At 39.4% G+C, this 72,089-nt stretch overlaps 1 protein-coding gene and 2 long non-coding RNA genes across 11 annotated transcripts; 2 read left to right on the top strand and 1 right to left on the bottom strand.

Annotated features, from left to right (window-relative positions):
- Window positions 1-25,155: 25,155 nt before the first annotated feature.
- On the top strand, window positions 25,156-68,409 carry LOC138173611 (E3 ubiquitin-protein ligase DTX3L-like). 9 transcript variants are annotated; one of them, XR_011171452.1, is made up of 14 exons: window positions 25,446-25,616; window positions 47,853-47,953; window positions 48,110-48,145; window positions 50,984-51,049; window positions 51,130-51,209; window positions 51,479-51,533; window positions 52,605-52,670; window positions 52,942-52,996; window positions 61,591-61,673; window positions 62,455-62,520; window positions 62,753-62,807; window positions 63,373-63,450; window positions 66,246-66,291; window positions 68,215-68,409. XR_011171452.1 is itself a non-coding variant. In XM_069103652.1 (2 exons), the coding sequence occupies exon 2, from the start codon at window positions 43,547-43,549 to the stop codon at window positions 45,818-45,820; it is 2,274 nt and encodes a 757-aa protein (XP_068959753.1). In that variant the 5' UTR covers window positions 25,156-25,616; window positions 43,473-43,546; the 3' UTR covers window positions 45,821-47,784. The 9 variants fall into 9 exon arrangements, 1 of the variants encoding a protein (XP_068959753.1); XR_011171451.1 differs by having other exon boundaries at window positions 47,842-47,953; XR_011171453.1 differs by lacking the exon at window positions 47,853-47,953 and adding an exon at window positions 39,909-40,047.
- Window positions 53,392-61,175, bottom strand: LOC138173609 (uncharacterized). Its single transcript, XR_011171448.1, has 2 exons — window positions 60,104-61,175; window positions 53,392-59,959 (listed from the first exon to the last, which is right to left on the bottom strand). It is a non-coding gene; the product is annotated as an uncharacterized lncRNA (long non-coding RNA).
- Window positions 59,708-60,182, top strand: LOC138173610 (uncharacterized). The gene is made up of 2 exons (XR_011171449.1): window positions 59,708-59,830; window positions 59,874-60,182. It is a non-coding gene; the product is annotated as an uncharacterized lncRNA (long non-coding RNA).
- Window positions 68,410-72,089: the final 3,680 nt, after the last annotated feature.

Genomic DNA, 72,089 nt, shown 5'->3' with positions numbered 1-72,089 from the left:
GTTAACTATTCCCTTCCAATTTTACCTATATTAGGTAAAATGTGCCAAATCTTTTAATTTTTATATAATCATGATTGTCCATTTTGTGCTATGTGATACTATTTATTGTTTGATTAGTCATGAACTCCTCCCCTCTCCATACATCTGAAAAGTATTTTATTCCTAGCTCTGTTTTTTTTTTTTGGTTGTGATGAGACCTTTTATTTTGGAGTCATTTATCTATTTGCAGCTTATGTTGGTATACTGTGTGAGGTGTGCATCTAAGTTTAATTTGTAACAAATTTTTGTCTAGTTTTCTCAGCACTTTTTGAAAAATATTCTTTCCCCTATAACTGTCATCCATATTATGCCATTTTGATTGTTTTCTGCTGCATATTGTATCTCTAATCTGTTTGACTGACTGACTTCTCAATTTCTTCACCAGGACCAAGTCATCCTAAAGATCACTGCTTTATTTGTAGTACAGTTTGAGAGCTGGTACTGAAAGACCCTCCTCTTGGCTACTGTTTTTCATTATTACCCTGCCACTACATAACCTTCCTTTCTCTTTCACTTCCTGGCAGGGCTGAACCAACTTAGATTTCTACATGCTGGCTCTCCTGTTCTTCTCATGTGATACAGTGGTGGTCCCATGGAACGTAGAAATGATGGGACACTTGCTATATTGACCCTACCAGGTTTCTTACACTCTTTTAGAGGAAGAAGAGACAGAAGAAACAGAGCTCAAAAGCTCCCAGATACAGTCAAAGAACTATGTACTCAGATGGGCCATTTTCCTTCCAGTTAAGATGCTTCCCTTCTCCCCTGAATTTTCACATATGTTCTATTTCCAAGTATAAACAAATAAAATCTATGTGCCTCCAAATTTTACTTTTCTGGTATGGGTAAAGTTTGTACAAATCAAGATTTGTGGAGCAAACATTACTAATAAGAGTCTACAGAGAAATAAACACCATTTCTATGTAATAATTGTAAATCTCGATAAATAATTAAAATCAGAGAAATGTCTAGATATCAAGGGAATATCAAGAAAAACAATTTTAAAAATCAGGGATGAAGGAGGAATGAGAGAAACAAGGGAATTCAATAGCCTAGTGTTTATTAATACTGACACATAAATTCTTTAAAAAAGAACTCCCAGTGAGATAAAAACTGCTAGGAAAACTAGAAACAGTCAGAGAGAAAATAGGTTTAGACCAGGCCTGCACAATCTGGAGCATATCAAAGGATTTTGGGTGACCGGTGAAAAACGCAGAGGAAAATATTTTTTTGTATGTAGAGGAAATCCTTTGGCATGCCACAAGTGTCCACAGGCTGTAAGCAGCCTGTGGGCTGCAGGTTACTCAGGCCTGGTTTAGACCAACAATTTCTACCATCTTCAGTAAGAAGTTTCAAATAGATTTGTGACCTTAATAATGAAAATCATACAATAAAAAATTACAAGAAGGAAAGATCATATACCTTTCACAGCTATATGTCAGAGAAAGGATGAAAGGAAATTATAAATGATAAAATAGATAACTTTGATTACATAAAACTGAAATCCTTCTGTACAAACAAAATCAAATCCTTCTGTACAAACAACTACAAATGCATCTCAGATAAAAATAAGTGATTAAATGAGGGAAAATCCCTTTTATCAAATTTCTCAGATAAGTGTTTGGTTTTGAAGATATGCAACTAAAAGATAGTTATAGATATAAATACAAATAATATATATGTGTGTGTGTGTGTGGTTATGTAAAAACCCAAGGAGGTTACTGATGAGAATTCCCAATATACACCAATGTATTTATAGTAGCAAAACCAAGTTGTTCCCCACCAATTTCAAAATAACTAAAGAAACTATTGGACATGCATGTCATAGAATGAATATTACTATATGGACACAAATAATAAAGTTAATAAATACATAGAAACATAGAAAGATTTACCACAACAGATGAAGCCTTAAATAAATACAACAACAAAAAAAAGAACATAAAGAAAGTTACTCTAATAATGTAAAAGGAAAGAACAACTACAAAACAATCAAAAGTGAATGTTGTGAAATTCTACAGTGGTATAAAAGAGATACCAGAAGGCACTCATCCCCTTCCTGTTTTGCAGATGTGGCAAGTCTACTACTGTGGATATATTATCAGGTATTTTCAAAATGTTAATTAATATCATGGAATTTGATTCTTCTTTATTTTAAAAAATATTATGTGGAGGGGTGGAGTCAAGATGGCAGAGTAGAAACAGGACCTCTGCGCAGCTCTGGCTCCCATCACATCCAATTCATGTAAAAAGGGACTCTGAACAAACTTTGGAGCAGCAGAACCCAGAAAATGACACAGAGAAGCTAACCCACTGAGGAAAGCCTGGCAGGCTGGCAGGGAGCAGCCAGCGCAGCACTCTGGGAGCCAAACCCAGCTCGACCCCAAGGTTTTAGACCCAGGGAGGGCCTGACCAACCACCAGCTGGCGGGACTCCAGATCACCAGCAGCTGTGGCCATTTACAGAATTATCAACACATACATGTAAAGGACAAAGGGAGACAAGAGTGCAGCGTGGACTTTGGTATCCAGTAGTTGGGAGTGTGTCGGCCTTTATCCACTGGAGGGAAAAGCCACTGATGGCTGCGACAAAGCTGCCACCTCATTGCAGCTTCAGCTCCTGGTCTGCAGAATGTAGGGGGACCAAGAGATGAGTCTGAGGGGTAATCACTCTTGCTTTAACCTGCTTGGATTTGGATTGCAGTCTAGGGTAGAGGTCCTGGGGTGTGCAACCAGCTTGCCAGAGCATGTGGAGGCCTTAAAGAGGGCACCCAACTAATACCTTCAGCAGCTGAGAAAACCCCACCATTTGGTATGAATCTCCCCTGTCTGGTAGCAAAGTCCTACTGTGGCAAAAAAAAAAAAAACCCTCAAAAGTCAAGTAATTTAGAGGCAAAATGAGCAGGCAAAGGAAGCAAACCAAGCAAAGCAATTCAACATTAGACTCCTATTTTGGGGATAAAAAGGATCAAAGCATGGAAGAGGAGGAAGACAATGAAGTCAGAACTCCTGCACCAAAAGCTTCTAAGAAAAATATGAGCTGGTTACAGGCCATAGAGGACCTTAAGAATCAAATAAGAGAAGTAGAGGAAAAATTGGGAAGAGAAATGAGAACAATGCAAGAAAATTATGAAATGAGAGTCAACAGCCTGACTGAAGAAAATAACACCTTAAAAAATAGACTAACTCAAATGGCAAAAGAAGCTCAAAAAGGCAATGAGGAAAGGAATGCCTTAAAAAGCCGAATTTGCCAGATGGAAAAAGAATTTCAAAAGATCACTGAAGAGAATCATTCCTTCAGAATTGGATTGGAGCAAATGGAAGCCATTGACTTTATGAGAAATCAAGATGCTGTTAAATAAATCCAAACAAATGAAAGAATAGAAGGCAATGTGAAATATCTCATTGAAAAAACCACTGACCTGGAAAATAGATCCAGGAGAGATAATTTGAAAATTATTGGACTCCCTGAAAGCCATGATCAAAGAAAGAACCTAGAAATCATCCTCCAAGAAATTCTCAAGGAAAACTGCCCTGATGTTTTAGAACCAGTGGGCAAAATAGAGGTTGAAAGAATCCACCAATTACCTCCTGAAAAGGATCCCAAAGAGAAGATGCCTAGCAGTATTATAGCCAGGTTCCGGAATTCCCAGATCAAGAAGAGAATATTACAAGCAGCCAGGAAGAAACAATTTGAATATTGTGGAAACAAAATCAGGATACTCAGGATCTGACAGCTTCTACACTGAGGGACTGAAGGGTTTGGAATATGATATTCCGGAGGTCAAAGGAGCTGGGATTAAAACCAAGAATCACCTACCCAGCAAAACTGAGAATCATGTTTCAGGGGAAAATATGGTCATTCAGTGGAATAGAGGATTTTCAAGCATTCTTGCTGAAAAAACCAGAGTTGAATAGAAAATTTGACATTCAGATACAAGAAGCAAGAGAAGCAAGAGAAGGTAAACAGGGAAAAGAAATCATAAAGAACTTATCAAAGTTGAACTATTTACATTCCTACATGGAGAAACAATAATTGTAACTGATGAAACTTTTCTCAGTATGAGAACAGTTGAAGGGAATTTATATATATATAGGAAAGTATATGGGCATATGAATATGTATATGAATGTGTGTATATATGTTTACAGGTATACATAGATAGAGGGCACAGGACCAATTTAATAGTAAGGGATGATACTTAAAAGGTGAAATTAAAAGGTGAGAGAAGAATATAATGAGAGGATATGGGAAGAGACAGAATGGGGTAAACTATTTCATATAGAAGAGGCAAGGAAAAAATGGTTACAATGGAGGGGAAGTATAGGAAGGCAAAAAGGCAAAACCTTATTCTCATTGAAGTTGTTTCAGGTAGGGAATGACATACACACTAAATAGGGTATCTCACCGTACAAGAGAGTAGCGGGGAAGGGGATGAGAGGGGGGATGATGGAAGGGAGGGCAGGCTGGTAGAGGAGGGAAATTGGAAGCACCCACTTTTGAAAAGGGACAGGATCAAATTAGAGAATAGAACAAGTGGGAGGTGGGATAGGAGGGAGGGAAATATAGTCAGTCTTTTACAATATATTATGATGGGAATGCAAATTTGGAAGATCTTCCCTGCCCCTAGGCTAAAGTGCACCTGAAGCCTGGGGTGGGAGGCTTGTTTTTCAGTAGATACTTCTTGATTGGCCAGTGAGTCAATAAGGTTGTTACATTCTCTGAGCCAGGAGAAGGCTATATAAGCCCTGATGTGTAGCTTTGTTTTGGGGGCTCACTTTGAGAAGTGTTCTGTGATTTGATCTGGATTATGGGAAGCCGCTGTCTAGAGCCCCCCCGGCTTTGAAAAACCCAGATGTTGACTGGGTATGGATGTAATGGTTGGACAGTTTGGAAATCTGTCTACTTGATCTGTTTCTGTCTTGATAATTCTGCCTGTATACTTTGAAGTTCGAGGTGCTGACCTTTTTCCCCTGAACAAGGTAAACGATATATGTCTGACTGATTAAAGTAAGCTTGTTAACCCATTTTGAGTTGCTTTCCTTTAACAAAGAAGATCCAAGAACCTGTGGTGGCAGCAAACCCTGAGGATGCTTGGGGTGCTTGCTGCTACATATATCTACTATGGTAATGTTTTGCATAGCTATACATGTACAACATATACTGAATTGCTTATCTTCCTAGTAAGGGTGGGTGACAAGGGAGGAAGGGAATCAATCTGGAATGCAAAGTTCCAAAATCAAATGTTTTAAAAATATATAAATACAATTATTAAAACTATTTTCCTTGTAATTGGGAAATAAATATACAGGCTTTGGGGCATAGAGATCCACCATGCCCTACTGGAAAAGTCGAAGGGGGTATGAGAGAAGATATGAGAGAGAGCAGATTAGAGGAGGGGATATCCTGTGAGACCACTATTTTGGGGTGGTGGGTAGGGGAAAAATGAGGAAAAAAATTTTAACTCAAAATCTGGCAGAAATGAATGATGTAAACCAGTAGTTCATAAAGCATTTGAAAAAAAATTATGTGGAATATCTTCCATGGAGGGGGAAGAAAAAGAGATATTGAGAGAAATGTTGGTCATAAAAAAGATATCCATACAATTATATTTTTAAAAATGTTAGCCCCTGCGGTGGCTAGGTGGCACAGTAAATAGAGCAGCAGCCCTGGAGTCAGGAGGACCTGAGTTCAAATGTGACCTCAGACAGACACTTAACACTTACTAGCCATGTGACCTTGGGCAAGTCACTTAACCTCAATTGCCTTACCTTCCCCCCTCCAAAAAAGCAAAAAAAAAATTTAGCCCCTGTTCAGAAACTGGATCTGTGCATGTCACTGTACTTCAGAAGCCTTAAACCCAACTTACCCACTAGCCTCTACCTACCCTGCAGTAAGGATTATAGGGGTAGTGAACCCCAATGTCTGAAAAAATTTATAAAGTTATGCTAGGCTCTCTTTCCCAGCTCCAGCCTTGTCTTACCTTATACCCGGTCTTCGGACGTCTCCGGCTTCTTGTCTCCAAGAAGAACTCAGCCCCACAGAACACCCAAGGACACGGAGGTTGCCAAGAAAGCCTGCTCTTTATTCAGTTACATCTTAACAGTGTGGCCATCAGAACACAGCAGAATGGAACCGTGGGACAGAGAGAGTGGGACAGAGAGAGAGAGAGAGAGGGCGGAAGAGAGAGAGAAACAGAGAAAGAGAGGTAGAGGGGGAGAGAGGGAGGAAGAGAGAGAGAGAAAGAGAGAGGGGGGGAGCCTCCCCTTGCTTTTTCCCTAATATCCTTATCATACTTCTTTCTGTCACATGCCATGTGGGAGCCAATCGTGCACTCTCCCAAGTGCAGGGCAAAGGAGTATGTGTTAAGAGGAGTCCATGTTGATAAGGCACGTTCAATAACACGTCGGCCTTTCCCAACCTGGCAAAGTCGGCTCCCACGGCCCTGCGCTCAATGCCATGTCAGCCCTTTCAGCTCGGCAGAGTCGGCCTCCACATCTCCATGCTTATGCTCCTCAGAGGTCACGTGCACCCCCTCTGACATCTTGTGACTGCCGCAGTGTCTCTCACACTCGCGGCTCTATCATCTCCCTTTTCTTGTTTTGCGGGTGACCGCCAAGGGGAATAGCCATAGCGACAGCATGTCGCAGACTTGCATATAAAATAGAAAAAGCACAGCGAAGTGCAATACAACCAAAGACAACTATAAGTAGCATTTGCAACAAGGGGGGTCCCAGCCCTGTAAGCCATGAAGTCGTGAAATGACCACGTATCCAATCTACTACATCTTGAGGCCCACCTGATGGTACGGTAAAATTATTAGCCACTTGTTGAATTTCTCTGGCTAAGAATGTCAATTGTTCTATTTCTTCAGATACATTGGCTGCCAGAAAGGCTCCCTATAAATGTTTCTCTATGCTTTCCCATAATGCAGGAAATTTAGACCCAGTAAGGTTTAAAGGCAGAGGAGTAACACATATTGTGGGTTTATACTTCCAATGGCAGGGTATTGCTTGCAAAACCTCCTCTAGAGCCATTTCATTACCCACTGCAAGAATAGCTTCCTTCAAGGCTGATATTTCCTCTTGAATACCCTTATCTATTCTAGCCTGCAAATCCCATGCTTTTGTTTCTTTGTCCATAAAGGTTTTCAATTGTGAACCTATATATCCCACTTGGTCATATAGCTGCTGTATTTGAAATTCTTGAAAGGCGGAAATAGCTAAATTTACAACATCAAACACAAGGTCCAATGCCTCTCGCTTTTCCCTCCTCATCATATCTGTCAAAGTCTTCCAGGCCGCTTCTCCTGGGGATGCTGCCCAGGGCATCGCGGCCTTTGCTGGTATAATGACATACCTGGGTTGCTTAACTAACATTAGTGCACCTCTCTTTGGGCTGTACTGGTTTATCAATTGTTTCAAGTCACACTCACGCACTTCCACCTTATACTAAGGTGGAATGCTTTGAAGTTTAGTAGTCTTAATGCTGGAACAATCTAAAAAGGCATAACCTTGTGGGACCCGAACTTCCCCCAAGAAATTATATAAAAACATGTCACAAGTCGCATTGTGAGAATGGGTATAGTTCATCCCATCTGCAAAGATGCGATACCACACTTCATATGTATCGTCAGTACAATTTGTGTCTAAGGTGGTGCATTGGCAGACTGTCACCCATGCCTGAGTTTTGTTCATGGCGGCCCAGACTTTCCAGAGGTCGTGATGACATCTCCCTGCTTTAGTGTAAGGGACAGGTGCTGCCAATTGCTGCCACGCCTTGTTTCCTGGACTGTCCCAAAAGATTAACTCTATGTCTGCGATGTTTCCCACCTGCCCCCGAATCGAATGTCCTGTACTACAGGCCACTATGTGTGACCATGTGTCCATTTCTCCAGCTTTGCAACCAGAGAGATTGATAGACAAGTTACCATTAGGAAACCCTTGCTGTTCATGTGGAATTGCCAACATAGTAATGTTCAGGCTGGACGGGTGAGTAGAATCTCGAGCCCGTTGTTGTCCCGTGGACATGTTATGTGGTTTGAGTTCAATACATCCTGGAACACTTGTTTCTTGTGGATTTCTCCATTTCCACCATCTCGGCTTTCTGGCTCTCGGTCCCCTCTTCCTTCTCTGGTGTTTCTTGTGTTTCTCTTTCTGGCACACCTTGTCCTGGGGATTGGTACCTGTGGATTGTTCTTACTGGCACCCAAGATCCTCCTGTCTCAGGTTCTCCATCTGGAATGGCATAAGCATATCCTGGTCCCCACGTTAAAACCCTCCCCGGGCCATGCCATTGGCCTTTCATATCTTTCCACACCACTCGGTTCCCCTTTTCTTTGTCTTCCTTTATGTGCATCCCTGCTCTCAGTGTACCTTGTTTGGGCATAAGATGCCAAAATTTTAAGTCTGGTGTTAGGTCATCATTCCCCAATTTTAAATAATTATAGGTATACACTGCCATATGTAATGTTGTTTGTGTCACTTTTCTCTGGGGTTTCACCCCAACATCATCCTTCTCTCCCTTTTCTTGTTTAAGAAGGATTGTTTTCAGTGTTCTATTTGCCCTCTCAACTATAGCCTGCTCTGTGGGATTATATGGAATACCACAAATGTGGCGAATTTGAAATTCATCACAAAATTTTTGGCTGTATAGGAGGGACCATTGTCTGTTTTCAAAGTATGTGGAACTCCAGCCACACTAAAGCAATAAAACATATGTGCAATTACATGCCTAACTGCTTCTCCAGGCTGTATGGAAGCCATAAGGAATCCAGAATGTGTATCAACAGTTACATGTATTAATTGCTGCTTCCAATGAGTAATATCCATTTGCCAGATTTCATTAGGTCTTTCTCCTTTAGGATTAAAAGAGGAGTGAGAGGGGGGTGGTCTGAATGGTATGCAAGCTAAACAGCATTTCACAATATCAGCAGCTTGGTGGCGGGATATACCATAAAGGTGTCTTAATGACCTTGCAGACAGGTGGAATCTATTATGTGCTGCGATAGCTCTTTCCTCGGGAGAAAGAGTCCCTATCCATATTGATCCTAGTAAAGCATCTGCCACTTTGTTCCCTTCAAATATTGGTCCTTCTCCAGCCATATGTGAATGGATATGCATGATGTATATAGGCGCCTTCAGCTGAAATAGGTGTTCTTGCGCCAACAGGAGCAGTTTCCCGATCTTAGATGCTGTCTGATTAATAAAGGTATCGGGTAGCATTTTGATAGCATTACAGGCATACAGACTATCTGTTACTACATTAAAAGGAGGATGAAATTTCTCTAGAACTTTTATGATAGCCCATAGTTCATTTTTTTGAGTGGAATTAAAGTGTGTATCCAACACTAACTGTATTCTCAATTGTGGGCAATAAATGCTGGCCTTCCCTTGCTTAGTGGCATCTGTAAAGACATTAGGGCCATCCACTGGAATCTTGCTAATAATACAATGTGGCATAGTTACTTCAAACTGCTGAAACACCTGGGCTAAAATAGGTAACTTTGGAGAACTTTGAAGACAGTATGGCAATAAATCTAAAACTTCATCAGCTTTTCCTTCCTGGATAGACTCTACTAAGCCTTTGATCCATATTTTTGGTGTGCGTCCAGTGACCATGATAACTCTTTGTATCACCCCCATGACAAATTCCTTTATAAGTTCTAATTTAGGCACTAAAGTTTTTCCACTATGTTTAGGATATATCCATTCAATAATTCCATGACTCTGAAAGATTGCTCCAAACAGAGGCTCATCTTGTAGGCAAGTAATATACACTTCTTCCCCTGCCCTCAATCTAACTGTGGAAGCCCCAAAAGCTTTCTGGATCTGAGACAAAGCTGTTAAAGCCTCAGGAGTCCAATTCCTAGGGGACTTTAGGTTGGAATCTCCTTTTAACAAGTCATATAAAGGTGCCATCACGGATGGAGAAATTGGTACAGTGGTCCTGACCCACTGTATGCTCCCCACGAAGCGTTGGAAATCATTGAGGTTCTTATATTTTTGGGGCTGTATCTCTGGGGCCTCTTTCCTCACCACAACATCAGTTAAAACATATCCCAAATATTTAAAAGGAGGTTCTGACTGTATTTTTTCTGGGGCTACTATTAGCCCTTGTTCAGATAAAGCTTGTAACACTTCCTTTAAAACTGTAGCTTTTCCTGTTTTTCTATAGCCAATAATATGTCATCCATGTAATGTATAATGACAACTTCTGGATGTCCTAACCTTATAGGTTGCAGAATCTGATCTACAAACCATTGGCATAAGGTGGGGCTGTTTGCCATGCCTTGTGGTAATACCTTCCACTGATACCTCCTGGCAGGTAACTGCAAATTAATCGAAGAAATAGTAAAGGTAAATTTTTCTCTATCCTCTTGATGTAGAGGAATAGAATAAAAACAATCTTTTATGTCTATAATCATTACTCTATATCCTTCTGGAACCATATTAGGTAAAGGTAATCCAGGTTGAAGTGCTCCCATAGGTTGTAAAAGGTCATTGATCTTTCTCAAATCAGTGAGCATTCTCCACTGGCCATTCCTTTTCTTTATAACAAACACAGGGGAATTATACAGGCTGAATGAAGGTTCTATATGTTCTATATGTTCAGCCTGCAATTGCTCCTCCACTATATGGTATAAGGCTGTTAGCTTTTCTATTAATAGGGCCCAGCAATATTTATGCGGGAGCCATTTCAATTTGGGCAGTGCTAACATAGCAGTGGCCCCAACTAGTTTGATTGCAGGTAAATTCCCATTCCTTCCATAATGTCCCATCCCCAGAGGGAAGAGGACAGCCCTGTTATAACTAATAGTCGAAAGATTCCTTCTTTATCCTCTACTGCCCACCTTAAGAATTGTTTTGACTTTTCAGCAATCTGAGGTCCTCCTACTCCAGTAACTCCAACATTCTCTCTTTGTAATTCCCATTTGAGTGGCGCTTCCTCTGGATCAGGCACAGCATGGCGCTGAATAAAGGACTTACATTCCTTGTGCCACTCGGCTTTCCATATCAAAGCCTGTCCAGGGGTAAGGCATGCAGTAGCTAAAGCCTCCAAATCTCCAGGGGTACACGTGATTCAAGTGACCCAATTAGTCAAAGTCTGAATCACAAAGGGTGAATTTGGTCCATAATCAGTACAAGCCTGCTTCAGGTCTTTTAACAACTTGAAAGGTACGGGAGTGTATTCCCCACCAGGATCATTCAAATTAACAGGCATTAGGACCAGGTCCCATTCAGTCAAGTCCTCCCCAGCTAAAACAACCTCTTCCAAAGAAGTGGTCACTAGGTTAGGCCTAGTACACCTGCTAGGAGTCAGTATTGCGCCATCCCAGGAAAGGATGGGAACTGGGCGGAGGCAGAGGACTGGGCACTGGGGGAAGAAGCAGCTCGCACCGTAAGTTCTTTAAGGCTGTTGTGAACGCCTTAGTGGTGGGTAAATTTCTGGCACTCCCTTCAATCCCTCTTTTTTAGCTTTTTTACCCCTCTTCTCAGTGATACTATCACGTACCAAATCTTCTGCCTCCTCTTCACTAGAACTAGTACTTTCTCCTAGGAGAGACTCCCCCGTCTGAGATGCTTTGGGTACGTAGATCGGGGGGATGGGTCCGTAAATGGACGCTTTTACCAGACTGTAAATCATGAAATCTAAGTCCCTAATCTGTCCTGGATTGTCCTTATCATAGGCTGCTAACTGGTTCCCAATCACAACCCATCTCTGTAGATCTAGGCCAGTATATTCCACCCAAGGGGATGTTCTCCAGATAATTTCTACAAATCTTTGGCAATCCTTTTGTTTCACTTTTATCCCCTTGTTCTTTACTAGGTTATAAATCTGCCTCGCATAAACTTCTGTGTCAGTGGATTTAACAACTGGGAGGTGCAAAGCCTGACCCATGTTGTCTTTATTCCCTCCGGCTTCCTACTTAAGGCTTCTAAGCTTAAGTAAGGCTGTGGGGGTCTTCTGAACAAGGCCCTTATATCAGTCCCTATATAGGTCCCTTTATACAGTTCCTTATATAGGTCCTTATATAAGCCCAACGTTTGGGCGCCAGCTGCTGGGCTCTCCTTCCCAGCTCGGGCCTTGTCTTACCTTATACCTGGTCTTCGGATGTCTCCGGCTTCTTGTCTCCAAGAAGAACTCAGCCCCACAGAACACCCAAGGACACGGAGGTTGCCACGCGAAGCTGCTCTTTATTCAGTTACATCTTAACAGTGTGGCCATCGGAGCACAGCAGAATAGAACCGTGGGACAGAGAGAGTGGGACAGAGAGAGAGAGAGAGAGAGGGCGGAAGAGAGAGAGAAACAGAGAAAGAGAGGGAGAGGGGGAGAGAGGGAGGAAGAGAGAGAGAAAAAGAGAGGGGGGGGAGCCTCCCCTTGCTTTTTCCCTAATATCCTTATCATACTTCTTTCTGTCACATGCCATGTGGGAACCAATCGTGCACTCTCCCGAGTGCAGGGCAAAGGAGTATGTGTTAAGAGGAGTCCGTGTTGATAAGGCACGTTCAATGCCACGTCGGCCTTTCCCAACCTGGCAAAGTCGGCTCCCACGGTCCTGCGCTCAATGCCATGTCAGCCCTTTCGGCCGGCAGAGTCGGCCTCCACATCTCCAAGCTCCTGCTTCTCAGAGGTCACATGCACCCCCTCTGACATCTTGTGACTGCCACAGTGTCTCTCACACTTGTGGCTCTATCAAAGTTATTGTAAGTGATGGTTGAATTTAGTAGGAGAATACTACAAAATGACTGATGGAAAAATACTTTTTTTTCAAGGAAAGAAATAATATACTATAGTTGAAAGAGTGATGGATATGGATGTGAGGTTTGAGGAAACATGGGATCAAATGCCATCTCTGGCACTAACCATCTGGGGAATCAGGCATATGTCACTGGACTTTTCTGAGCCTCAGTTTACCCATATTTAAAACAGAGATAATAATACATCCCAGGGAGGTTGTGAGAGTCAGGGGAGTTATGCATGAGTAGCCCAGACCTGAAGCTGTTAGCCCAACCCTCACTCACACTGGGGCAGGGCAGGTCCCGGGGGGCATCTCCTCATATCTCCCCTTCAGTGTACTAGACACAACCCTAAGGGCTTGGGGGCAATGTCATGACTCATGAGTTTCCACTAGTCTGTTTCCTCATGAACATCAGTTGATATCACTCAGCCAAGCTGACCTTCTTGTTCAGAAAGTGCAGTTAATGCAGTGGTGGGATTGGCACAAAGCTGACTCCAACCCCAGAGCCACCCTCTAATACACTCAGAGTCCAGGAGAAGTGGGCTCTAGAGCAGAGAACCCAGGTGGCAAAGGGTTAACAGCCAGTTCCCTGAAGTCCTTTTGTTGGATCCTCAAGACATTCTCCTTACTTAAGGTGTAGCTTTTCTGCTGGGCTCCTTGTAAAGCCTTTCTCTGCTTGTCCTCATGCTGTGGAATCTGCCCTCTCCTCCTGATGCAGACTTCCCCTGCTGCCTGATGGGAAACTGCTGGGACACTGATGAAAATTCCAAATCCTCTGCTCCTGTAGAGTTCACAAGGTCCTACTTTGCTTGAGAGGAGGAGGAAGAGGAGACTGAGAGGATGGGCCTCCTTACCCCCTCCCCAAGTGATCTCTGCTGAAGGACTTGGCTGGAGGCTTCTACCAGTGAACTGCTAGAAACTGAAATGCCCTGAGCCCAAACTGGCTCTTAGTTTCTCAGACCTGCCAGGGACCTGACCACATTCCTCACCCATCTGCATGGACTTCCTGTCACACTTAGTAAGCATGCCAGAGATGCTGCCGGGTCTGGTTCACATCTAGCTCACACTTCTCTATTTCTCATTCAATTTCCATGGATTCTTAGCTGATGGAGGTAAGACTGTGGTGAGAAGGGGCTGGACAAGGTGTGGGGCTTGATTGGCTTCATCCACATCCTGTGTTATACAGGGGAGGCTTTACTAGCCTTCAATTGCTAGCTGATATCAGCTGGGATCCCAGGGCTGTAAGGATTGGGAACCATTTGGCTCAGACAGCCTTGGAAGGGAGGGAGGGCACTCAGCCTGAACCCATTTTACAGGTCAGAAGGGGGAGAGACTTAGTGACTTCTGAAGTGTGCTGGTAAATATCTATCAAATGACTCTCTGTGGGGGTGGGGAATTGAACTACGAAACATGCTTAAGTTGAATGTTCTTTGTTAACCCCACTCTCTTAGGTCTAGGCAATCAAAAAAACAATGAAAGGAGCCCAGAGTTTTAGGATTTCCTCTGAGTACTTAGGTGGCAGAGAAGTATGTAAGGATCTCAGGGAAAGGTCCTAACTTTGCCTGATATCTTCCCAGGGAAGATGGCAAGGTCAGGGCCTCATTGTATGCCTGGAGAAGAAGAAAAGCGTGACTTGGCATGGGGCTGGCTAAATGTAGTGGGCTGGGGGACTTTGTGCTCACTCACCAAGGAGGCTGGGCAGGAAGGAGGGTTCCAACAGGCTAAGGATGAAGTCCACAAAGGGATTTTCTCTGGAGGTTGGGGAGTGAGTGCTGAAATGGGTGAAGGGAAGCACTTATAGGTTATGTGATTTAACCCTACCCCCATGGCCATCCCCACACCCACTCCCTTTCCAAGAAGGTCATTTCCCTTCTCTGGGCCTCTTTTCCTCCATCTGGGCAATGGGCATAATATGATTTGCACTTTCCCTTGGGAATTAAGGTGAGAGCTCTTAGAGTGGTCTGGTGAAGATCAAAAGAGGCATATGAAAGGTTCTTTGTAGTCCTTAAAGCATATGTGATCTGCTGGGAATTCCTTAACATTCACAGATTCTCTTGGGAAACTCAAGATTTCAGTCCCAAGGACAGATCTATGGGCACTTGGCTGGGAGGTGATCATTGAGTTCATGCATGAAATTATGGATTCCATGTTTGTTCCTTCTCCTGACTCAGTTCTTGTAGCCACAGCTGGTTTGCATCTCTCTCTCTCTCTCTCTCTCTCTCTCTCTCTCTCTCTCTCTCTCTCTGTCTGTCTCTCTCTCTCTCTCTCTAATACATATATATTTATATAGATATGAGAGATATATTTATGTATGTATGTATGAGATTTGGGATACATTTGTTATCTCTCATTAGATTGTGGTACCTTAGGGATTTAGGTCTGTGCCCAGTTGGCTACTCAGAGCAAAGGGGGAAAGAAGCCCCCTTCCTTCTTAGCTGATAGATTGTCATGGTACTAGCCTAATAAGGAGCTAGAATCAGGGCCAGCAACTCAGAATAAGATTTCCTTGGTAACAGACCAGTCACCATGACAACCAGAGATAGGGCCCCACTGATACAGCTTTCAACAACACAATTCTTCCTCAGCAGGGCCATACTCCTGAAGGGTGGGGCTGCAGCCTAGAGCCCATATTAGGATCCTTCTCTCTACTTCCCTGCCCCCCATACCCAGAGGACAAAGAAAAAATAATTAGGATATGGTAAAAATTAGCATGAATTGACATAAGAAGAGCATATTAATCCTTAAAGCACTCCCTTAGCACTCCTCCCCCACCAGCCTCCACTTTCCCAGGGGGGAAGGATGTATCATCTGACCTGTGGCTTCCTAACTAGGCATATGTTGTCTTTCCCCCTGCTATAGAGACGTTGTCACATCTCTTTTGAATTAGCAGTAGACACAGCTTCTGTATAGTCACTTCAGAAGAAAAAGGGTGGGAGGTGGGCATTGAAAACATGCTATTTTCTTTCTGCATCCAGTTGTAGGTTATAGAGGCACTGGATTGCAGAGACTTTGCTCAAGTTATAATTTAGACCTTTCCTACTTTGAGCCTTCAGGACAATAAAATATGGTAGATGTTAATTTAATCAAGACATAGAAGGAAAAGGATGCTAAGGAAGAACTTGGGAGGAAGCCATGCTTATTGCCTCCCCATCCTCATGCTTAGGACAATGTTAGGTACATAGTAGGTGTCTAATAAATGTTTATTAATTGTTCAAAGTCCAAAGCCAGAGGCCTTTCTTCTGTGTCGTAGTGAATGAATATAATTTTAAATAGAAAGGAGGAGCAGTATGCAGGAATTAAGTCCTCAACAGCATGGTTTCTGGCGGTCAGGACAAAGAGGACTTAGGCATAGAATGAAGCATCTACTAGCTGTGTGACCTAACCTTAGCCCCATAACCAACCTGAACTCAACATTCTCTCTAGGCAGGACATTTCCCTTTTTGGGGCCTCTGTTTCTTCATTTGGGCAATGAACATCATAATTCTTATACTCTCTTCCTCAGAATTAGGGTAAGAATGCTCCCAAAGGCTTGTGAAGATTGAATGTGGCAATATGAAAAAAATTATGATCCCTAAAGCTTGTGTGATCTGCAGAACATTCCGATATTCTCCTGGAAGTTTCAAGATTTCAGGACCATGGACAGACACAGACTTAGGGGCACCTGGTTAGGAGGTGATCACTGACTGAGTCCTTGAATGGAATAACGGATGAGATGATTCTTCTTTCTTCTGAATCAATTCTTCTAGCCACAGCTGGTTTATAGGTCTCTACCTTCCCAAGAGTGGAAGTTCTCCACTCACCAAGGGAAAAGTACTTGGGGTAAAGAGATTCCATCCCATTCCTTCTGGTGGGGCCCACCTTCCCAATGACTTCTATCTCTAGACTGGTGGTACTCATCCCTCCCTCTCAACCCACTATAAACCTTTGCACAATCTGCTCCACAGGGTTTTAGGGAGAGAAGAGCTTTATAAACCTGAAAGCTAGAGAGATGAAAGTCATTACTAGTTTTATCATTCTCCTTAGGCCTCTTTTTTAGCATGATAATTTTTTGTAGTAACTGGCTCACTGATGGAAAGCCAGCCTCCAATTTATATTTTGCCACCAGAGGGCTTGGGCTGCCTTCTGCTGAGTGAGGCTACACTTTTATCTGGTGGCCAGAAGGCTGATCATTCTTAGGATAAAGGGTGTTCACCAGCAGAGAATGTTTCCCAATCCATTCAAATGAATAAGAATTTACTAAGCACCTACTATGTTCTAGGCACTGGGGATAGAAGTACGAAGAATATGACAACCCCTACTTACAAGAGCTAAGAAATAAAGGAATAAATGGAGGTTTCCTTAAAATAATAAGCAGTATCTACCTAAAACCATCAGCAAGCATTATATATACATATATATACATATATATATACATATATATATATACATATATATATATAATGGGGATAAGCTAGAAGCATTCCCAGTAAGATCGTGGTGATGTAAGGATGCCCATTGTTATAACTTTTATTCAATATTGTACTAGAAATGTTAGCTTTAGCAAGAAGAGAAGAAAAATAAATGGAAGAAATTAGAACAGGCAATGAGGAAACAAAATTATCACTCTTTGCAGATGATATGATGGTATGTTTAGAGAATCCCAGAGAATCAACTAAAAAAAACTTCTTGAAACAATTGACAACTTTAGCAAAGTTGCAGAATATAAAATAAACCTGCAGAAATCAACATTCAGTTTTTATAAGATTTTGAGTTCCAAGTTTTCTCCCTTCCCTCCCCCCACCCCAAGATGGCAAACAATCTGATATAGGTTACATATATGCAATCATGTTAAACATATTTCCACATTAGTCATTTTGTAAAGGAAGAAATAGAACAAAAGGAAAAAAAACAATGAAAAAAGTGAAAATAGTATCCTTTGATATGCATCCAGACTCCATAGTTCTTTCTCTGGTTGTGGATAGTATTTTACATCATGAGTCTTTTGGAATTGTCTTGGACAATTCTACTGCTGAGAAGAGCTAAGTGTCATATTTAATTATTGTACAATGTTGCTGTTACAGTATGCAGTGTTCTCCTAGTTCAAACTCAGTTTCAGTTCATGTAAGTCCTTCCAAGTTTTTGTGAAATCTTCCTAGTCATCATTTCTTATAGCACAACAGTATTCCATTATATTCATATGTAATAGTAATGGAATTTAAAGATCCCCTGTATTGGCTTGGTTTTCAAATTGATTGTGTTAAAACCCAGAGCTTGTGAATCCCACCTGTGGGATGGACTTGTTGACGTGAAAAGAGAGGAGCTGGTGACATGAATTTAGAGAGGAACAAGCAGAGAGAGAGGCAGAAGAATTTTTTTTGGAAGCAGCATTGTGGAGGAAGAGAGAAACGAAGAGGATTGCTGAGGGCCGGTTTGAACTGCCTAGGACTTTTGAGAGCTGCCCCCGGAGCTGCAAAGGACTGAGGAGACATGACTATTATGCTGGTACTTTGTCTGTCTATTCTGATGTTGTTTTGACAGATTCATCCACTGGTGAAGGAGAGTGCTGTTGTTGTAGAGGTCCTGGAACCTTGCTATTGGTTCAGAATTCCTGAAGAAGGATTTTCTTGTTGTATGTTTACAGAAATCCTGGAAGAGATTTTGCTAATGTTTTCAAGGGTCCTAGGACTGTTCTTCAGACAGAGAATGAATTAATGAGGACACTGGCAATGTATCTTGTGGCCTTGCTAAGCTTTGTCTCCCTAGGAACAAAGATTGCTGAGAACTTGCCTCAGGTCAAGATGAAGAAAAGACCTCTCTTTGGGTATTAAATGCTGTTCTTAAGCTTGTTGTAACTCTTGGCTAGATGGCCTATTCAGTTGTGATTCAAGGGTGGGAAACTTTTGACTTTTTTGTGCTCTGTGACTGACCAAATGAATGTACTTTGCTTATGATTGGAAACTAATCTCCATTTGAGAAGAGGGGCTTTGTGACTGACTAAATGAATGTACTGCCTAGGGGTGGAGTTGTACTTAGAAGAGGGACTTTGTGATTGACTAAATGAATGTAATGTCCAGGGGTGGGGTAGTACTTGGAAATTATTGAATTACACTTGATGAATGCTGTATTTTGAATTATGCTATATTTTGATTTTCTCTGTTCTTAATTTGTCACTGAATAAAATGGAGAGCAGCTATGCTGGTATTTTGAATCTTGGGAAGTTGCCTTTGCTTGGCATTACATCATATACTACAGTTTTTTTCAGCCATTCCCCTATTGATGGGCATCCCCTCAGTTTCCAATTCTTTGACACCACAAAAAGAGCTGCTATAAATACATTTGTAAATGTAGGTACTTTTTCTTTTTTTATTATCTCTTTGGGATACAGGCCTAGTAATGGTAGTGCTGGATCAAAGGGCATTCATAGTTTGATAGCGCTTTGGGCATAGTTCCAAATTGTTCTCCAAAATGGTTGGATCATGAACTCCACATTTCTTGAAAAATGAAGTGCTTTGCCATTAGAAGGATCCTGACATGGGAAACAGTGGGGCTTGTATATAGTACTGACCTTTCACATAGGCAGAAAAGGCATCTCTAACTATGAAACATGATTTCAGAGACACAGAAAGTACCCTCTCCCCTGTCCCCATTGACCTATAAATTTGACTCATTGCAATACAAAGTAATTTCATTTTGGATTTGGAATAATTAAGCATTCCCCATAACTTTCCTTCCTTGGTTCTCCTTTCCTTCTGTGTCTGAGCTGAATCAGTATCTACTACAGGATAGGAGAAGGATTTCCCAAACAGTATCTACAAACTTGAGGGTCCCTAATCTAGGCTCAACCCTAGGGAGACAATAGCATATTTCCACTTTTCCCCTGCCCCTTATGATACAATAGAGCAGAAATTGGTGTCTGTTGCTTGTTCCAGAGCAGTAGGAACCTGGAGTGGGGACAATGCATTGGCAAAGAATGTGTTGGAAAAGTCTCTGAAACAGGAAGGGAATTCCAAGGAAATACTGGGCACAGATGGAACCATCAGTAGGTGACTCCCTGCTGGAAAAGGAGAGATTGGTAAAGGAGTGTTGCTCAGTGAGTTTTTTAAGGATACCTGGGCTCTTCCAGTGTTAATTCAGCCAAATTTTGCCATGTTGGGATTCTATCTTTGTTCTGTAGATTTGAATATAACTTCTCTACATCTGGTTCACAATTCCTCTTTGCTAGAGGTTTGGGGAGTTAATAGGGTCTGGGGAAAATATCTAATGTGACATTTTGTTGGTTGAATGCCCCAGAAGGCTTTCTGTTCCTTCTGGCACAATAGTCCCATCCCACTAAGTCTCAATGACATCTATATTATGAAGCCAAATGGAGACAGTTTAGGAGAAGAGAAATGAAGATGGCCAAGAGTTAGAACATATACTTAGGGAAATATGATGGAAAAGGAAGGAAGGAAGTGAAAAGTTTTTCCCATGAAAAAGTGAGGACTCAGGCATGATTAGACAGCAAGAATTTGTCATGGTCCCAGGAGGTGCGATTTCATTAACAATCATCAGCAAATATGAACACCATCATGACAATACCACCATTGGCCTTCCTCAGCTCCTTTACATCAATGGCCATCAGGACTGTGCTAAGGAATCTCTACATCTGAGAAACTCCTTATACCAATGCAGATCCATTTTGCTTAGGGTGAGAGCTTAAGTGACTTGCCCAAGGTCACACAACCAGTAAGTGTCAGAAGTGGGACTTGAAACCAGGGCTTCCCAGCTCTAAGGCCAGCTTTCTATCCACTGTGCCATAGTGTCTCTCTAGTATTTATATGGTCACAGTTCCCCAGGAAGACCATCTCCTACTTCACAGAGGTGCTGGAGTCTACTTACAGGGTCTATTTACATAGCCTCAGAAAAGCTTTATTCTTTCTGATCCTTTCATTGCTTAGCCCATGTTCCTGTCATGCTCCAGATGGTGAAACTAAGAAGGATTTGCTGTTCTCATGTCTTCATAGGAGGTAAAAGGGGGGTATGGAGTGTCTGAGGCTTTGTGCCTCAGGTTGCAGCCAGGATAGAGAAGACAGGGAAGTAAGGGAGGAGGCAACTGTCAACTGTGAGCCTGCAATCACCTCTAGGTCATGGTTCACTTGTCTCCCAATTACAGTGCAGGACTTGTAACACCAGGGCACTTGTTGGATTTCATTCGCCTAATTCACAGTGGTATTGGCAGCTTGGGTCCCCAGGTTGGCTGTTACGATGTTGATGTTGAGGAGTAGCTGTCCTCCTAACAGTATCTCACAGGCCCCAATCACTGTGCTTCCCTTTAACGATCAGTCAGTAGACACGATTCTACTACAAAGTTATTTCTTTGAATGACACAGCGAGAAGATCAGTGTCAAAGCATTTCCCCTAACACTATGGGGAAAATCTTCCACAAGTACACATTTGGGAAGTGGAAATGTGAGCACAAATTGAAAGTACATTGGTAGTCAGTCAGGTATATGTGTAGGGAACACATTGAAGAAGGCAACTCACAACTCCAGAATTGAAGAGCCTCAGGGGCCTCATTCTTTTTCCATAGGGTCATGATGATCAGCCACCTAGGGGAGTAGTGTCTATAAGGGATAGATAGTGTTGGTCTGATTATTAGATGATTGGCCTACTCTCAGGGCACAGTGGTCTCTGGAGTTCTTGTTAGTCATATTGATTGTTTTTTTTTAAGCCCAAATAATTTTTCTTTTCAAGTATTGTACTATGTATTTTATTCTCCTGGCCCTGCTCACTTTTCTCTGAATCAGTTCATTTAAGTCTGAATCAGTCATTCATTTCTCACAGCACCATGACATTGCATTATATTTCTATCCCAAAATTTATTTAAGCATTCTCTAAATGATAGGTTCCCACTTTGTTTCCAGGACCTCACTATTACAAAATGTACAGCTGGTTCTTTTTCTTTTGTCTTTGCTATCTTTGAAGCATACTTAGTAGTTGTATTTCTTGGTCAAAGGATGTGCACAGTTTAGTGATTTTTTGGGTATAGTTTCAAATTGCTTACCAGTAAGGTTGGATCAGTTCTCATTAACAGCAAGGGCTCCTATCCTTCCCATAACCACTTAAACAATTATTATTTTTCTTTTCTTGTCCTCTTTGACAATCTTCTGGTTATAAGGCCAAAACACCAAGAAGTTTTGATTTGCATTTCTTTCATTTTTAGTGATTTTGAGCATGTTTTCATGTGGTTATTGATAGCATGCCTCTTTTTTTGAGAACTGACTGTTCATTTCCTTTGGCCATCTATCTATTGGGGACGGGCTTTTATTCTTATACATTTGTGTCATATTTGCCTATATATGTTGGGTACTACACCTTTATCAGAAAAATTTACTACAGAGAATCCCTTCCAGCCCACAGTTAACTATTTTTATTTTTAATGCTCACCTCTTTGATCTCGTTTTTTGAAAAAAGTTTTCAGTTTTATATCATCAAAGATGTCTGTTTCCTGTAAGCTTATCACCTGTTTGGCAATAAATGAATGAATGGATGAATGAATGAATTCTTCCCTCAGTCATAGGAGGAAATATATATCCTTTCTCTTTTAAGTTTCTTAATGATATGACCTTTCAATCTGGGATGCAACCATTTGAAGCTTATTGTTTTATATGATGTAATGCCCAAGGGTGGTGAACCTACAGCCAGGAGGCCACATGTGGCCTTGTAAGGTCTTTGGGTGCAGCCTTTGGACTGAATCCAAATTTTACAGAGCAAATCCTTTTATTAAGGGGATTGGTTCTGTGAAGTTCAGATTCAGTCAAAGGGCAGCCCTTGAGGATCTAGAGGGCCACATGTAACCTCATGACCGCAGTTTCCCCACTCCTGAACTGTGAGCTTTTAGTTCAAGCTTAATTTCTTCCATGTTGTTTTCTAATTTTTCAAGCACCATGATATGTTGTTGCCTATCCAACCCTTATCCCAGTACTTGGCATTCTTGGGTTTCTCAAATCCAGTGCTTTACATTCAGTGATTTGGGGATCTTGTATGCTTAATTTGTTGTACTGATCAACTTTTCTATTAAAAAAAGTACCAAATTCTTTGGATAATTATTGCTTTATAGTATAATTTAAGATCTGATATGGCTACCCTACTTTCTTCCCATTTTTTCATGTTTTCTTTAGAGATTTTTAATCATGTGTATCTCCAGATGAATTTCAGTAGACCTTTGATAGTTTGGTATGGTGCTAAATCTGCAACTTATTTAATGTAGTGATGTAATTTTTATTAGAGAGCTTGGTTCATGAGAAGCTATATGGCTTAGTGAATAAAGAATTAGCTTTACCAGGTTCAAGTCCTTTCTCTGACACACACTAGCTGTGTAACCCTGAGCAAGTCATTGAAATTCTCAGGGCCCTAGGCAACTCACTAAGAGTCTAAGTTACAGAGAAGGTGTCAGACCTAGAAGGAGTTTGCTCCTTGAGGATTTCCCTATAACACTGAAGTCACAGGTCCAGTCTCTAGCCTATCCAAAGCATGGCACAACCTTAAACAATTGATTTGTCTAAAATTATTTGAGTCATTCTTTATTTTTTTAGAGCATGTTTTGTGGTTGTATTCATATAATTCCTGAGTATGGCTCCGTAGGCAGACTCCCATATCTTTTATAAATTCTGTGGTTGTTTTGAATGGAATTGCTTGTTCCATCTACGCTGGGTTTTATTAATAATATACAGAAGGTTTGACTACTTGTATGGGTTTGTTTTTATATCCTTCTACTTTATCGAAAATTTTACTTACTTCTCTTACCATTTTAGTTGACTCTAGGAATCCCTAAAATATCACATCAATTGCATCAACTATAAAAAGTGATCATTTTGTTTCTTCTTTACCTATGGTCATTCCTTCTTTTTTCCTCTTATGCAATTGCTACACCTAGCATTTCTATTACTCTATTATGTAATAGTGTTACCAATAAATATCCTTGCTTTACCCTTAGTCTTATTGGAAAGCCCTCTTGTGCTTACCCATGATAGAGCTTTTGAGAAAATATACCATCCTTTTTGTTAAAAACAAATTAGAAAGTATAGGAATAAAGGCTGATTCTGTGTCATTCATAAGGCCAACAGTATCTAAAATCAAGATAAACACAGGATTCAGCACCACACCCAGAAATAACTGGCCATGTAACCTTGAGCAAGTTACTTAACCGTGATTGCTTTAAAAAAAAAAAAAGATAAACACAGTATCTATTTATATAATTATGTATTTTCTTTGTTTTTGTTATTAATGTGGTATATTACAATTGTAATTTTTCTTAATATAGAACCAGACCAGCATGCTAGTATAAACACAATCTAACTACAGTAAAATCTTTGTAATATATTCTGGTAGGTTTGGGGTTTTTTTTTTTTTACCAATATTTTATTCAATATTTTTGTATTTATATTCATCAGAGAGAATGGTCCATAATACTCTTTCTTTGACTTTTCTTGCCTTGGATTTTGTATTTGAAATCATTTTTTATTTATTTATTGATTATTTGAAATCAATATTTTCTCACAGTGGTTGCCCTATTTTAAGAGACAGTTTATGTAAAACTGAAGTTAATTGCTTTTTAAAGATTTACTAGAATTCACTTGTAAATCCTTTTGCTCCTTCTCTTCCTTCTCCCCAAGCTTTTCAAATTCATTTATGGTTTGTTCATTTTCTTTTTGTTCTGTTAATCTGGGTACTTTATGTTTTTGTAAATATTCATCTTTTTATCATTTTTGTTAGCATAAAATGGGGGGGGGAAAGAGTTTATAATACTTTCCTTTCTTTCATCAGCTTCAGGTCTCTCCCAACTCCAAACTATCTTCCATTCAGCCACCAAAGTGATTATAGGTTTGACTATACCACCTCAGTCTCCCCCCTCGGCTATATACATTCTCTGTCTCTGTCTCTGGCTCTCTCTTTCTTCCCCCGGTGGCTCCCTGTTGCCTCCAGGATCAAACACAGAATCCTTTGGTTGGCATTCAGTGCCCTTCCTAAGCTTCCTCCTACCTTCCCAGCATTCTTACACCTTGCTCCCTTCCATACACTCTTCAATCCAGTGACACTGGCCTCCTGGTTGTTTCACCACCAAGACCCTCCATCTCTGTTCATTATTTCCTATTTATCCTGTAGGTAGCTTTTTTGTGCACGTGTTCTCTTACTGTCCACCCCCCCCCCCCAGATGGTGAACTCTTTGAGGGCAAGGACTCTCTTTAGCCTCTTTTTCTAACTCCAGTGCTTAGCTAGTACCTGGCACATAGTAGGCACTTTTACATTTCAATTGTCTGACTGATCTCCATTCCCATTTTTAAAAAATCCTGGAGTTTTTTTTTTCTTTTACAAATTTTTTTTTTTTGGTCTTTCTGTTTACTCTTATTCAAGAATGTATTTGGAAAGATGAGTTGCACATAAGGATTGCTTTTCCTGAATCCTGCAATTTTTTGTAGGATGGTGGGCCATTTTGTCAGTTTCCTCTATGAGAGGATCTCTTTTTTCTGATTTCTCCTTTTTCCTTTCTGATTTCCAGCTCTGGCCAGAGGCCTGACATGTAGGAGGAGCTCAGCAAATCTGGATTGACTGCCAGACTGATTGGTTCTGCGGAGGCGGCACCCTCTCTCCTGCCGACCCACCCCATCCTTGGGTCACGACTTGCCTTCCATAGGCTGAATCAAGCCCCGCCTCCCGAGATGACGTCACCAGTCTCCTCCTTTCTGCGGTTTTCACCTGGGCTGTGGTGTGGCGCATTCTGCAGAAAAGGGACTGCGGACAGCACCAGCTCTGTCTGCCTCCCGCCTGCAGACCCCGGGCCTGCCCGATCCGAGGTTGGAGTCCTCTGTTTGTGGGAGGTAAGACCCTTTTACTCCCTCCCTTCCCTCCCCAGAACCCCAAGGGGGTGTAGCTGTTCGTTTCCCCCAGCCCGCCCACACCCCCAGACCTCCGTCCAGAGCCTTTTAGACTTAACCCATGGATGGATGGATCTGCAGCTGGATGTGCCCAGGCCTCGGTCTGTCTGTGGGGAGGGATGGAGGTCCCCCGGGAACGCATCCAGTTATTTCTCACCTCACCACCTTAACTTAAGCAGCCCCCTCCCCACTGCCGCTCCCCCTCGCCCGCCTACCCCAGCCCCTCCATGCCGCGCCGCCCAGAAGATGGGACTGGGGGGGCGGGGGGAGGGGGAGCAGAGCCAGCCTACTAAATGCCTCTTATTTTTGTACCTTTCCATTTTCATTCATTATTATTCTGGACTCAAAAAAAGCCCGATCAAACAAGCATTTCCATGTACATCATACAACAGAAAAAAGGGGTTGTCCATGCACCTGTTGATCTCTGTCATCTACAGCTTTGTTTTTAGGGTTTTAAAAAATATATAATAAATTCAATTTGTATTTTTCAAAGCTGTCAGTGCTTTCTGGCCTTCAGTTCTCATCTGTTCTGTTGTTTGGGGTTGTTGGTTTTTTTTTTTTTTTGCTTTGGTTTTTATTGTTGTTGTTTGTTTTGGTTTTGATTTAAAGATGCCTTAATGACTGTTTTTTTTTCTCCCCCCCCCATCTCTGTCTTCTCTTCCTCCTACACCCCACCTCATGAAAGAAAGAAGGAAAGGAAGAAAGATATAGACTTTGTAACAAATATGATATATTCAAGCAAAACAAATCCCCACTTTATCTGTGTCTGAAAATGTGTCTTTTTCTGCATCTATAATCCCTCACCTGTCAAGATGTGGGTCCCAGAGCTTCATCATCCATCTTCTGGGATCTTAATTGGTCACTGAATTGATCAGAATTCTGAAGCCTTTCCCAAAGGCAAGCCCCACCTCTTTTAGGCTCACTGAAATGGAGGCAGAGCTAATAGAGCTCTGTGAGGCAGCTGGTATGGACACCTTCCCATCTTAAATACTTAAAAATGCACAAAAGGATGGTTCCTATAAATAGGACATCTCGCCAAGTTAATTAGACTGTGAAGAATAATTCTTTCATTTTAAAGGTTTTTAAAAATTTATTTTTACAAGCCTTTATTATTTTCTCCCAGTGGCATACACCCCCACCCCCACAATAACTATGACAGTGACAAAACCCTCACAATAACTATGTATTCTAGCAAAACCAATTCCCATCTTGTCTATTTCCAAATAGGCAGGTGTCATTCTGGATTTTCAGACCATCCCCTCTGTGGCAGGAGGTAATTCACCTATAGTCCTCTGGACTGCATTGAGTTCTAAAAGATTTTTAAAAATTTTTTTCTCTATAATGTTGTCATAGTATAAGTTGTTCTGGTCCTGCTCACCTCAGTCTGTATCAGATCTTAAGAATTCTTCCCAGTTTCCTCTGAAACTGTCTATTTCTTATGGCACAATAAAATATTATGCTGCCATTACATTCAAAGACCACAATTTAATAATTTCACCATAGGTAGACACCCCTTTAGTTTCCAGCTTGGGGCTACTTCAAAAAGCACTTCTATCAATATTTTTTGTATGTGTGAATACTTTTCCTTTTCCTTTGCTCCCAAAGTGGTCTAAGCCCAGTGGTGGTACAGATGGGACACAATTTAGTAACTTTGGGGGCAGAATTATCACTTGCTTCCCAGTGTGTCTGGGCCAATTTGTTTCTCTCCTAGCAATGATTTCTGGGTGCCTATTTTCCTGCAGTCTCTGCAACATTTGTTATTTTGTTCATTAATAGTAAACATTTATTAAGCACCTACTATGTGCCATCCACTGTGTTAAGTACTGAGAATACAAATACCAAAAAGAAAGACACTCTCTATCTCAAGGAATTTACAATTTAATGGAGGAAAATAACACACACACAAAAGCTGGTGTGTGTGTGTGAGAGAGAGACAGAGAGAGAGAGAGGTTTTCATTTTTCATTTTTGACAGCAAGTCTGATGGTGGGAGGTGGAGCCTCAAAGCTGTTTTAATTTACATTTCTCTGATTATTAGTATCTTGGATCATTTTATCATATGGTTGTTGAGTGCTGGGATTTCTTCCTTTGAAGCCTGCCTCTTCACAACCTTTGACCATTTATCTATTGGTGAATGGCCCTTAGTCTGATAAATTTGAATCTATTATAGATAGATATGTGTGTATACATATATATGTATTTATGCATATACATATATATTATAAAGCCTTTAATAGAGAAATTTGCTGCAAATTTTCCCACATTAATCTTTTTTCCTTTTAATTTTAATGGCATTAGATTTGTTTGTGAAAAAGCTTTTTCAATTTTTATACAATCTAAATTGTTCATTTTATTTTCTGTGATTGTCTTCCTAGCTTGTTTGCTCACAACCACTTCCCTTCTCTGTAGATGTGAAAGGTCATTTTTTCCCCTTGTTCCTGTAATTTCTCCATATCCCATAACGTGTGATCTTGGCCATAGTAGATGACACCCCAGACTCTCTTTTTAAAATACTACATAATGTGATTGATATTTCCACATGGACAGGGCTGTATTTTAGTGGCACAGATATAATTATTGATAGCCAAAAAAAGATACTGCCCATTCAGTTCCAGGATTAAAAATCTTGAGATTTCTGTTATGACAGAGGAGGACCCTTACCTTGACCTCAGAATCCCTAGAGGGCTCCACAGCATAAATCCATCCCATGATGCTATCTATACTCATTACGGCATCAGATTTGTACTTAGTACAGAGCACTAATCCAGCACCCTGGTAGAAAGTAGATGAAGTGAGTGCCTCTATTGTACCCTGTGTCTTCTTTTTTAAGTGTGATATAGTCCCCCAAATATCCTGAGCCTCTTGGATAGAATAGTTGCAAAGAATGGGAAAAGAGAGTTGTACCTCCCTCAAAGATCCAGCCTGCCTGATGGGTTATTGGTAATATTCACAAATGCTGAATATTTGTCTGGGTTTATTATACGTTATGCTGAACTTTTAAAGTTGTACATTGTTTTGATTAGTTTTTTAGTTGACTTTTTAAAATAAACTATCATATCATCCACATAAAGTGATAGCTTGCTTTTTTTCTTTGCCAATATTTATTTCTTCAAAATGTTTTTATTTTCTTATTTCTATGCCTTGAATTTGTAGCAAAATATTGAATAGCAAATAGACATTCTTCTTTCACCTCTGGTCTTATTGGAAAGACTTTTAGCTAACCCCCATTAAATATTTCCTTGCTCTTAGTTTTAAATATACTCCTTTATAATTTTAAGGAATTCTCCAATTATTCCTATGCTTTTTGTTTTTTGTTGTTTTTTTTAAACAGGAATTGGTATTTTATAAAAACCTTTTTCTGCTTCTGTGAAATAATCATATGATTTTGTGAGGTTTTTTTGGTAATATGGTAAATTATGTTTATAGTTTTCCTAATATAGAACTAGACCTACATTCCTGGCATAAATGAAGCCTGATCCTAGTTATAGGGGTCAGGAATCTGTGGGCTTGAGGCCACATATGACCTTCTAGAGCCTTGGGTGCAGTCTTTTGACTGAGTCCAAGTTTTACAGAACAAATCCTTTTATTAAGGCGATTTGTTCTTTGAAGTTTGGATCCAGTTAAAGGGTTGCACTTGAGGACCTAGAGATCCACATGTGGCTTCTGGGGAGGCCACAGGTTCCCCACCCTTGTCCTAGTATACATTAATGCAACTTCCTTACTAACATTTTATTTAAAGTTTTCTTATCAATAATCATTATCAAAATTGGTCTATACTTTTCTTTCTCCTTTTGATTCCCTATATTTAGTTACCAGTTTTTGTCATAGAAGGGATATTTTAGGATCACATTTTTACCACTTTTTGCCAGTTCATGTAGTATTTGAATTAATTATTATTTAAATGTTTGGGAAAATTCAAGGGGTTTTGTTTTTTGTTTTTATTTGTTTTTGCTAAATTAAAAAAATTAACTTTCATTTTTTAATTTTGAGTACCACTTACTGTTCCTCCCTCCACTCATCCCTTCGCCTACCCATTGAGAAGGCAAGTGATATAATATACATGATACATAAGATATTTCCATGTTAGCCATGTTGAAAAATAAAAAGCAAGAAAAATAAAGAAAATTTTAAAAAACAAAGTGATCAAGACTGATTTAGAGCATTTTTTTCTGTATGCCTGTTGATAGCCTTATTTCTTCTTCTGAGTACTATTTGTTCCTGTGAATTGTGAAATGGCTTTTATTTTTATCAATTTGGCTTAATTTCCTTATCTGATAGGTATATTTTTCCATGCTCCCTTAATTTTTCGAAATCCTTTACCCATTTTGATCTTATCTTGGTATACAGTGTGAGATTCTGGTCTCAGCCTAGTTTCTGCCAAATTGCTTTCCAGTTTTCTCAGCAATTTTTGTCAGATATTGAGTTTTTGTCCCCAAAGCTTAGATCTTTAGACTGTTCAAACACTAGATTACTATGGTCATTTATTACTGTGTATTGTATTAATCTAATCTGTATTATTGATCTCCCACTCTTTCTTAGCCAGTAGCAGATTGTTTTGATGATTCCTGCTTTGTAACACAGTTTGAGATCAGGCACTGCTTGGCAGTCTTCATTCACATTTTTTTCATTGTTTTCCTTGATATTCTTGTCTTCTTGTTCTTCCAGATGAATATTGAATTTTTTTCTATCTTTATAAAATAATTCTTTGGTCATTTGATTGGTATGGCATTGAACAATTAAATTAATTTAGGTAGAATTGCCAGTTTTATTACATTGTCTCTGCCTGTCCATGAACAGTTAATATTTCTCCAGTTCAGGTCTGTCTTTATTTATGTGAAAAATGTTTTGTAATTGCGTTTATATATTTCCTATGTTTGTCTTTCCCATAGACTCCCACATGGTTTATATTGAATTGTTATTTTAACTGGACATTTTCTTTCTAGCTCTTCCTACTAATTTGGAGGGGGTCGGGGCATAAAACAGACATGAAGCCGATTTATATGGCTTTATTTTATATTCTAAAACCTTGCTGAAGTTCATTTTTTCAATTAGTTTTTGAGTTGACTCTCTAGGGTTCTCTAAATATACCATCATATCTTCTATAGAAAATTATAGTTTTGTTTTCTCATTACCTACTTCTGTTCAATTCCTTTTTCTTGTCTTATTGCTATCACTAACATTTCTAGTACAATATTGAATGATAGTGGTGATAATGGATATCCTTGCTGATCTTATTGGGAAGGGTTCCACTTTTTCTCCATTAGGGATAATGCTTGTTCTGAGTTTTGGATAAATAATTCATTTTAGTAAACCTTGCACTTATTCCTATATTTTCTAGTGTTGTTGATAAGAATGAGTATTGTATTTTGTCCAAAACTTTTTTGTACCTATTGAGATAACCCTATGATTTTTGTTGTTTCTGTTATTGATATGGTCAATTATGCTTATTTCCCAATATTGAATCATTACATTCCTGGAATAAATAACACCTGGTCTTAGTGTATGATCTTTGTGATATATTACTGTAATCTCCTTTCTAATATGTTCTTTAAATTTCTTTGCACCAATATTCATTATAGAAATGAGTCTGTAGGTTTTTTTCTGCCTTTGCTCTCTCAGGTTTAGGTATCAAAACTATATTTGTGTCATAGAAGGAATTTGGTAGGACTCCTTCTTCGTGTGTTTTCTGAAATAGATAAATGGTTGGTAAAATTCACATTTAAATCCATCTGGTCCTGGAGATTTTTCTTAGGGAGGTAATTTGTTGCTAGTTCAATTTCTTTTTCTAAGATAGGGTTATTCAAGGATTCTGTTTCCTTTTCTGTTAATCTGGGCAATTTATATTTTTGTAAGTTTTTATCCATTTCACTGAGATTGTCAGTTTTATTGGCATGTAATTGGGCAAAACAGCTCCTAATAATTGCTTTTATTTCATCTTGATTGGTAGTGCATTCATCTTTTTTGTGTTTGATACTAGTAATTTGGTTTTCTTTTATTTTTAATCAAATTAACAAATGATTTATTTAATTTATAGATTTTTTTTCATAAAACCATCTTCTAGTTTTATTTATTACTTCAATGGAGGTTTTTTAATTTCAACTTTATTAATCTCTCCTGTGATTTTTAGTATATTTATTTTGGTGTTTAGTTAGAAATTGTTCATTGCTTTTGTTTTTAGTTGCATGCTTAGTTCATTGATGCATTCTTTTTCTTGTTTATTGATGTAAAATTTCCACTATGCACTGCTTTGGTTGCATCTCACAAATTTTGGTGTTGTCTTATTATTGTTATTATCATTATTATCATATTATTATCTTCCCCTTCACCCTCCCCCATTTTGCAAGGCATTTATTGGGCCAGAGAAAGCATGTTGTAATTTGCAAATATTTATTTGTCTTCCAACCTCTTCTCTCTTTCTTCATCAAATGTGAGATTGATGAAATATAAAGAAAAAAAGAAGAAAATAATGACCATAACTGATTAATACATTAAAAAAAATGTGCAGTTTGTAATCCCTGTGGATTCCCCACCTCTGCTAAAGGTTGCATTATGAATATATTCTAATACTGCTTCTTTCAACACATTTCCTTATAATTGTGTGCTATGTAAATATATATGTGTGTTTGTATATATATATGTGTGTATGTACATATATACGCATTTTGGTTGCTCTTTCCATTTACATTATTGAAATCTCTGTGTATATTGCTTTCTTGACTCTCCTTGACTCTGTATCAGTTCATATAAATCTTTCCTTAGTTCTCTGTATTCATCTTCATCTTTCATCATTCCATTATGTTTGTGCACCACAATTTTTTTTTAGCAATTCCACAGTTGGTGGAAATCTACTTTGTTTCTAATTTTTTGCTAGCTCTACAAGTGTTTCTATAAATAATTTTTTTTACATATGGCCATTTCTTTTTGTCAGTGGCCTCCTTGAAGAATAAACCCAGTAGTGGAGTTTTGGGGTCAAAGCATATGGACATTTTATTTACTTTCTTTGCATAATTCCAAATTCTTTTATAAAATGGTTGTACCAATTCACAACTCCACCAGCACTTCAACAATGTGCTTAATTTCCCACAACCCCTCCAATACTGATTATTCCCATATTTTGCCAGTTTTCAAGGTGTGAAGTAGAACCTCAGAGTTGTTTGATTTTCATTCTTTTTAGTAGTGATTCTGAGCATTTTTTTTTTGCATGCGGTTGTAAGTTACTTCTTTGTGAATTGATTGTTCATATTATTTTACTACTTATCTAATGGTGAATCATTCTTGCTCTCTTATGCATCTATTAATTGTTTATATATCTTGGATACCAACACCCTTTAAGAGCAATTTGATATGAAGATTTTTTTTCCCATTCAGTCACTTCCTTGCTTATCCAAGGTGCATTCCTTTTGTCTGTGCAGAAGCTTTTCTGTTTTATGTAATCTAAGGTATTTAATCATTTGTAATTGCCTCTATGTTTTGTTTGGTTAAGAAAATATATCTTACCCATAACTGTGAGAGAGATGTGGTCTGTTTCTCTTTTAATATTTGTATTGTGTGTTCTTAATAATAAGGTCATGTATTAATTTAAAATGAATTCTGGAATATGGTGCAAACTTAGCCTGATTTCTGCAAGATTGCTTTCCAGTTTCCCAGCAGTTTTTATCAAATTGAGAGTTATTTTCCACCTTATTGAACACTGGGTTATTAAGTTGTTGATTCTCCCTTCTCTAGTCTTTTCCATCTCTCTACATCTTTACCTATAGCCAATCTGAGATGGTTCTCATGCTTGTAGTTTTATAGTGTAGTTTGAATTCTTGAGGTGTTCATTCTTCAGTCCTACCTCATTTTATAATTTTACTTGATATTTAGATCTTGGTTTTTTCAAATGAATTTTGTTATTATTTTATAAAATTCTAAAAGGTATCCATCCCTCAGAAAATTTGACTGGCATGACATTGAAAGGCTAAATTAACTTTGGTGGTCTTGTCATTTTTATTCTGTTGGCACAGCCCAGCTTTGAACACTGTTATTTATATTGCACTTCATTTCTTGAAGGGACACTTTGTAACTGAATCTCTGTGTTTTGTATGTATTTGTAGATTGCATATCCACAGATACTTTAAGCCTTTCCTAGTTATTTGGAATGGGATTTTCCTTTCTATTATTACCTATTGTATTTTGTTATTATTACATAGAAATGTAGTTGATTTTTGAGGGTTTATTTTACAGTTTGTCTTTGGTTGAAATGAACCTGTGGAGCCAATCCTTGAAATAATAAAGTTTATTGAAAAGAGGAAATTAGGGGCACCCAGAGTATATGCATGTAGGTAGCCTGAAAGAGACTATGAGAAATATCCACAAGGGCAGGGGTTTTTTTTATACAGAAAACAGAGTAGGAACTTCTCTAGATATCTAAAAATAATTCATGTGCAATACAATTAATTCTCAGATTTTTTTATTTTTTCAGATCTTATTTCAATAAACTTTATTCCAATACAACTAATTTTCAGAATTTTCATCCAGCTATTTTTTCATCGGCGTGTTTATCATGACTTACTCACCTCAATAATGTTGGCATAACATTGACTGAACCATGTATTTGTCTGGTTCTATTATGTGCACCTGGTCGTGGCAGGAGGGAAGCAATTATGCAAAACTACTTCCTAAATCTGGGCTATGTTACAATTTAACCTCCCTAGGATAGTGCTATGTTAGAATTAAACCTTTACTTATCCTTTGCAGTCTCTCTTTTTATACTGTTTTATATTATCACCCACTTAGAGAATTCAGATCTTTTTAGGAACCATACTGACTTACTATGCAATTATACAGTTCTCAGATCTTTATATAATTAATATATGTAGAACTGTGCTATAACTAACAAAACTAATAAAATATCATGATAGGATGAATCAGAATCTTTAGAGCAATATTTGCTTTCAGGAAATATCTCTTAAACCTTTCACTAACACCCCAGTGTTTTTCAGATCCTGGATAATATTGAGTCTTTAGGTAAACGCTTGTGTACAACATTCAGTTAATGTCCATTTAAAGCACAGGATTCTAATTCTGTCATGATGGGTTTAGCTTTTTCCTTCATAATAATTAACATTTATGTAGCACTATGTGCCAAGTACCAGGGAGAATGGGAGGGAGAGAAGGAAGAAGTGGGAGGTGGAAAGAAATAGAGTAGAAGGGAGAAGGAAAAGAAGAGAAAGAGAGACAGATGGAGAAAGACATTGTTAGAAAAAGGAAGTAAGAGGGAAATGCAGAAAGATGTAAAGGAAGGAGGTGTAGACAGAAAGGGAGATGAGAGGGAAGAGAAGAGGATAGAGTTGGAGAGAAAAAGATAGACAATGATGGGAGCAGGAAATGGAGAGAGAGAGAGGCAGAAAATATGGAGAGAAGAGGGAGGGAGGAGGAGAGAGTGAAGGATGGAAGAACAGGAAAAGGAAAAGAGAGAAATAGTGGGGAGAAAGAAATTTATAAAACATTCTCATTCCCTCTTATATCTGTGTCTCTGCATTCTCAACCTGGCCAGAATTAGTAACATGAAGGTGCAGTTTTATCTTTTGAAAACTTTGAAACTATAAGCACAAAAATTTCATATTCTTTTTCTAAAACAATAAGATTTTAAATTTTCCTGTAAGTGTCTAGAAAAGATAGTAGGTAAATCACAAAACCCTTGGGAAATTCTTTGCCATACATATTGAGATGTCCCATAAGTAAAGGCAAAGAAGACTTTAGATTCTTCAGCCAATAGAAAAGAAAGCCAGGAGTAGATCAGTTGCTGAAAAGAACTGGTCAGAGGTACAAAAGTCCTAATAGTAGCATAATTAGCAACAACAAGAATCTTACAGTTCTTAGATCTTTGACAAAATGATAAACATGTCAACCTTCCTTATTAAATTTTCCTTTCTTACAGGTAAGATAAGGGCATTACACGGGAGCTGCCCCTTTTTGATAACTGTTTCCCTAAATCTCCTATTACTGGCAATATTCCTTTCATTTGAGTTTTAAATGAAGGATTTTGTTTAATTCATAGCTATGATTTATCCTTCTAATAACTTATTATAACTGGTTCAGTTCCTTTTATTGAAATGCCATCATTACTAGAGTGGACTCCCAATACAGAATCAATCATTTTCCTTTCATCCATGGTGCTTTTCCAGTGTGGGGTGAAACTTCCATTTTCCTACATTCCCATCCTGAAGCAAAAGGCACATAGTAACAAAATCAGGTGAATTTTCTTTGGGATTTCTAAAAACTCCCTTTCTGGGTACAGAATATGGTAACCTACAATTCACATATCAGGTCTCTTCCCAATAGATTAACCCCCAAAAACATGATTTTCAATTGAATTGAAGGTTTGGGAAAAGTTTGAGTGTTCCATTGTTTCACCTCTTCTTTTTCATAATTTTTTTGAGGCATTATACTCATCCCTAAAATACTAGTAATCCATGTGTTTTGGATGCAGGATTTCTAAAAATCCCCTTAGACAAACCAGCTCGTAGTCTTCAAATGAACTCTCTTTGGCCACTGCAAATCTAGCCCTTTCTTAAGTATAAACATTCTAAACATGACAGAGAGATTTTAGCCATGCACATGTACATGCAGAAAGAGAGAGAGAGAGAGAGAGAGAGAGAGAGAGAGAGAGAGAGAGAGAGAGTACGAGTACACTGTCAGCAACATACCTAGCTTACCATCTTTACCATTTTAGCCAGTGAAAACCCAGGTGAGATCTTTTTAGAGCCCATGCTGCCCTTTTTCAGATATACAATACCTAATCTCTAGTTTCTTCACAGCTTTTTGTTGACTGAAGCATTGATCAGTATGCAGAATCCCAGCAGGGAGATTTTTTAGAAAGTTAGGGTCTCTTACCTGCTAGAAAATGGCTATGTTTTCCTATGGAGTTTACGCATTGCTCCTCCAGTGTCCAAGAGCCTGTCAGCTATACCAAATCATTACATTGAAATGAACCTATGTGGAAACAATCTTTGACCCTATATAGTTCATTGAAAAGTGTAAAATAGGAGCATCCAAAGTAAATGCATCTAGGCAGAGAGACTGAGAAGCTACAAGAAAAATACACAACACTCTTTTATATACCGATAACAGAGTAGTAGTAACTTCTATGGTTATTTAAAAAATACCTCAGGCAGAGAACATTTGTTTCTTAGAAGTTATTTCAATACAATTTTTTTTCAAAACTGTTATCCCTTTATTTCTTCATTGGTATATTCATCGTGATCTGAGGGGATGATAACATAGACATAAAATTGGCAGAATAATCTGTTGTGGTTTGTTTCCAGTATGTGGACCTATTCTTGGCAGGAGGTAGGCAATGAGGGAAGACTACTTCCTAAAATTGTGCTATGTTACAAGTTAACCTGTAGGATGATATTTTTAACTTCCTTTTGATATTTATATTTGCACCTTTCTAAAGCATTAATATTGTCTGCATTAATATCTTTGCTGATTCCCTAGGATGTTCCATTTATATCATCATACCATGAGCAAAAAGATACTTTGATCTATTCTCTCTTTTGTTTTTTCCTCATCTTATTGTATTTTATAGCATTTACCCACCTCTGTATAAAATAATAGTGGAGAAAGTGAGTGTCCTTGCTTTCCTCCTGTCATAGGAAAAGCTTCGAATGTATCTCCATTGTGTATGATATTTGCTTTTAGTTTTAGATAGATACTTTTTAGGACATTAAAAAACCCTCTAGCCCTATACTTTGTGTGATTTTTTTATATCAATGGACACTGTAGTTTGTTACAGACTTTCCCCAAAACTCTTCAGATAAGCATGTGGTTTTGGATATTTTTGTTTGTAATATGATTATGCTGATTTTTTCTAATGTTGAACCATCCTTGCTTTGCTGACATAAATCCTACTTGATCACAAAGAATGATTTTTTAGATACATTGCTGTAGTTTGATTGACAGGTTTTTATTTAAAATTTTTGAATTAATATTCATTAATGACATTGGTCTGTAAATGGCATTTCTGAACTGTGGCCAAGTTCTTTCAACCCCCCTATACAGCTGGGAAAGTAAGGTCTTAATAAGTCATTTGGTTTGTTTAACAACAATGTGTGCTAAAATTATAAAAGGAAATTTTCAGTGGAGTGAATATAGTTTAGAATATGGTTGAAATGTAGGATACGAGTAAAGGAAAGTTGTGTAGTCTGAATAATTGTTTGGAAGATGTGGAAAAATAAATAAAGGCTGGAGGGAAAATATGGAAAATAGATAAGAAAGTTTGGAGATGCATCCTATCCTTGGACAGTTGCTCTGGGTGCCCTTGTACCAGCTTCAGAAAGTTTAAGAATGTTGACAAGGTTATAGTATTTTGACAGAAAAAGTTTGAAAAAGTTTTGGCTTTAAGTGGGAAAGTTGTGTGAAACTCCATGCATTTATCTTTTGGGGAACCATAGTAATAAAAAGTTGCTGTTTGATTTGGAAGTATATAGAAAAACCGTTATAGAGGGCTAGGAGTAAATTGATAAGTGATGTGTTCTTTCTGAGATTGTAGAATCCAGATTTGAACTAAATTAAAATGTGCTCTTAAGTGTGATGATTGGGATAGGTTAAAACCCAATGTCACAATGCCACTTTTACAATCTTTGGCAGTGGATTGTCTGGAAATAGTGAACCCCATAATATTAAGTAAGTGCTTGGAATAACAAGCCCTTGTGTAAAATATAGTACTATAAAATTAAAATTATGAATCAAGATTCATTTCCACTTGGAAAATAAATCCAGGTATAATTGAATTGATTCTGGTCTTATTTTAAGTGAAATGTGTCTCCTAACATGATGTTTATGATGTGTCAAAATGTATTATACTATTTGACATTAAGAAAAATTGGGAAAATGCGTGGATCTGAAATTTTGTTAATTGGGTCACCTTAAGCAAGTTACTTCACATCTGTTTACATAAGTTTACTAATCTGTAAGGGGATCCATAACAGAACCCACCTCTCAGGGTTTTTGTGAGGATCATATGATTGTAAAGCACTTAACACAATGCCTGGCATAGGACAAGCACTATATGAATGTTAATTGTTATTATTTCTTTAATTAGATGTAATTGTTTTATACATGATAACTTTATGCAGGTTTTAAATGTGATCAGCATACAATTGAAATGGTGACAAAATTATTTTCTATGTAAGGGAATTTGGAAATGCATTCAACTGAATTGAGGTCACTTGAGTGTTAATGGGTTTGTTTCAAGTCTCAGATACATACTATTGTTTATAACATTGTTATATATCTAAACTTTCTTATACTGTGAAATTGGTAACATATTGTATCAATTATGTCATTAAAAGAACAAATTTTCACAACTTGGAACTTCTGAATAACTAAAAGAAGGTGGCAAAATTGTTTGAAAACTAATACATTATTTTATCAGCCCTGCTAACCCTGTTTTATAGTGAGTAGTTTGTATCTGCGATTTGGAAAATGGACATTTCCATCTTTGCCTATACTTAAGAGGAAGTTACAGCTAAAACTATTTGGCTATCACTCCTGGAAATTGTAAGATTGCTATTTGGAATTATTGTCATAATATTAAAACCAATCAAGTATTTACATAGGTATATTAAAAGGAAAAATTACTCACTGATTATTGTGTGAGAAATGGTACAAAGAAATGAACTTGTAGATTCCCCTTATTTTGTAAACTTGCCAGTTCCTAGAAACCATGTGGGTGTGTAAGGTCCATCAGCCCTGATAAAAGAACTTGTTATGGGTTATGGAGTTCCTAAACAATGAAATTGGCTTACTGAGAATTTACAAATTTGTGTATGATATAGAAGTTATTTCTGATGATTGATCCTTACACCAGGACTAGTCTAAGCTCAAGGAGAAGAAGAAAACAAAAACAATTGAAGAATGTTAAGTGAAATCTCTCATGTGTATGTGAATCCTGGTAAACTTTTATTGCTTATTGCAACTCCATGAGAGTAAAAATAACTGTAACTAGGGGCGGCCAGGTGGCTCAGCGAGTAAGAGCACCGGCTCCAGTGTTGGGATGACCTGGGGATCAAATCTGGGCTCAGATACTTAGCACCACACCCAGAAATAAGTGGCCATGTAACCTTGAGCAAGTTACTCAACCCCGATTGCTTTAAAAAAAATAACTGTAACTATCTCTAAGCTGTGATTAGTGAAACTTACTTTTGGAGATAAAGCTCTTAGGATTGTAACTGATATTGTTTTTAATTCAGGTATAATAGTCTGATGGATCATTAAGTCAATAATCCACCATAATAGAGAAATGCCACAAGGTATTCAAAGGCAGTGTGATCCTGAACTGTTTTGGTGGAGGTCTGTATCTGGGGAAAAGTGGAAAGTACATAGCTTAAGGTAGGATCCTTCTGGCTTAATTTCCCCATTGTGTTACACCCTTTTGACTAGGAATGTTTTCCACCTTGTTATTCCTGACTCTGGCTATGAACTGGAATTGTTATTGCATGATTGGTTGTCAGTTTTGACTTTTACCTGAACTCAGACAGAGCTAAAGATGCTTATCCTGCCATATATGTGTTGAGTCATTAAGGACCAGTTTTGATGCTATTACAATCATGTCCCTGCTTTTTTTCTTTTGTAACAAATTTCTTTGATCAGAACAAGTGGTCAGTAGAAGATAAGAGCACAATGCAAGTATGTAAGCGCTGACTGTTTTCAGTCTAAATGTGTAGTCACTCCATATCCCAAGCAACTAAATGGCATTATTATACTTGGGCTTATCATCTGCCTCCCACTACTTACTTAGTCATATGTAAGATTAAGTTCCTGGAATAGCTTGTTCTTTTTGAATGCTATGGAAATAACTAGACAAAGCTAAAAGAAGCTTGTGAAAAAAAGACACAAATACAATATTAAATCATTTTTCCATAGACTAAAGCTAGAACATATCTGAGCTGCTGTAGTAAAATGCATGTGTGTAAGATCTGAGCTATTCAGCTGGAAATATAGTCCTTTCTGTATCATAAGCAACTTAGTAAATGAGTATTTGGCCTAGTCACCTACCTGTCACTAAACATGCATTTCCATATAAAATAAGGTTCTTAAATGTTTCAAAATGATGTGAGAATAATTGGGTATTGTTGCAAAAGTTTATGGGACCATGCTGTTATTCTATTAATAATTAAAATGAAATCAGAAACATCTTCAGTTTGGTTTGAAAAAATAAATTTTAGTGCACTCAGTTCTCTTAGAGGAGAGTAACTTATAGAATAATTTGTGTTACCCCAATGGAAACATCAATTTTATTTAAAATTCTTATTTAATGTGGAAATAACACTTGTTGTTTACTTTGGTTCAAACATGTTTTATTATCAACAACTTCATTGATATGCACTGTTTTGAAGTTGATTACTTAAGTTTATCTCCACATCCCATCCCAAGTTTTTTGGTACAATTGAAGTTAACTTGGTAACTTTTATGCAAATTCATTTGTGTATCATAGGTCATCTTCTTAAAGAGTGTTCTACAATATATGTTTTATTGTGAGGAGAAGATCCTTATCTGTCCCTGTTCCTCCTAAAGGAGAAATTCAAGAATTGAATTGAATTGGAATTAAATTAATTAAGTGGTATTTTAATTTGGAGTTCTAAATTAATTAACAATTAAAATAAATTTTGTAAAATAAAAAAATGAGTATTAGTGTTGCAAAAACAACAAAATCAAATGAATATATATGTAATTTGGAAGGTTTTAAGAGTTCTGCCTTCTGTGGTATTTAAAATATTTAGTTTGTATTTAAATACCTTACATATATCAATATAACAGTAATCTTTTAACTTGTTAACAATATTTATATCAGATACAGAGTTTAGATAACAATATAAACAGCATGGGTTAATTACAGCCTAAATTCTCTGAAGTTTCAGGTGAGCTATGGGCTCCTAATTTGATAGTCCCCTTATAGTTCTGTTATTGATTAAATCAGAAACATGAGGTTTCTATCGCATGTACTAGTTGTTAGAGAAGTAAACTTTCTGACTGGTACTGAAATCTTGTATTGAGAACTGTTTTGTAAAAGATTATAACAAAAATGTCTAAAGATTCTTTACAAGTAACTTGTAACCAGAAAAGAAGTCCACTGAAATGGTGCCCCTGAGGGCATAATATTTTCCACACTTCCTTGAGAAGAAATGTACCAGGGACAGGACAACTGCATGGGACGTCTGAGATCCAAGAGAAATGTATTCATTGAATGGATATTGAAAGGGTTACTAAATTGCAAGGAGACTTAATAATTGTTAATATTGATGTCCATTATTGTACCCCTTTGGCTTTTATTTTTCATATCTGTATCTTAAGTTCTCTTGGCTTTCTTGATGTTCTCTGATTTTTTCCTTCTGGGTTAATCTCTGATTTTGAACATTCTTACTATGGCTTGTACTGTGCTTCATTTATGGTTATAATCTTGACTATAATTTGGAACTATCTTATATCAGCTGCAAGACATAAAAGTACCTTGTTCACTTGTACATGTTCTTCATTTTCTGTCTCTTGACCTTTATCCTTGTTTGCAGTCTCTTTTACCTTCAGAGACTCTTCCTAGAATGTTTTACCAAGTAAACTCTATGTGGTCATTGAGTCACCTTTCACCAAGAGGGTGTGGGGAGTGAATGTTAAGGGCTGCCTTGCACTTTTCCTTTTGACTTGCCATATTTTTCAGAAACATTGGACCTAGAATATGCAAGAGGCCCTAAATATGTCAAGGATGAGCCCCACCCTACCCTCAACCTGACACAGTTGTTTGCACCCCAAGCTGGATTTCCTGTGTGTTCTTAGGAGTCTAGACAGGCGCCATTCAGTCTGCAACAGAATAAGAAATTATTTCTGTAGCTTGTAGATGATCTTATAGATTATCAAACCATCATATCTTTGTGGTCCAGTAGTTCCCAAGGGAAAAGAATGCTGCTTTTGCTATTTTACTTTTTCATGATTTCTCCTGTCCTTTGGGGGGGAATTGGTCCTTTTCTCCTCCGCTACGACTTTCTCTTTTTTTTCTAACTTAATACCAAGGCTTACCATGTACTGCTAGGCTCCTTGGCATAGAGAATTCCCACATACATGTGCCTTTCTCTTGTAATAAGAAGTTAAAACCCTTGTCTCATGGACTTGTGATTTGATTTTGGTTAACACTGTACATAATATACCAATTATTTTTTCCTTCTGGTTCTATGATATTTCACTTTCCTCATTTGCTATTTTATTGATTTGACTTTTTCCCCTCTTCTTTTTAATTGAATTAGCTAAGGGTTTATCAATTTCATTAGTCTTGTCAAAGAATCAACCTTTAGTTTTAGATATCATTTCTTTGGAGTATTTTTGTTTTCAATATGTCTGTTTCTTCTCTATTTTTTAATATCTTTGTGCTTATTTTAAGCTTGTTTATTTGTTGGCTTTCTAATTTTTTCAATGAATATTCAGTTCACTATTCTTATCTTCATTGTTGTTAATATATATTTGTAAAGATACACACACATATTTCCTCTTTAGGACTGCTTTATCTGCATCCTCTCAGTTGTATACTGTTTCTTCTTCATCATCATCATCATCATTATCCTTCTCATATTATCAAATAATTACTTGGTTTTTATTGTTCTTTGAACTTGTCATTATTTAGGATTTCATTTTTAAGTTGACATTTGGTTCTCTGTCTTATGTTTGTGCTGTCTGAACCAGTTACTATTTTTTTTTAAGTTATTGTCTGGGCAGAGAGGTGGAGGTAGGGAGCTGACAGCATCCTTTCATCTCCCCTCTCTGCTCCCCAGTTTCCCCCTCCAGTGCCCAGTGATCAAACGTCACAGGCCCGGCTCTTCGACTCTCGAGTCCCTACCTTGCCGTGATGGCCACTGCCAGCACTGCCCACAGCCCGCCGTACCGGGTCCTGATCCGGGTGTCTGAGATCTACCCTAGAATGGAGAGAAAGCTGCAAAAGTATTTCCAGAACCCATGGAGGTCCGGGGGAGGCAAGTGCAAGGTCAAACTCGGTCCCACTGAAGGTACTTTCTGGGTAGAGTTTTATAAAAAACAAGCCAAGGAAGGTGTGATAGCAAGGAGAGATCATTCTGTGGCAGTCACTGATACAGCACATGTGGATGTCTTCATAGAAGCAAATGAAGACCCAGATGAGAACAACACTTTGGAGAAAAGCCAGCTTTCCTCTCAGACTCAGGCCCTCCCAAAGGAATCTCCAGATGAAAAGAACCCAAATGCAGGAGGTGCTGCTAGCTCCTCTAATTCCTTCACTCAAAAGGTATTTCTCTATGTGGAGGCCCAGCTGAATGTCAAGCTTTCCAAAGAGCAAAGGGAGAAAATTATTAGCCTCTGCCCAAATCTCAGAGTAGATGGAGGCCATGATGGACCTGAGAAAATGATTGGTGACTATGAAGATATTGAAAAAGTTCACCGATTCTTAAGTGATGGTGTCCTGGTAAAAGACCAGAAAGAGAATTTTTCCCACTCAGCCTCAGCAAGAAAAATTGAGCAAGTTATGCCAAAGGACAGTGACAATCCTGTTCCTCACTCAAACCCCAAACAGGTGGCAGAAGAAGAGTCAAACTTTATCACAGTTCCTTTATACTTGTATGAATATTTCAAATATTTCTTTGCTGGAACTATGGACAGAATAGAAAGTGAGCATCAAGTACGTATTACAAGTAATGTGGCATATCCTACGGGCAATGTATGTCTAGGCTTCGAGACAAGTAAGTCAGAGGACAGAAAAGCAGCTCAGGAAGCTTTTATCAGAGCATTTCAAAGGGAAATACAGAACGTGACCCGTCATGATGTTCATTTCACAGATAATAAGCTGGCACTTGATGTCCAAAAAACCCTGAGTGAAATGTTTAAAGGCCTCCGTATTAAAGCTGAAGGAAAAGTCTTAATCCTCTGGGGAAGCCCACAGGTTATCTTAGGAGCTCAACATTTCATTGAAGCCAACTTCTCCCGCAAACAGCCTCTGGAAATGATGGCTTCCCAAAATGTGATAAAGAATGGAATTGAGGTTGATACCGCTCCCTTGCGTCTTCTGTACCAAGAATTCAGAGAAATAGAGATGAAATATGACACTGTAATGGAATTGATGAACAGTCCCCAAACTCGGAAAACCCTCATTGTCTTCAAACCAAAAGACAAAGGCTTAGACCTCTCTGTACATGCTTATGAAAATTTCATTGATCTCTTTCAGATGCTCTTACCACAGATTGCCAAAGAGGTAGTTACGTTGAAACCATTCAATCAGGAGAGAAAGTGTTGGCCTGATAGGGCATTCTTTGAAGACTTTGAAAGAAAGAACCCTTATGTAAGCTTGGAGTGGAATGAACAAGAACTGATATTGACTGGTTTGGCCAAGTACCTTGCAGAAGCAACAAAATATGTTAAGCGATATTTTGGTATTGAAGGTCCTGCTCCTCAGCAGAGACAAGGGCCACCTTTCTTCCCTGTAGGGAATTGGAATAGAGAACCCATATCCCCCTTGGACAAACTTGGTGCAGATTTCAGCATGGCTTTGCCTTCCCTCAAGGCATTGCCTAGCTCTGGGGGCTCAGAAAAAGAGGAGAAGGAAGAAGAGGAGTGTGTCATCTGTATGGAAATCATTCGCCAGAAAGAAGTCCTCCCAAAATGCAAGCATGAGTTCTGTGGCCCTTGTATCAGAGAGGCCATGAAACATAAGCCAGTGTGTCCTGTATGCCAGACTTCCTATGGTATCTTGAAAGGGAATCAGCCAGATGGAACAATGACAACGTCTTACAGAACATCTTCACTTCCGGGTTATAATTCCTATGGCACTATTGTGATTCATTACGACATGAGGGGAGGGATTCAGACTGAAGAACATCCCAACCCAGGAAAACGCTATGAAGGAACAAGACGGGTCGCATACTTGCCAAATAATGAGGAAGGACGGCAGGTTTTGCTTCTCCTCAAAAGAGCTTTTGACCAAAGGCTGATTTTCACCGTAGGACAGTCTCGGACATCAGGGGTCAAAGATGTGATCACTTGGAATGATATTCACCACAAAACTCTCCAATTTGGTGGGCCAGAAAACTTTGGTTACCCTGATCCCAGCTATCTGCAGCGCGTCAAGATGGAGCTGAAGGCAAAAGGAATTGAGTAAGAGTGCCGACTTCAAGGATTCCTTGAGAGCTGGGCTTGCAAAAGCTGTGACTGTGGAAAGGAATCAAAAGAGTCATTAAAATATGTGAAAACTAAAAGATATGAGAAGAAAATAGTTTGCTTAGAGGTAAGAGGAATGAACTGCTTATCTGCTAACCTGTCAAATTTCTTGGAGATTTTGCTTTTTATTAGGCTGATAGCCTCATAGGAATGTAAAAGTTCCTCTAGTGAGACCCCAAAGTGTATCCCTCAGTACTTTCCTGCCTGTCTCCATTTTGCTGTCACCAGAGATGCTGAAGTTAAGGAATCTTCCATTTTACCACTTGTACAAGGTTATGATTGACCCTCAGATCCATTCACATTATTTGTGGAAAGATGTTGGTGGCCTCAGAACACACCAGAACTTGCTCCCTTATAACTGGAATCATAGCCAAGAACATTAAAAAAGTTTGGAAGACATCTGGAAGAAGATTATAGTTTTCAAATACTTATGAATCCTTCACTTCAGAAAGAAACTATCCATCTTTGGTATTCTATCAAAATTAATATAAATTGAGGAGTGGGGCAAGGTATTTCTGTCTTTAATCCATTCCAATGACTTCCAGTCACTTTCAGGAACAAAGAGAAAAGCCTCTGGTTGGCATTCAAAGCCCTTCCTAGCCTTGCCCTCCCTTTTCTTCCCCACTATGTACTTTGTGATTCAGTGATACTGGCCTCCTTGGTGTTTCCTGCACAAGAAACTCCATCTCTCCAGATCGTGCATTTTCACTGGATAGCCACGATACCTGGAATTCTTTTCCTCCACATTTCCAGCGACCAGCTTCCCTGACTTATTTCAAGTCCTACCTAAAATCCCACCTTCTACATGAAGCCTATCTCAAACCCCCTTAATACTAGTGCTTTTCCTGTGTAGTTATCTCCAATTTGTCCTGTATGTAGCTTGTTTGTACATAGTTGTTTGCATATTGTCTTCCCCATTAGACTATGAGCTACTTGAAAGCAGAGACTGTCTTTTGCGTTCCTTTGTATCCCCACCATTTAGCACAGTGCCTAGAATATAGTAGAACCCTAAGTACTTGTTGACTTACTGACTTATTGGCAGGCTCATCGACCTGGGAATCAGAGTTTCCACATTGACAGACAACTGATGTTGGTTTGTGTGCTGCCCTGGTTCTCTGCATTATTAGCTCATCTTTTGGGGCACACCTTGTGGTAGTTGCTCTGTTTGTCTAGTCTTAGTGAGACCACATTCATACCCAAATCTTTTCTGACTTTTAACCTCCACAAAATTTTCTGCTCAAATTCCTACTGTTCTGGATGCCCCCTCAAAAGTGTAGTGGTAGGACAGCAGATGAAATGAGCCTTCATCTCTAAATGAGTCTACCTTTGGTATTTGCTACAGAAAAAAAATTAAACAAAAATATTCACTAAGAGCTGACATACTGGATCCTGTGGCATTGCTTAGAGAATGAAAGAGAGCCTGTGTACAGAGAGGTTTCTTTTCCATTTACAAACATCTTATTGGTGTTTACAAATGTACAACACCCTGTTACCCGAGTGCAGAAGGTCAAGTATCGTAGCTCAAGTGATCTTTAGTTCATTCTCCTCTAAATGATTAAATCATTTGGATCTGACTCTGTGTTTATATTAGGGGAGACATTATTTAGTAGCTGTGTCAGATGCTTCTAATAGAGTGAAAACTGTGTAATGATTAGAAAAAAAGTTGTGATTCGTAAAATATTAACGATTTCTGTGTTTTTACATTTGTAATATCTCTGTGCCCTAAATCAACATAGTCAACATTTGTATAAGTTCCTTGTGTTACTATGAAATATGTATATTCTTTTGCAGTGCCATTTAGAAGATGCAAGAAGTCTTTATGGTCTAGTTTCTCCAGCAATTTGTTCAGTTACTTATTTTCTTTTCCTTTAAATTTCAATTAAAATCATTCCAAACTGAAAGAAAGACATTGATGATTTAGTATATGAACAAGTTCATCTATACTCTTTATCTTTTTATGAGGTACAAATCAGAAATTCCCTCATGTGAGCCAGGAGGATGCTTGAGTCTCAAGTGTGGAGAATGCAGGAGCCAAAATTATTGGGGACCTAATCACAAGCTGAAGGCTGGGAAGGTATAATGAATTAACATGGACCCTTTGGTGGAATAAACAACTATAAATTTCCTGCAAATGTCTAGAAAAGATAGTAGGTGAATCACAAGAATGCTTAATTTGGATAAACTCAATATACAGGTTAACTTTATCTACTTTTCCTTCTTTTCTTACCAGTAAAATTGGGTACTACATGGGCACTGCCTCTTTTTGGTAAGTCCTTATTTCTCTAAGTCTTCAATTACTGACTTTATTCCTTCAGTATGAACTTTAGCAGAGGGTATTGCTTAATGCACGGCCATGAATTATCCTTGGAATAACCAGTTATAAGGGGTTCAATTCCTTTAGTCAAGCCAGAATCATTCCTAGACCAGGCCCACAATACATTCTAAGTTTCCTTCATTTCATTTCCTTCATTGTTTTTCCAGCTTGGAGTGAAATTGCTACTTTCCCTCATCCTCTTCCTGAACATGAAGCCACATAGTACATAAATCAACCTTTTCCTACTGGAGTTCCAAAAAGACCCCATTTGGGGTGTATATATATATATATGTTATATGCTATAACTTGCACACATGGTTTCTTCCTACCAGATCAACAGACAAATTAAGTGATAGCAAAAAAACATGATTTTCAATTAAAGGTCTTATTTGAACAGAGGGTTTGGAGAGAATGAGAGCTTTTAACTGCCTTGCCTCTTCCATTTTCTTCCAAGTTTTCTTGTTTCTGACCATCCAAGTAATTTTTAAGTTTGTTGGAGGCATAATACCCACTTCAAAGATACCAGTAATCCCTTTGCTGTGGATACAGTTTCTCAAAATCCCACTGAGTATTCCAATTTACATACTTCAAGTGAACCTTCCTCCAACCACTGTAAATCTGGCTTTTCAAAATAGAAACATTCCACACATGACAGAAACATATTCACCTCTTGAGATAGAAACCTGCCATCAATGAACAAAACTTCCCATATTTTTGCACTATTTTAGCCAGTGGAAATCCAAATAGGATCTTTTCAGAGCAGGTACTACACATTTTCTAATTTACAATACCTAGTCTCCAATTTCTTCACATCACTTAATTCCCCATGGCATTGCTTGGAGTTCATTCACTACTCCTTCAGTGCCAGGGAATCCTGTGTAATCAGTCAGATTTTCAGGTTGGAATGAACTTATGTAGAGACCATTTTTGAAAGAAAATAAATGTCTGAAAAGAGGAAAATAGTATCATCCAGAGTATATACCTATAGGCAGTCTGCTATAAGTCAATCAACATTATGCACATACTGTGTGCCAAGCACTGTGCTAAACATGGGGGATGCAATAAGAAGCAAAAGATAATCCTTACCTTCAAGGAGTTTACAATCTAATGGGGGAGACAACATGAAAAACATAGAAACAAAATATATACAGAATAAATAATAACTACTTAAGCCTGAAAGAACCAGAATTAAGAGAGGCTGGGAAAGTCTTCATGTAAAAGAGAGGATTTTAGTTGAATTCTAAAGGAAGTCTGGGGACTCTGTAGGTGAAGTTAAGATAGTCCTGGAATTAGGGAGGTATGTCCCATTTGTGGAACATTTAGGAGACAAGGGTGACTGGATCAGAGAGTACATGTAGGTGACTAAGGTGTAAGAAGTCTGGAAAGGTAGAAGGTGGCTAGGAAATGAAGGATTTTGAATGCCAAACAGAACATTTTATATTAGTTCCTGGAGGTGATAGGGAGCCACTGGGAGTTACTGGGGGAGTTGGGGCTCAGGGAGTGACATGACAGGACCTTTTCTTTAGGAAAATCAATTTAGTGAATGGATTGGAATGGGGAGAGGCTTGAAATAACAGACCCTCCAGCAGGCTACTGCAGCAATCCAGGCATGGGGTGATAAGGACCTGCACCAGAGTGGTAGCAGTGTCAGAGAAGAGAAGGGGGCATACTAAAGAGATATTATAGAGGTGGGAGAGGAAATGATTTAGAATGAAGGGAAATTTGTTGCCTATGGAACAGGTATTTCAGAAGGCACAGTGGAAGGGTTGGGTGGTATGGGAGTTACTTAGGGGTGAGAGTTGAGAGAAATGGGGATAAGTAATTCAGTGGTAGGGAGTGTAGAATGCGGTTTGGATAATGATCTTCAGGGGTTCAGAATCACTGAGATAAGAAGGGTATGATCAAGTGTAAGAATATTCAGCATTGAATTGAGGGCACCCCTCCTCTTCCCAGGGGTGGCTGGAGATAAGGCTGAAGGAAGTACAGTATGAGATGGGAGGCACAATTTAGATGATCAGATGGGAAACCCTGCTTCCCTAGTCCTCTTCCCACTGAAAACTGGAGATTAGGCAGGAAAAAGGCATGGCAAGAGGTAAAAGTCACACCTGTGCAACAAGAAACAGAATCAGAAGTCCCATTCCCCACCAACTTTCCTCTTCCCTCAAGAGACAGGCACAGCAGGAGAAGGAAGGCTTGACGTGAAAAGGTAGGTGCTCCTGTTTGCCCCAAAGATTCTCCACATCTTAGTTGCAAGATCAGGCTGGCAGTAGTGGGTAGAAGTTGCCTTGAGCTTGTACCAATGGAAGTTGTTGGCTTGGGACAGAAGGAAGGTTCCTGACCTGGCCTCTTGCCACCTTCCCACAGGGGACATGCTGTGTAAGCAGGGGATAGAAGGCACAAGGCATGACTTTAGAGGAACATTAGTCTCCTCTTCTCCATTGAAGAAGCTTGTTCCTGAAGAGTGGATAGCAGGAAATGATAAGACTCCTATGAAGGGGATATCCTTTGGGGCAGATCAAGATGCCTGCTCCCTTGCCACCTTCCCTCAAAGGACATTATGAAAACTATATTTAGTTTTCCTCCAAATTGTTTTTCTTGTTCTTTGTGTCTTTTCATTCTCCTCATACCTGACTGTGTAGAATGTGAGGAGGAAAAAGAGACATTGCAAGTGGCAAAGGATGTCCGAGGTCTGGGTTGGAGTCAAGGGTCAACCATGAATCAATTTCTCTATCTTTATTTTTCTGTGAGTCCCTTACAGTTAACATTATGCCTGCGTTTCTTCATCCTTAGGAGTACTGCTTGGAAGAGCTTAGCAGTCTAAATCCTGTGTACAACCAGCACCTTTTCCTTTGAAAAGTGAGTTCCCTTCAGGTTCTCCATCTTTTTGCCTGTGAATTCCTTAAAGTTAACATGATTTCTCCATTTGTGGGTCCTAGGAATATTGCAGTGAAGAGCTGAGCAATCTCCCTTTTCTGGACAAATTTCATTTTGAAAAGCTCACTGGTATTTCAGAAAGGTAAGTTTACAGAATTGAATTTGCTTAAGAAATTTATAGAGGTTAGGGGTGGGGGCATCAGTCAGGAGAACCCTGGGCTGGTGCCTCCTGATGGGCCAAAGAAATGGTTCCACTGCACTCACGAGCCATCTTTCTTTGCAAGTGCTCCTACACATCTGTGCCAGTAAAAAGAATAACTTGCTTCCATAAAGAAAGCTCTACATTTAGGGTCACTTTTGAGCCTCTGAGCAAACTGCAAGATTAGTAATTTTCTTATCCCAATGTTGCAGGGAAAAGACCAGAGGATAACACAGGTTAAGTGACTTGGTTACCTTGACAAGTCTGGTAAGTGGATGAGCTGGGAGGTAAAGTCCAGGCTTCCTGACCCTACAGGTCAGGTTGTGACCACCAAGCATTTTGGAACGCTGCCTGTCAACCTTCGTTTTTCCCTCCCCTGCCACATATGTATTCATTCTTGCCATGCTTGACTTCCCTAAGAATTCATGGTCCACATAGCTAGAACTACAGGTCTTTTCAAAGTCCTTCTATTTGGAAACCCCTTATAAGACAACTTAGAAAAGTGAGGCCCTTGGGTTTTCCAAGGTCAAATCAAAAGTCTGTGTCTGATGTACGAATTAGGTCCCCTGCTTGGCAGACTCCAGGTGCTGGCCACTGGCCACTGCCTTGAGTATCCATCTACCTCACTCATGTTTTATTCTTTCTTATTGTTCCCATTCCAGGTGTGCCAGGTCTTTTCCTTTCTGTTCGAGATTAATCACAATAAGAACAGCAACAAAAACAGCTAGAATAATAATTTCAACTACTAAATCAGAAACAAGCACAGCAAATATCATTGAAGGAGTACAGAGTGTGTATGTTATCTCCTTTGACCCAGCAGCAGACCTCTGATTCCGATGCTTTTTGTAGTCCAATTGACAGAGGAATTAAATGATGCTAAGACATGGGAAGTTCCTCAGGCCAGGAGGAAAGACTTCATATGTGGCTGAGGTGGGATTGCTAGTTGGGCCTTCCTGGCTGCAAGTCCAAGGCTCTAAGACGTTTGGCCATCTGGCATCATTTCCATTCCCATACTTTATTTTTTTTTCACCATACCATCATCCTTGGCTTGCTTGGGCATTCATCTTCCACAAGACCCCACGTCCTGATCGGTTGATGCCAAACTGATAGACATGGACATGTGTTTTTTTTTTTCCCTCCATTTTTGTATTTCCTTGATATGATTTCATTTTTCCTCATCTACTTATATTTAAGGGTAGCAAATTAGTGGAAATTTCTTGGGGAAATGTTCTTGCAGGCTCAGATCATATTCTGGGTCTTCCCACTCAGCCAGTTTCTCCTACCTTTGGCCTCTCAGTGCCTTAAGATTAACTTTATTTCTCTGTTGTTTGGGTCTAGGATTATTCCCAGGAAGATCTGAGAAACCTTCCCCTTGTGGACAAAGGTCACAGTTTCTTTTCAAAGGTAAATTTCCAGATTTGCATTTGTTTCAGAAATTTGAATAGCTTTGGTGGGGGGAAAAGGGGGGGGCTGTCAGGGAAAGCCAGGGAGTTTCCCTCCTGATGAACCTTTGAAATAGTTCCCCTGCACTCCTGACACATTTTTCCTTGAAAGTTCTCATGAACATCAGTAATCAGAAAATGAAATACTCCTTTATATGTAATAAGCTCTACTTTATGTGCCTTTTGAGCCACAGAGCAAACTGATTGGTAGTTTTCTTGCTTTAATTTTACAGGTCAGAGAGCTGAGGAGGAGTGAGGTCACATGACTTGGCCCTCTTGATATGACTGGTAAGTGGATGAGTTGAAATGTGAAGTCCAGGCTTCCTTCAGGAACGTCCTCTTAGCGATTTGGGCCCCTGCTGGTTAGCTATTTATTTCTCCCTCTCCCACTACCACATATGTATTCATTCTTGCTGCTCTCCATTACCCGAAAAATTCAGGGTCCACATAGGCAGACCTATAGGCCTTTTCAGGGGTCCTTTCCTTGGAAACTCCTTATCAGACAGGTGAGAGAAGTGAGGCCCCCAAGGTTTTCCTGGGCCTGAATGTAGCAGCAAGCACCCCAGCATCCCCAGGGTGGCTGCCAAGACAGGTTCTTAGATCTGCTTTTCTAAAGGAAAGCAATTCAAAATTGAAACGTGGTATGAAACATGGTACCAGGGGAAAAACAGAGACTACAAGACTGACAAAGAAGACAAACATTTATTCACGAGTTCGAACCCGGGTCCAACCATACACTTAAGATGGAGGACCCCGAGTGTCTTCTCGGGCGTTCTTTTATACAGTTCTTGGGGAGAGCGGGAAACACAAAGGTCAGGGATTGGGTGACAGACAAGTATGAGCCTTAGAGATAGTGGCTTGGTGCCAATTCTATAGGGGCCAGGGGGGATGGTCGAGATTCAGTACTGGAATCTTAAAAGTCACCAGGAAGTCAGGGTGAGGCAAGCAATGTGCTGACATTCCTTCTTGCCAAAAAAAAACAAGTCTTACAAGTTTATTCCCTGGTATGGGTGGCCCTACCGGAATCAACATTTCTTCTTGCATTTCCTGGTTTGGGTTGCCCCTTCTCATTCCCCACTTCTTTTTTGTACGGAATCTAATCTTAGATTTCAAACCTCATGGTCATCTTCGGGGAGTTCATGATAGTGGGGCCTTAAGAGCATAAGGCGGAGATCATCCGTTTTTGACCTAATAAGGTTCAGGAGAGATCTAAAAAGCACAGGGCCAAAGGTTACAGCCAAAAGGAGTAGCACTAGGGGACCAGCGAGGGCAGTTAACAGGGTGGTGAGCCAAGGGGACCATGAAAAAAGGGATTGATACCAATTGTTCTGGGCCTGGCGTGCCTCTTCCCTATCTGCCAAGCGCTTTCGAAGCTGGCTCAGACCATCCTTTATGATGCCCGAGTGGTTAGCATAAAAACAACAAGCTTCCCCCAAAGCTAGGCAGAAACCTCCTTGCTTCATAAAGAGGAGATGGAGACCTCTATGATTCTGAAGCACCACTTCAGCCAGGGAGGAGAGAGACTCCTCCAGATGGGCCACAGATCTCTCCAGGGTGCTTAAATCGGTATCAATTTGCCTGCTGAGATAAGAAATTCTCATTACCTTTAACCAAAGCCGTGGTCCCTACTGCAGTGGACCCGGCAATCCCAAGTCCTAAAAGAAGAAGTACAAGTATGGGGGCTCTTTTCTGTCTAGGCAAATTTGCATGCTCTCGCCCACCCTCACCGGAATAAAAGTAAGGAGAGGGGGCCTCAATGCATAGACAAAGGTCAGAGCTGACCAAGGGGAGCATGTGAATAGACAGTTTAGATAAGATTTGGGCCAGGTCGTTAAGGAGACAAAAGGCAAGAACAAAGGAGGGTGTGGGCCAGCCCTGGCCTTGATTACTTAATCAAGAGATTAAGAACAAAAGGGGTCGAAGGGTGTTGCCTAGGTGGAATGTGGGGTAGGGGGAAGGGGCAGAGTCGGAGGTTGGGAAAGGAATTTTACAGATAACAATTTTACAATACAAATTGCAGTTACAATTTCACAAACTGGTTTCAGAAGTTGGTTTCACAAATTGACCTAGACCCCAGGTACCCCATCATTCCTCCCTTAAACAGATGACACCCGAAATCATTTGGGGATATAGGACGATGATCTCAGCCTCCCGAGCTACTTCCCGCAGGGGAGGGGCGAAGAGCTTTCCCTGCCTCTCAGGGTATCATCGTTCAAGGGGTGGGGTCCATAGCCAAGGTCCGGAATTTGGCCGATGCCAGGTCCAAGGGGTGATGGGTAACGGACTTCAGGCAACGGTTGGTACTCAGCCGACAATGTTCCCGGCAGAAGAGTCACCTGCCAGTGAAGGGTGCTGAGCCTAAAAGACACAAATCTAGCAAAAGATTAAACAAACAAGGGCCAAAAAGGAGTAAGAGAAAATTGACCAGAAGTGGGGTGAGTATGGGCTAGTATAACCCATTACTCAGACTATTTCACTGTCCTTCATATTTTCCCATAGAATAGGCCTTTCAAAATCCCACTAGAGATTTAAAATTTCTTCTAAAAGTATTTTCCCTTCTTTAAAACAGTTCAAGATTCATAAAACTTTTAGAATGATCTTAAGCAGTTTGCATAACTTTCTGTACATGTTCTAATCCTAGATAAAAATAATATTAGATTTTCCAGTAAGCTAACACGAAAGAGCTCACATCTTTTACTGACTCCCTGCTCCGATCATAGAAACCTGCTATAGAAGGAAAAAAACAGGGACCTGTGACATTCCAAATATGACAGGATAAAACATCCTTGATTCTGTTTAAATTCAGGTTAGTTACAGATATCCAACCATGCAGTATCCATTCCACCTCAATGCTAGACTCAGGAATAGGTGGGGAACATTCCTTTTCAAAGGAACCCCATAGGTAAACTGAGCCAGGAGGGATCCCATCCCAGACCAAGGCTAAGACTGTCTGTCCCTCTAGCCTTTACCAAATGCAGGCTTCCACCTGTCCACAGTACATTCTCTGAGTAGCTTGTGGCATTTTCTCAGATACTGATTTAATGCAGATAACTATACCCAAATTCAACTCAAAATAAAATTTAGTTATGGTCCCAAATGCCTTTTACCTTAAACAACAAGCCTCAACAATCACAGCTTAGAGCCAGTTATAATTATTTCTATTCTCTTGTAGCTGCAATAAGCAATAAAGATTTATCAGGTTCCACAACTGTATGGAATTCCAATCTTTCCTTCTGAAATCTAGAAGCCAATTGATAAAAATCCTTTTTAATCCTTGCAACTTTTTAGCAAGTTAGGTTCATTTAAAACTACATGACTAAAACTGTTCCTTTCCCAATGACCTTGCTTAATTAACAGAGAGTTTCCAGGGGATTTGGCAGTTTTATTTCCCCACAAAAGGAACCTTAGAACCAATTCAAATTACCCATCCTGAACCCTTATTATTCATACAAAATTAAAATTGGAGTCCTGGTCAATTGTCATGATCATACATTAAAACTAGTTCCTTATATGTCTGCATTAGTCCATTATTAATCCCTTCACCAGGAGGATGGGATTTCACTAAAGGATTCACCTTATACTAACAGTTACAACAATTAAAATATTTACTAAGTAGTCCAGAAACTATTCTCCTTTTAACATTAGCCAACCATGAGAAAGCTGAGACAAGTGATACTAACTAAATAACAGAATAATATTCCCATAAAACCTTGACCTACTTGTCCTCACATTATTACAAAGAACTAAAGGACCCTGACTTATACAGGAATACCTATGCCAAATCCTAAGCCTAATAGCTTAGTAACTTAAGATGTTCCAGAATCAAGTATTTAATAGATTTGTTGCATCTTCAAAACTTTTGATTATTGAAACTTGCCACCAAGAATAGGGACAAAGCTGTAATGAGGAAACCATTTCCCCCAACTTCAGAATGTCAGTTCTGGGCAAAATGTATACCAAGCTGCAATCTGCATTGAGCCCAGCTCAGAGTCTGACAGGTGTCACTGGGAGGGTCGAGTCAGGAGAATCCTACCTCAGCTCATGCGGAACAGTCGTTCTCCCGACCTTCCATACCCATACTTCACAGGCCTTCCATATCTGTACCTCACAGGGTCTGGCATCATGGATCAGTAGCTCAGATGGCTTAGATAGCCTTTCTTAATGTCCATTCCTGGAGTTAGACTCAAAGGAATAGTCAGTTAATAGTCCCATAAAATCTTAAATAACAAGCTCCAACAATCAGTTTAAGGTATGATTATAATCTCAAATTGGTTAAGGAACATCTCTAAAGTGAGCCTCAAATAGCCTGTGTTCATTTCTATATTTATTCTTGTTCGTAAAGTCAAATCTCCCATCAGGTTTATAAATTATTACCCTAATAGATTTGCATCTACTGCCCAAGATTCCTCATCTTTCTGTAACTATGCTTAATCTGATCTCACACTAAAATTTCCGTTCTCTCAACTAAAGTGTCTCTGATTTAATCCCAACAATTAATTCAGTCAATGGCATTAATACCCAATTATACTTTGAAATACACTGGGATCCCTATGACATATACACAGATATAACTTTTCTACAGTAACTTTATAATCCCAATCTCAGTCCATGGGATAATGATTCAATATTGCCATTTGTATTCTTATTTCCTTTTCTTCTCAAATATGATTGAGCTATTAATTATAAAATCTAGTTACAAATCTTTCTGTCTTCCCTTAAAACTTCCTCACACCCTTCTCAACATACTTAAACCATCTGATACAAAGGTATCCATACCACTATTTAGAGACAGGAGGGGCTTGGAAATCCCCATTTGTCCCCAAACCTTCTTATCTTAACATCAATTTACTCTCATTAAGTTGCAATATACCACAAAGATTTACCAGGACTCATATACATAAGGGATTCCCTTTAACATCTTTCCCTTCACAATTTTCTGAGATTGTCCTGGTAAGGCCAATTGTTAGAGATCCTTTTTACTCTTTTGTACATAGACTTTGCTGCTTCTCAGTAAGTCAAGCTTATTGTTTAGGAGCTTCATACAAGTTCGCTTTCCCAGGTAATTTTACAACATTATACAGTAGTAGGGGCACTGTTCTGAATGAGCAGAACTAGTCAGTATAAAGTTGTCACAGTTTTACGTTTTAGCATTAAAACAGTAGCCCAATAACTTAGTTAACAGTCTTACAATTTCAAACAATCTTAACTGAAACTTCCTTTTAAACAAAGATAGACTTGGAAGCTTAAGATTTTCCCAAATTACAATACTCCAAAACTTTAAGAGAAACTGCTTTTCATACAGCATAGATAGTACAGATGTTTACCAGTAATGATATCTCAAATTTGAACTTCGAAATAAAAACAAATGAATTACCAATCTGATGACCTTAACACTCCACATGAAGTTATACTAAACTAAAATCCTTTTTTTTTTTTTGATGCCATACAACCAATCAACTTATAATCACTGCATATTTCCAGAATAGCCAAAAAGTTAAATGGACAATCAGCTATCACAGTAAATATTGGCAGTATTGTTACTACTTGTTTGTATCCCAAATATAAAAGCTTTAAACCATTAGATATTATAACATAAAAAATCCAATTCACATGAAAATAACATTATAACATAGGGTTAGCAGAACTGATAAAGTAACATAGCTAGTTTTACACAACTTTTTCTCCATCTTTTAGTTTCAACAAAACTCAGATTGAATACTGATTTGTCACTCAATTTTTACAGTATAAGAGGACTTTACAATTTAGATTTTACAATTTAGAGATACCATAATAGAACAATGACATTATGACATTAATTGCATTTCCGATTCATCACATACCAAAATTATTGATAGAAAATTAGGCTTACCAAGTGCAGAGGCTTTTCTCCTCTCCCCACAGTTGCAGAGCTTGGTTGTGGTCCCCGGGATTTGAAAGGAAAGAGGGTCATCTGCATGCCCCAGGGGCCCTCAATATAGCTGCTATGCCTCCCCCCAATGTTTTTAGCTGTTCCAACTTTTACTCCAATAAATTTTGTGTCCACTCCTTAGAAACTTCTTTGAAAGTGATAGCTTTGACTTCCCTAGCAAGGGGAGGGGGAGTGGCGCCTACTCCATTATCCCAGCTCTAGAGAACCCAAAAACCTCACCTTATGTATCAAATCTTGGAAAATATTCCAATTTGCCTAAATGCCAAATAGTAAAATGAATTCTGACTTTTCTTTAGCATCAAATTAGGAGTGACACTTTTCAAAAGATGACCAGAATGCATTCAGTTGCCTTTTAGTTGCATTCTGTTACACAAAACTTTTCTCTTTTAGGTGAGGCAGGAAATAGTTAAATGTTAATCTACCTGCCTCTTTGTTCTGAGGGAAAAGATTCCCTCCCCCTCCCATCACCCTCTCCTCACTCCACTTGGCCAGAGTGGAATGAAGAGGAGATTTTCAAACTTTTTAAGATCTTAAAACTTCTGTTCACACTTTTCAATAGCAACTAACTTATACCTATCTTAACTTCCTACCCATGTTCCTTTCTTTGCTACATGCTTAAACTTTCTTGCTTTTACTACTGTCTACTCATCCTTCTGTTGGACTTTGATTAAAGCCCCTTTAAAACCATATACATACTTTATTTCTTTCTAATTCCAAGCTAACATTTCTCCTATACTCTTTCACTTGCATTTACCATCATATAACCTAAACAAGACAATATTTTGCTCTCCTCTCCCTTTCCAGCCTGCACTCAGCAGCAGGGGAAAGAAGGAGGGAAAGAGACACAGCATTTCAAAGGAATGTCCTGCAGTTGCAGCCAATGGTACAGAACTTTTCTAAATTAAATTTGGTCACAGACTCCCCATATCCAGAGGCCCGTTTCTGGAAGTCTGTGAAGTTGTCCAAAAGGCATTTCAAAGGAGTACACGGGCCGGCTGTGGATGACCCTTGGCCCATAATGGACCTGATGACTGGATAGGACAAAGACACAGAAGGGACAGAACACAGCAGAAACACAAGATACGACAAGTAACAGTTCTGTGCACAGTACCAATCACTCAAAACATGTACCACTCATTCTAAACAAGCAACTAAGTGGGACTCGAACCCACAATTTAATTGCTCAAACCAGAGTAATTAAGTGGGACTCGAACCCACAATTTAATCACCCAACAGGTAATTAAGTGGGACTCGAACCTACAATTTAATCACCTAAACCAGAAAGAGTAATTAGGTGGGACTCGAACCCACAATCTAATCACCTAACCAGAATAGTAATTAGGTGGGACTCGAACCCACAATCTAATCACCTAACCGGAGTAGTAATTAGGTGGGACTCGAACCCACAATCTAATCACCTAACCAGAATAGTAATTAGGTGGGACTCGAACCCACAATCTAATCACCTAACCAGAGTAGTAATTAGGTGGGACTCGAACCCACAATCTAATTACTCAGGTGATTAAGTGAGACTCTAACTCACAATTTAATCACCCAAACCAGAAGCCTGGGGGGGGGGGGTGTCCCCTCCCTTGGCCAGGGTACTGGGAACTTAATGGCAGCGTCCGTCCCACCTATTCCCGGACCAAACCAGATCTCATGAGAACCAGAAACCAGAAACCAAGAAAAAAAGGTACTTTAAGGTCAGGCCTGACTTACCGGCGCCGTGCAGATGCAGATGTCGAGAGCATCTCGCTAGGGCCTCCAAATGAAACGTGGTATGAAACATGGTACCAGGGGAAAAACAGAGACTACAAGACTGACAAAGAAGACAAACATTTATTCACGAGTTCGAACCCGGGTCCAACCATACACTTAAGATGGAGGACCCCGAGTGTCTTCTCGGGCGTTCTTTTATACAGTTCTTGGGGAGAGCGGGAAACACAAAGGTCAGGGATTGGGTGACAGACAAGTATGAGCCTTAGAGATAGTGGCTTGGCACCAATTCTATAGGGGTCAGGGGGGATGGTCGAGATTCAGTACTGGAATCTTAAAAGTCACCAGGAAGTCAGGGTGAGGCAAGCAATGTGCTGACATTCCTTCTTGCAAAAAAAACAAGTCTTACAAGTTTATTCCCTGGTATGGGTGGCCCTACCGGAATCAACATTTCTTCTTGCATTTCCTGGTTTGGGTTGCCCCTTCTCAAAAATGGGTTAACGATCTTGCTTTAATCAATCAAACATATCATTTACCTAGTTCGGGGGAAAAGATCAGCACCCCGAACTTCAGAGTATACAGACAGGTTACCAGCAGTAGTTACAAGACAAATATTTCAAGAAGACAGGCCTCCAACCATTACATCCATACCTAGTCACAGTTACCAGAGTTGGAAGCACCAACATCTGGGTTTTCAAAGCCAAGGGGCTCTCAACAGCTGCCCAGAGTCTCATCTGGTCAAATCACAGAACACTTCTCAAAGTGAGCCCCAAAACAATGCCTCACATCAGGGATTATATAGCCTTCTCCTGGCTCATAGAATGTAAGAACCCTCTGGACCCACTGTCCAATCACAAAGTATCTCCTGAAAAACAAGCCTCCCACAACAGGCTCCAGGTGCACTTAACCTAGGGGCAGGGAAGATATTAAATTTACATTTCTATTACACTAAAGAATGTGTCTGAGGTAGGCAACAGGTCCCCTGCTTGGATGATTCCAGATGTTTGCCACTGGACAATGCCCTGTGTGTGTCTCTACCTCAATCATATTTTATTCTTTTTTGGCATTCCCATTTTTCTGGCTCCATCAAATGGAGTCATCAGGACAAATAGTTGCAAGTACTTGGGATCCAAGACAGTTGGGACAATGTGCAAGGCCTCTCATGCATTTGGTCTTGCCATCTCTTTTTCTCTAAGTCCCTTTGGCTTCACATCATTTCTGTATATTCCCTTCCTAGGACAGAGATACCCTGGAAGATTTGAGAAGTGGTCCCCTCATTCACAACTGTCTTCAGGCAACCATCCCTCTTCCCTTCCAAATGTAAGTCTCTTCAGTTCTTTCTTTTGAGAAAAATGGATGCCCTTGGGCATGACATTGGACCTTGCCCAAAGGGTCTGCCATAATGTACTAGACAGATTCCTTTCTTCCACTGCAGCCCTGCCAGATCTTTTCCTTCCTGTTCAGGATCACAATAAGAACAGCAACAAAGGGGCTATAATCATAATTTCAACTATCAAATCAGCAACAGGCACAGCAAATATCATTGAAGGAGTACAGTGTGTATGTCATCTCCTTCTTCCCAGCAGCAGACCTCTGATTCCGATGCTCTTTTTAGTCCAATTGACAGAGGAATTAAATGATGCTAAGACATGGGAAGTCCCTCAGGCCAGGAGGACACCCCTCCTATGTGGCTGAGGTAGGATTGCTAGTCGGGCCTTCCTGGCTCCAAGTCCAAGGCTCTAAGAGGTTTGGCTGTCTGCCATCATTTTTGTTCCCATACTTCTTCATTTCCTTTTGCTATACCATCATCCTTGGCTTGCTTGGGTGTTCATCTTCCCTAAGAACCTAGGTCTTGATATGTTGACGCCAAAGTGATGGACATGCGTGTATATTTTTTCTTCTCCATTTTGTATTTCCCTGATGCCATGTCATATTTCTTCATCTTAAATGTACTCTAGGGTAACAAAACAGTACCCATTTCCTAGGGTAAAGTTCTTACAGGCTCAGATCAAATTCTGGGACCTCCCCCAAATGTCAGATTCTCCTTCTTTTGGCTTTTCAGTGCCTTAAGGTTAACTATTTCTCTGTTGATTGGTTCTAGGATTATTTCTAGGAAGATCTGAGAAACCTTTCCCTTGTGGACAAAGGTCATAGTTTCTTTTTGAAGGTGAGTTTACAGATTTGCATTTGTTTCAGAAATTTGAATAGCTTAGGTCTGGGGGCCCAAGTCAGAGAAAGCCAGAAATTTTCTTTCTGATGAACCTTTGAAATTGTTCCCCTACACTCCTGAAACATCTTTCCTTGGAAGTACCTATGAACATCAGTAATCAGAAAAAGAAACACTGCTTTGTATGCAGCAAACTGCATTTTGTGCTTCTTTTCTTGCTCTGATTTTGCAGGTCAGAGAGCTAAAGAGAAGTGAGGTCACATGCCTTCGCTCTCTTGACATGACTGGTAAGTGGATGAGTTGAAATGTGGAGTCATGGAGTCTTAATAATTTGGGTCCCTGCTGGTAAGCTATTCATTTCTTCCCTCCTCCCCACTATCACTACCACATATGTATTCATGCTTGCCATCCCTGACTTCCCTAAAAATTCAGTGTCCACATAGCCAGAAGTACAGAATTTTTCAGGGACCCTTTGCTTGACAGACCCTTAACAGACAAGTGAGGAGTGTGAGGCTCTCAAGCTTTGCCAAGGCGTAATTCAATGACTATGAGTGATATATGTGCATTAGACCCTCTACTTGGCAGACCTCAGATGGAGGCCACAGGACAGAGCCATTATTCCACATTGGTCACATTTTCTTCTTCCTTGTAATTTCTGTTTTCTTGGCTCCATCAAATGGAGTCAGCAAGACAATAAATTGCAAGTAGTTGAGATGCCAGACAACTGGAAAATATTCAGGGCCACCGACACAGTTGGTCTTTCTAGTTCCTTTCCCCTTAGTCCCAGTCAACCTTGCCATAGCTTTTCCTCTAACCCCTAGTGGCATCACATTCTGCACTTTGTATTTCTAGGACTGTAAAATCCTAGAAGATTTGAGGAGTCACACTCTACAAATTTCCTTGTGTAGCCATCCCTCTTCCTTTTCAAAGGTAAGTCTCTTCAATTCATTTTCCTTTTGGGAGAAGTGGATGAAGGTTGCCATTGGGAGTGGTGTTTGACTTTGACTAAATGCTCTACCATAATATAATGGACAGATTCCATTGTTGTATTCCTGGCATGCCTCAACTTTTCCTTTCTGTAAAGGATTAATCAGAAGAACAACAGCAACAAAAACCACAATTATATCTTTAGCAACAGAAACAACTATGAGAAATATCATTTATGGAGTACAGTGTATGCATGTTATCTCCTCTGACCCAGTAGCAGACTTGTGATGTTGATGTCTTTTTAGTCCTGTTGGCAGGAGAATTAAGAGATGCTAAGACGTGGAATGGGACTTTCCCAGGATGACACATCTCATGAGTGGCTTAGGTGGGATCCCTGATTGGGCTTTCCTGTTTTCATGTCCAAGTCTCTTAAGACTTTTTGCTGTCCACCATTACTTTTCCTTCTATACTTCATTTCATTCTTGTTTTTCTTTATTATTTATTTAATTTAGACTTAAAAAAAAGTTTCAGTTCTGAATTCTTTCACACTATCCCCCCCCTCCATTGTGATCACAAAAAACATGATACCAACCATACAAGTGAAATCTTGCAAAATATATTTCTATATTAGTCATGCTGCAAAAATAAAGCCAGAAAAATAAAGTCAAAATATTATGATTTTATCTGCATTTAGGCACCATCATTTTTTTTCCTCTGGAGATGGATAGCATTTTTCATTGTGAGTCTTTTGGAATTTTCTTGGATCATTGTGTTTATCAGAATTGCTAAGTCATTCACAGTCGATCATCATAGCGTGTTGCTGTTACTGTGTACACTGTTCTTGTTCTACTCATTTCACTTTGTATCAGTTCATAGAAGTCTTTCTAGATTTTTCTGGAACCATCCTGCTCTTCATTTCTTTTTAATAAATATTTTATTTTTCCTAATTCCAAGTGAAAACAATTTTTAACATTCATTTTTTTAAAGTTTTGAGTTTCTAGTTCCCTTCCTCATTCCATCCCTTACCTCCCTTTAGGAGGTAGGCAATTTGACATAGATTATACATGTACCATCATGCAAAACATATTCCCATATTACTCATGTTATAAAAGAAAATATACAAAAAACACAAAAAAATAAAGGAAAAAATCATGCTTCGATCTGCATTCCAACTCCATTATTTCTTTCTTTGGATATGGATAGCATTTTTCATCATGAATCCTTTGGAATTGTCTTGTATAATTGTACTGCTGACATTAGTTAAGTCATTCACAGTTGATCATCATACAATATTGCTGTTACTGTGTACAGTGTTCTCCTGGTTTTGCTCACTTCACTTTTCTTCAGTTCATGTAAGTCTTTCTAGGTTTTTCTGAAAGCATCCTCTTTTACATTTCTTATTGGCACAATAGTATTCCATTACATTCATATACTACAACTTGTTCAGCCTTTCCCAGTTGGTAGACATCCCATCACTTTCCAACTCTTTGCCACTGCAAAAAGAGCTGCTATAAATATTTTTGTACAAATAGTTCCTTTTCTGTGTTTTTTTTTAATCTTTTTGGAATATAGACCTAGTAGTGGTATTCCTGTGTCAGAGGGTATGCACACTTTTATAGCCCTTTGGGCCTAGTTGCAAATTATTCTCCAGAATGGTTGGATCAGTTCACAACAATGTTCTCCTGGGTTTGCTTACTTCACTTTGCATCAGTTCATGTAAGTCTTTCAAGGTTTTTAGATTTCTTATAGCACAGTATCATTCCATTACAATCATATATCACAACTTGTTCAGCCTTCTCCAGTTGATAGACATCCCATCAATTTCCAATTCTTTGCCACCACAAAAGGGGCTGCTATAGATATTTTTTGTACAGATAGTTCCTTCCCCACCCTCCTGTCTTTTTAAAAATTTCTTTGGGATACAGACCTACTAGTAGTATTTCTGTGTCAAAGAGTATGTACAGTTTTATAGCCCTTCTGGCATAGTTCCAAATTGTTCTCCAGAATGATTGGATCAGTTCACAACTCCACCAGTATTTTAGTGTCCCTATTTTCCCACACCCCATCCAATATTTGTCATTTTCTTTTTCTGTCATATTAGCCAATTTGATAGGTATGAGGCAGTACCTCAAAGTTGTTATAATTTGCATTTCCCTAATCAATAGTGATTTAGAACATTTGGGGGCACGTTTATAATCCTGCTTGTCAGTCACTGTTGGTGAGACTCTGTTAAGGGAGGCTTTGTTGGGGGAGGCATCAGTCAGTCTTCAGCTTCTGTATTTCCTGCTGTCCCTCAAGTTTTAGGTCACCTGCTACCAGTTATCTGGCACCTACTAACAATTAGGGTGGGAAACAAATGCAATGTCCCATCCACTTTTACTGATGTGGACATATTTGAATTATCTTTATCTCATTATGAAAGTTATCAATAAAAGCTGGCTCCATCTCCAGTGATCAGCCTGTCAATGTATTGCTACCTTGATGTCCTTTTAATAAACTCGTTTTAATTGTCTTTTTCCTGAATTTTGCATGTTTAATCAGAGCAAAAGCCCAAAGAGTTTTCCTTTTAAGAAATGGAGAGTCACCTGGAATTTTTGAGGATTTTCACTGCAGGCTTTCACTGTGGGTGGGCCTGCTTCACCCTTGGAACCAGCAATCTGGTCTGATAGCTGTCCCCTGCAGCGGTTAGTTAAGCTGTGAAGTGGCTGAGAATTTGGGTCCCCAGAACTCAGGATGTAAAATGGAGAAATAGGTTCCTAAATCAAATTGTAATTTTTTTTTTCTCTTTGTGCACCAAGAAGCAAAGGCTGAAGTAAAGTCAAAAGGCTCACCAGGAAGAGACTGGTAAGTAAAAGGCCTTGCCTGAATTTGCATGTGAATACCAGTTCTCAGAAAGGGAGTGGGAGGAGTGAGCCTTCTGGGGACTCCTGGCTTATAATAGTTTAGGAAATTTGCCTGATATATAATAAGGATAGGATATATATATATATATAGCAATAAGGATAGGAAAGGACTGGGGAAATTATGGGGAAAAAAAGGGGGGAAACAACATATTTTGACCTGATAAAGAATGAGACTTTAGGTATTGAACTCAGTCACATGTGGATTCTAAAGGTAATTTGAAGATCTCTAGGCTAAGCAAAGCAGAGATTTTCAGTGCTGTGGAGAGAAAGAGGCTTTGAAACAGCAACTGGGGAAAGTGACTAGGTACCAGGAATACCTTTTGGGAAGGCTAACATAGAACTTTCAAGGCTTTTAAACATAAACATAAAAAAAGGAGTATCTCTCTCCCTTTCTGACTGTGGCCAAAGATAAAAAGAAGAAAAAAATCAGTAAAGTGAAGATGACTTCTCTGATGATCTTCTGGGATATAATTTGTAAGGGAAGTGTCTGGTCAGAATGTGAAAGAAACCAGACCAACACGGTAGTGAAGGCCTTTATCCAAGCTTGAAAGAAAGGAGATCAAGTTTAACCAAATTAGGTATAAGAGGAAATAGGTAGGAAGTTAAGAAAAGCTGTGGTCTCATTTGCACAGATAGTATGAATGCCAAGGCTGTTTCCTATGCCTGGAATGAAACTTAGAACCTTTGAAGTTTCCTTCAAAGCTCAGTTACCATACCTTTTCTTCTTACATTCCAGGTCTTTCCAGCTCTCTCCCTGCTTCTTAGAACCCATCCCTCAATACCTCGCCTTTTGTTGATATTTTGTATGTATATAGGAAAAGAGAGAGAGAGAGAGAGAGAGAGAGAGAGAGAGATGCAATATAATATATTAGGATGAAATTCAAGTTCCAGCAGGACAAGGCAGTTTCATTTTTCTCTTTGTATCCCCAGCACCTTGGGCAGCTCCCTGTGCCTTGTAGATGCTGAAGAAATGTTTATTGCATAATGATTGTTTTTTAATGAAAATGACACCATCTTTCAGTGACCTCTAGTGAAAATTTCTAGGTCTTCTTGTGGTCCGTCCAATTGCTGTTTTAGTTGGCCTCTGTGTGTCCAAATCATCTTATTTCGTTCTGGACCTTTCCAAACCCTATTTGTATTGTATTTTAGAATACATGAAAATTCACTTGTTGTTAAGAGAGGCAGAACAGACCTAAAGGCAATCCTCCTTTTATGAAATGAAACAAGTAAGGAATTCTTCAGCATAAATAGGAATTCAAAATAAATCACCACCATTAAAATTGTCTCTCATACTCTTAATCCTAACACAGGAGGTATGATACAATTAAGCCTTGTCAACAGTGGAGAGAGCCCTGAGCAGGCCCCACCCTACAGAGCACCTGGTCCCTGGGTGAAGTAGTAATGTTGTCCATTCAAAGGAGCAAAACTTGAAGGAAAGATATAAAAGAAAATGGCTGATCTCAACCTGGAAGATAATTTATGTAATAAGCATCTAAGTGTGACTGAGAGTGACCCTTTAAAGCCAGCTCAGATGGGCTCATTCAGGCTTCCAAGACGGGACCACTAAGTGTTCAGGAATTTATGGATATCCTGTTTTGACATTCCCTTGTTTATGGCTGATGGAAACTGGACATCTTAGGGGCACTCTCTTGTTCTATGGGAGCTGTAATTTTGGCTGACAAAGGACACAGGCATCCTGAGTCAGGGGAGAGGGAGGAGGGAGCACTTCCTTGCTCAATGGGTGGATAATCTGTGCAGCCTGACCCCAAAGTCAGCTCACTTTTAATTGTGCTTCTGTGCATTCATATGCATGTCCACCGACTTGGAGAGAAATAAAACAACCTAAGTTTTTTGTCTTTCTTAGAACGAACTCTTTAAGGTTAATGTTTTTGGTGCTGTGACTCGGGACAGCAACTGGAGCCTGGACCCTTCTCCTGACAGCACTGGGACTGCGCACTCTCACAACTTGTTCTCCTGAAAGTTCTCACCCCAACAGTGGAACATCACAACAGTACTGGTTTCAGTATTGCTCCAATAAAAATTGTGTATCATATCATAAGCATGTTTCCTGTTTTTTCTTCTCAAATTATCATGTTTGCCTATACTTTAAACCCCACTGAACATAGAAAACATAAATTATAAAGCAAATATGACTTCCCAACTAGTTTGTTTTGTGAGTGTGGGTTAGATGGCCCCCCTCTCAGTTCACAAGACAGGCAGCTAGGTGGCACAGGGCCTAGGTCCCTGGAAAGGGATTCAGAAAGATTAGAATTCCAATCCAGACTCAGATACTAATTAGGTTAGTGACCCTGAGCTCTCATTAACTGAACCTCTCTTTGCCTCAGTTTTCTTATGTAGAAATGGGGATGATAGGAGCACCTAGCTCACAAGGTGGTTTTAAGGGTCAAATGAGATAGTATTTCTCAAGGATTTGGACAATCTGAAGGTGCCTTATAGATGGGAGATCTTATCATATTCTGAAGGTCCTTCCATCTCTTACAATCTAGGGGCATCAGGACAGTCCTAGCTGTCCCCTTCCCTATAGTAAGGGCTCTCCTGTGGCTGATATTTCTGCTTCCCAATGCCTTTCCAGATCCACCATTCTCTACTGCAGCTCCCACCACCTACAACCTGTCTTTGGAGATCTCTGAAACTCTAAGGGCCCTCCCCCTAGTAACAGTTTCAACCTTGGTGTCTTTTTGTCCTTCTGTTTAAATTCTCTGTATATCTTTTAACAATACAATGATTTAAAAGAAAAAAGTTGGTCCCTTCAAACCTTGGGAAAGTTGCAATAATATTTTGAAAAATAAACACTCCATTTTTTGCAAAAAAAAATTGGGGATATCAATACTGGACTTATTTGATCAAGTTGCTATATGGAATTATTTTCTTCATTATTTTTTAAGAAACATTGCAAATACTTTCTACCCATCTTTTCCATTAGGCTTCATGATCAAGGACTTGAGTTTTAATTCAGAACATCAAAATAGTGTTGATTTCAATATTCCTAAATAAAAACTGTTTATCAAATCATGAGTATATTTTGTAATTTATTTTTCTTAAATATTATGCCTGTAATTAGCTTAATTCACTGAACAGAGAAAAAATAACTCAAAAAGAAATGCTTCTCCATGATTTTGTGTATGACAGTGTGTGTGCACACATGTTTGTGTCCTGAAATAAGGTCTGCTCAACATACCATAATTATGTTTAATTTTTGCTTTAAAAATCATACTAGCCCTGCCTATACATTGTGATAATTAAAAAATAAATTTATGAAAAAGAATGCCCTGAGTGTTTTCTGATTTTCTAGAACACCCTCCAGCACTCAGGACAGAGACATCAGTGGCTCAGGGCTTAGAGCCCTAGCCCTAGGATCAGAAAGGGCTGCATTGACATCCACCCTCAGACACAGACTAGATTTGGGACCCTGGGCCATCCCTGGAGCTTTATGACCCTTTCTTCTAAAATAAGGAGTGACATTGGCAGCTAGCTGACTGCTTTCTGATGAGGATAACATGAGCTAGTATTGGAAAGAGCTTTTCCACCCTCCTCTGGGATGGTATAGGTCACTCTAACTTCCCCTGTTATATGGGCTCTTTTACCTCTGATAGCCCTCCATTAGGTGCCCTCCCAGCCCTAACATTCTCTCCTCTGGCAACTCCTAGCCCAGACATTCTCTGTGTGTTCTCAGTTCTCTACAAGCCCTGACATTCCACATTCTAAGGCCTCACGCTTTTATGACATGCTAGGCCTTGGTGTCTTTTGAGTACATGCATTTTATTGAAAATTACCTGGCTACATGTCTTAGCAATGAAAAGGCTTACAAAGAGAAATGGAGGCCCTTTCAAATATTCTCCAGTTAACCCTTTACTGTTTTGAATAAAATAAATGCTGTGGGGCGGACGCTGTTGTTGGAGTTATTGATACATCTCCAGCTACTATTGGGGCTCCCAGTGATGCAGCTAGAGCCGATCCTGAGGCTTTGCTGGTGCTGCTGGGTTTGGCCATAAAACCACTTAAGGACAGTTCAGGCCTTGGGACTGAGGGAAAGGGGAGTTCCCAGGGAAATGCATCAGGGTTTGCCATAGCACCCATCAGGGCTGCACCTCCTCTCTCTCCCTCTTGGGTAACATACCTTGTACTTGACTTGTTTCTGTTGTACCTCCACCTGGACACATGGGCCCTTGCACATCTTGGGCCCATGAAAGGTCAGCACAGGTTCCTCTCCTTGGACAGGGGGCAGATGATTGACCAGATTAAGTAGGTACTTGGCACAGGATGTTGATTAATGAGCAATACCCAGGGAATCTCCTCCTCTGGTCTCTGACTGGAGCATTCAGGCAAGGCTGGTTGTATGAATGACTGGCTCTTGCCTTCTGTCTCCACAGCATGTGGGGCTACTATGGGCCAACTGGACGGTGGGTCTCTCACTGCCTGGATGTCTGACTTCTGTCTTCTCTGATCTCTGCCTAGAATACATGGGTTGTAGAGGCAATGAGAAAAATCAATGACCAGTGGTCTAGACTCACGACAAATGGGCAGGTTAGCTCTGGGTTCCCTGACAAACTACTGCCCCCTTGCCTCTCCCCAGCAGTGTGGCTGGGTTTACCCTAGGCGCCTGGTACAAACATGCCTTTTATGCAACCATGAAGCAAAAGAACCTGCCTAACAACCCAGGGCCAGCAACCAGCTTGGGATAAATGGCAGGAATCGCCTGGATGTGAATTCTAATATCAGACTTGCCCCTTTTCTTCCCCTAAGGAGGCCTCATTTACCCTGCCTGAATAATGGAAGGGGTGGTTAGCAAGAATGTGAAAAATGCTGGAGGGCATGTGGAAAAATAGGTAAACTCAGGCATTGTTGGTAGAGTTGTGAACTGGTCCCTTGATTCTGGAGAACAATTAGGAACTATGAGCAAAGGGATATAAAACTGCATATTTTTGACCCAGCAATAGCAATACTAAGTCTGTATCCCAAAGAGATCAAAAAAAGAAAAAAGTACCTCTATGTACAAAAATATTTATAACAACTCTTTCTGTGGTGGCAAAGAATTGGAAATTGAGGGGATTCTCATCAATTAAAAAATGGCTGAACAAAGTGTGGTATATGATTGTGATGGAATACTAATGTGCTGTAAGAAATATTGAACAGGGGGCAGCTAGGCGGCACAGTGAATAGAGTACCAGCCCTGGAGTCAAGAGGACCTGAGTTCAAATCCGGCCTCAGACACTTAACACGTACTAGTTGTGTGACCTTGGGACTTTGGGCAAGTCACTTAACCCCAACTGCCCTGCCTTCCCCACTCCAAAAAAAGAAAAAGAAAAGAAATATTGAACAGGATACTTTCAGAAAGACCTGTGAAAACTTATATGAACTGATGTAAAGTGAGCAGAAGCAGAACACTTTATATAGTAGCAGCAGTATTGTAACAATGATCAACTTAGCTACTCTTATACAAGATCCACAACAATTTCAAAGGACTCATGATAAAAAATTCTATCCATATTTAGAGATAAAACTGATGAACACTGAGTGCAGATTGAAACATATTTTTTCACTTTATTTTTCTTGAATTTTTTTTACAGCATGCTTTATACGGAGGTGTCTCACATCACTTTACATGTATAACTGGTATCATATTGCTTGTCTCTTCAGTGATCAGGGTTAGAGGTCTGAGGAAGGGAGAGAATTTGGATTTAAAAGTAAAAAAATGTTTAAAAAATAAATTAAAATTTT

Source organism: Petaurus breviceps, unplaced genomic scaffold (genome assembly GCF_028583685.1).
Source record: "Petaurus breviceps papuanus isolate PSGF00001 unplaced genomic scaffold, PetGlider_PUasm1.0 611, whole genome shotgun sequence".
In the NCBI taxonomy this organism is placed as follows: domain Eukaryota; kingdom Metazoa; phylum Chordata; class Mammalia; order Diprotodontia; family Petauridae; genus Petaurus; species Petaurus breviceps.
This window is presented reverse-complemented; position numbering and strand designations above follow the sequence as displayed.

Coding starts and splice junctions, on each gene's coding strand:
- LOC138173611 (XM_069103652.1), top strand. CDS start 43,547: ATGGCCACTGCCAGCACTGCCCACAGCCCGCCGTACCGGGTCCTGATC.